Source organism: Cebus imitator, unplaced genomic scaffold, assembly GCF_001604975.1.
Source record: "Cebus imitator isolate Cc_AM_T3 unplaced genomic scaffold, Cebus_imitator-1.0 Scaffold215, whole genome shotgun sequence".
Lineage (NCBI taxonomy): Eukaryota > Metazoa > Chordata > Mammalia > Primates > Cebidae > Cebus > Cebus imitator.
Window position 1 is genome coordinate 258,993 of NW_016107530.1, and position 69,837 is coordinate 328,829.

At 51.6% G+C, this 69,837-nt stretch overlaps 2 protein-coding genes across 5 annotated transcripts in view; both read left to right on the top strand.

The window, feature by feature from the left end:
* Nucleotides 1-3,468, top strand: part of ASCC1 (activating signal cointegrator 1 complex subunit 1) — a 123,731-nt gene extending 120,263 nt beyond the window's left edge. For 2 of the 3 annotated variants that reach the window (XM_017548824.2, XM_017548823.2), the window contains exon 10: nucleotides 2,547-3,467. In XM_017548824.2, the coding sequence (XP_017404313.1) occupies nucleotides 2,547-2,663 (117 nt within the window). In that variant the 3' untranslated portion in view covers nucleotides 2,664-3,467. Of the gene's footprint in view, nucleotides 1-2,546 lie in introns of all 3 variants that reach the window. The other variant, XM_017548822.2, reaches the window with a different exon arrangement.
* A 7,642-nt stretch (nucleotides 3,469-11,110) lies between these two features.
* On the top strand, nucleotides 11,111-41,171 carry SPOCK2 (SPARC (osteonectin), cwcv and kazal like domains proteoglycan 2). 2 transcript variants are annotated; one of them, XM_017548828.2, is made up of 11 exons: nucleotides 11,111-11,958; nucleotides 27,122-27,130; nucleotides 27,486-27,528; nucleotides 27,773-27,887; nucleotides 29,593-29,707; nucleotides 31,673-31,787; nucleotides 32,225-32,344; nucleotides 33,144-33,362; nucleotides 36,093-36,155; nucleotides 37,119-37,256; nucleotides 37,377-41,171. In XM_017548828.2, exons 1-11 carry the CDS (start codon nucleotides 11,770-11,772, stop codon nucleotides 37,520-37,522), a joined length of 1,272 nt encoding a protein of 423 aa, XP_017404317.1. In that variant the 5' UTR covers nucleotides 11,111-11,769; the 3' UTR covers nucleotides 37,523-41,171. The 2 variants fall into 2 exon arrangements, with proteins under 2 accessions (XP_017404317.1, XP_017404318.1); XM_017548829.1 differs by lacking the exons at nucleotides 11,111-11,958; nucleotides 27,122-27,130 and adding an exon at nucleotides 19,222-19,258 and having other exon boundaries at nucleotides 27,523-27,528.
* Nucleotides 41,172-69,837: the final 28,666 nt, after the last annotated feature.

The following is a 69,837-nucleotide window of genomic DNA, read 5'->3' on the forward strand; positions in this document are numbered from 1 at the left end:
ATCATAAGAAATACCATATGGAAATACCATTTTGCTATGGAAATACTAATTTTCCATAGCACTTTACAGTTTACAAGGTACTTTTTATTTTTTTAAACCCTCCACAGTGAGCACACAAAGTACTTGTACTTGCTCTTTTTTGTTGTTGTTGTTGTTGTTGGTTTGTTTGAGACAGAATTTTGCTCTTGTTGCCCAGGCTGGAGTGCAATGGTGTGATCTTGGCTCGCCACAATCTCTGCCTCCTGGGTTCAAGTGATTCTTCTGCCTCAGCCTCCTGAGTAGCGGGGATTACAAGCATGTGCCACCACACCTGGCTAATTTTGTATTTTCAGTAGAGATGGGGTTTCTCCAAGTTGGTCAGGCTGGTCTCAAACTCCCAACCTCAGATGATCACCCGCCTCGGTCTCCCAAAGTGCTGGGATTTCAGCCATGAGCCACCATGCGCAGCCTTGTACTTGCTCTTATGAGATCTTTGCCCATTATGCTCTTTTGCCCCGGTGGTAGTTATTACAGTGGGCAGTGTTTTCTACCGATGGTCACACAGCTTACATGTCCAGGCATACATTTAGAATCCAGCACTCTTTCCACAGCCTGCCCTTGCCTTAGTGGATGTGAGAATTTATGTTTAGTTATCCCTCTCAATTTTTCTGTTACCTCATTGCAGTCACATCCTAGCTAACTTCATGATTGCTACATTTGCTCTTTCTTTAAACCTGGAGCAGGAGACTATCCCTGGCAGATCACGCTGTCCGTAGGCCATCTGCATAAGGCAAAGTGAAGTCATGGGTAGGTCACTTGCAGCTCCTCACTGTGGCCTCCCCACTACTTGAAAACACGGGCACAAAGAGAAGGTAGAGAACCCACAGGCTGCCAATCCTTAAAAAGTAGCTTGTTGAAAGAATTATGAGTTTCCTTTTAGTTTTCTTTTATATTGTCTTTTATTGCCTTCTTGGTTATAGCTTTTCTATACCTGGAAGGCTTCAGTTTGCAGAGCTATAAATCTGTCAGTCTTAGTGACGTGTCTTTCACTTCAAATTAATGTTCAGCAAAGGGATTAGCAGATAACCATTTCAGGCTGAATTTCTTTACATAAAAGGGTGGATATGGTTTGAGCATGCTGCCAAAGCCAGGGAGAGAAGTTAATTGTGTAAATCAATGCAGGCAGGAGCTGATCACCTTTCTGAAACACAAGACAATGCAGCACACAACCTCTATAAATAGATCTTTGGGGTCAAGTTGATGTCATGTTGAAGAATCAATATTTACTGGGCTTCATTAAGTTAGCCTTTAATGAACCCTCAGGCATTTTGCTAGGCCATTAATTGCAGGAAGAGGAAAAGCAATGGTGGCCAAAGTCCATGTGTGTGGAGGTTGTATAAAAATAAGTGAAAAGACAGTCACTTGCCTATGTGCAAAGGTCCACTCAAGCATCTTGGGTACGTGTATCACAGGGTTTCACTGGGGCCAGGCATGGTGGCTCATGCCTGTAATCTCCGTGCTTCGGGAGGCTGAGATGGGAGGATTGCTTGAGTTCAGGAGTTGAGACTGCAGTGAGTTATGATTGCACTGCTGCAATCCAGGGCACTGCAGCCTGGGCAACAGAGTGAGAAACCCTGTCTCTAAAAAACAAACAAAGGCTTTTTGGGATTGTATTGACATTTTAAGAAAGAGCGGTTCCTACATCCTAACAGAAGAAGGTACACTCTTTACTCTTTTGACACTCCTTATTCAGGCAGTATGGCTGCATTTTCCTGGGATGAATTCTGATGTCATTTTGGGTTCTGCCTTATAAATGTGGTAATCACAAAGTCCAGCCCCTCTTGGAGTACATATGGTTCATCCCTCCCTCTGACACACTTGAAAGCTTTTCTAAAGTGCAGGATCATAGTAAAAAGTATTTTAGGTTGCTGGCTTGAATTCACGTTTAATAAAGGTGTTTGATAAGTAATCACTTGCACTTGTTTTGTTGGCGAGTAGAAGCGCCCCTCGGGTTGTTCTGTGCATGTGGATGTTCCGTGCCCCTCAGTGGCTTGTCTGAATCACTTGTGAGTCAGGAGCCTTATCTTCTATTTATTTTAGTCAGCACTCCTAACAAATGGTGTTGATTAGGTAGAGGCGTATGTTACATCAAATTTAACCCTGGTGCAACAAAACTGGGATCCCTGCACGGTCAGTAACTGGAAGTCAGAAGCAGCCTGGTCAGGCTGTGTGAGTCAGCGTTTGGCCACGGGGTTTTTGCTGCAAGTTCTTGGTCATATCCGCTCAAGAGATGAATTTTGGATTTGACTTTATAGAACCTCTTTCTCTGGTGCATTTGTCAGAGGAGACTTTAGAATTAATCAGAGAGGAGAGCTGGCTGTTCTTTTCTCACTCCCACCCCCATCCCTCCTCTCCTGGATCATTATTCAGAGTAAACACTGAAAAGAAAAAGCATGAGACATTTGTTGGGATTGTTGTGGTTTGGTGTTTTTACAAGAGAATCTGATGTTTAATATTTTCACCTATACTTTAAACATTCATTCTGGGTTTTTATTCTTCCTTTTCAGTTGTTTGAGAACTTCTACTTTGGTTCCCTGAAGCTGAATTCAATTCATATCTCTCAGAGGTTCACAGTAGACAGCTTTGGAAACTATGCTTCCTGTGGACAAATCGACTTCTCTTGAGGTGGATCTTGGAAAGCACTAGAAACTGAACATCCTCACCAGGTGCTGAAGAAAAGTGTCTTCGTTTTAATTGCCAAGCAGGGATGTGGACATTTGGATGGTGACTTTCCTGGGTGGTTCTCCATGGATTCACCATCGCCTCTAATGCTGTCTGCAGCTATCAAACTACCAGCCAAGATGGTGGTGGGCATAAGGAGAACTTGTACCTGTAACCCTTAGTGTATTCTTTCTGGTTGTCTTCCTTTTAAATTCTGGTAAAATACTCATAAAACTTACTGTCTTTACCATTTTAAGTGCACAGTTCAATAACGTTAACTGTTAATACATTCATAATGCTGTGCAGCCGTCACTGCCATCCATCTCCACAGGCTTCTCAGCTTGTACAGCGGAAACTGTGCCCATTAAAGAGTAATTCCCACTCTGCCTGTCCCCCCGCAGCCACCATTCTACTTTCTGTCTCTGTGGTTTTGAGTATTCTCAGTATTCCATATAAGTGGAATCATAGTTACTTGTCTTTTTGTGACTGGCTTATTTCACTTAGCATAATGTCCTCTGGGTTCATCCATGTCATGTCAGGTGGCAGGATTTCCTTCCTGTATTATAACATATAATCGAATGTTCAGTTACATGTGTATACCACACTGTTTGTCCATCAGTGAACACGGCTTGCTTCCTCTTGACTATTGGGAGAAGTGCTATTACAGACACGGGTGTGCAAATATCTCTTTGAGACTCTGCCTTTAATTCCTTTACTACCCAGAATTTTATCTTTAACAAAATAACTATTAAAGGTTTTGCCTTTCACTTTGCTTGGTTTATCATTTTCCTACCAAAGTTTGTCAGTTTTTTTTTTTTTTTTTGAGACAGAGTTTCGCTTTGTTGCCCAGGCTGGAGTGCAGTGGCGCGATCTCTGCTCACTGCAACCTCCACCTCCCAGGTTCAAGCGATTCTCCTACCTCAGCCTCCCGAGTAGCTGGGACTACAGGTGCCTGCCACCACACCTGGCTAATCTTTGTGTTTTTAGTAGAAATGGGGTTTCACCACATTGGCCAGGCTGGTCTCGAACTCCTGACCTTGTGATCCGCACGCGTTGGCCTCCCAAAGTGTTGGAATTAGAGGCGTGAGCCACTGCACCCCGGCCAAGGTTGTCCTCTTATTATTTGTTGGATTCCTGTTCCTTCACCCATCCCCACCTTCACCTTCCCATGTCCCTGTTAGAGTTGCAGTATTATAGCTTTTTTCTGTTTACTTTTCAAGGCAGCAGCAAAACAAACTGATGGTATCACCAGGACTGTGCAGAGTTCCCTGGAAGAATGTCAGCCCCAGGAGGCACTCACTCCTTCCTCACCACGGACCAGCAGAGGGAGTGGGTATTCCCAGCAGTTGCCTCCATCCTTCCAGGGGGAATGCTGGGGAGCCTGAGCCTCCCACTCCTCTCTCCTCACATTCTTCCTCCCTCCATGTCCTCTTCCTCCTTATTCTTATCTTGATTCTTTCTTTCTTTCTATTCTTTAAGTCTGCTTCTGAACTTTGTGTTAAGTCGCTACATTGTGAGGACTGTCTAACACTGAGATTTTTTATTGGGACTGCACAAATCACTTGTGAATAAATGAATGTTTAATAGTTTTCCTGTTAGTATGATCACATCATTTGAATTTGACCCCCTTCCTGTGTTGGGATACAATGTTGCCCTCACTTATTCACTAGCATAGCCAGATCATTCATGGAGGACTTACATTAGTACTAGTACCTGCAAGGATGTTTTTTTTTTTTTTTTTCCCAGAAGGCCTCTTTTTTTCTACTGGATATTCATTTTCTATGTAAACTGAGATTTTACCTCACCTCAGATTGTTAGATGGCACTTGGGAATGTGCTCCAGGGATAGTGCTGAATTATGAAGCCGACTGTGGAGTTTATGCCCCGTCTCATCTTGGTGTGCCTGCACTCTCTCATTGGTTTATTTCTGACAAGCCACTGGGCAACCTCAGCCAGGAAGTAAATGTCACTTCTTTTGGGGGGTGTCTGAGACTTACGACTTATCTTTGTAGGAGTTTTTTTTTTGTTTTTTTTTTTTTAATTTTTTTTTTTTTTTTATTTTTTTTTTTTTTTTTTTTTTATTTTTTTTTTTTTTTTGGATACAGGGTCTCACTCTGTCGCCCTCTCTGGAGTGCAGTGGCACAATCACAGCTCACTGCAGCCTTGACCTCCTGGGCTCAAGCTGCCCTCTCATCTCAGCCTACCGAGCAGCTGGGACTACAGGTGGGCACCACCATGCCTGGCTACTTTAAAAAAAATTTTTTTTTGTAGAGCTGGGATTTCACTGTGTTGCCCAGGCTGGTCTCAAACTCCTGGTCTCAAGCCATCCTCCCACCTTGGCCTCCCAAAGTGTTAGGATTACAGGTGTGAGCCACCCCACAGGGCCTAAATACCAAATTGTAAATAGAATTGGAAATTGTGTTATTGAGAATTTAGTGATTACTCTTCCCTAAGACTTGTTAAATAATTCTTCTCAAGTTGTTTGCCTTTTTCCCTCTCATTCTCTCAAAGTTGTACAGTGGGGTTTTCCAGAGTCTCTGTGACGTGACAGCATCATCAGTCTGGTGGTTAATGGAAGGTGCACTTTTGTATTTTTGTGTTCTCTAGACTTTTGTAAGTTGGTAGGTATTGGTAGAATTGGAACTTTTTTAAATTAAAAAATTTAAAAATTTTTCCTTTTTTTCACATGCTTTGGTAGGCAGAGATAAAATGTTCTTTCTGCTGGGCACAGTAGCTCATGTCAGTAATCCCAGCACTTTGGGAAGCTCAGGTGGGTGGATCACAAGGTCAGGAGTTCAAGATCAGCCTGGCCAACATGGTGAAACGCCGTCTCTACTAAAAATACAAAAAAAAAAAAAAAAATTAGCTGGGTATGGTGGCACGTGTCTGCAGTCCCAGCTACTTGGGAGGCTGAGGCAGGAGAATTGCTTGAACCAGAACCCAGGAGGCAGAGGTTGCAGTGAGCTGAGATTGCACCACTGCATTCCAGCGTGAGCTACAGAGCGAGACTCCATCACACACACACACACACACACACACGCAAATTATGAAGTCTGTATTCTAGTTTTGGGGACAGCGTAGCTCTTTGGAAATACAGTTTTCATTGCTGTTGTGGAAGAGGGAGTAACAGATAGTTTTGATGTGAACTTTCACGAGAAAGCAAAATGTTAGAGAGCAACATTAAAAGGGTTAGAGCTGGGGTTAGAAAAGAATTCTAGATTCAGACTTCCTCTCACCAAATGACAATGGGGTAAATGTTGGAGGATTTGCTGCTGCTGTGCTTACAGTCAGACCTTCCTTCATGTTACCATTTTGTAATTCATTCTACACTGAAATAGTTCATTGTATCTAACACTGCTCCAGCCAGCTTTTGAGGCACTGACTTCACCCTCAATTCCTCTAAGAGGAAGAGGGAAACAAATCTCTCACTTGCATTTTCACAGAATTTGTGAATTGTTATACATGGAACTTTGTTATGGAGAGTAATTTTTACTTTGGACACATTATAAATGTTACTTATAATGATTATTTTTAAAGCGTGCTCTAGCTTTTCCTAAACTGGGCATTGAGTAGAATCCAGCATTGTAATACTTCAGATTTGGTTCCGGTTTGCCCGTGCACTGTGCTGGAGCTCACTGTCCCTGAGCTCGGAACCCAGCAGTACTAGAGGTGTATGAGTTGCGTCAGTGGAGCACTTGTCAGCTTCCATCTTCATACCACAGGGAGCATGAATGTTCAAGCCCATGCTGCTAGAAGTGAGGAAAGTGGCTGCTGTTACGGTTTTTATTAAAAGCTTTTTTTTTTGGTAAAATGTCCTTTAAACAAAGACAAGTTTACTTTGTGAAAAATCATCAAGCTTATGCTTTGTGCTTTTGTCAGTGTGTGTTATACTTCAATTCAAATGGGAGGCTGAAACCAGAGGTTCGCTTGAAGCCAGGAGTTCAAGACCAGCATGGGCAAACTAGCAAGACCCCGTCTCTATAAAAAATGAATAAATAATAAAAGAAAATAAATGGTAGCATCCAGAGGTAATTACTCCCTATACATTTAAACATATATCAAATGTGAGAAGTTAAGAAATTTTTCACAAATAACAGCTAATATTAGTGGAGTGCTCACATTTGTCATTTATTTTTACATCAATCTTTTCAACAACCAACTTAAGTATGTAATATTATCCTCATTTTACAAACTGAGGGTTAACAAGGTAAAGAAATTTTTCTTAAAGTTGGGGGCAGTGGCTCACACCTGTAATCCCAGCGCTTTGGGGAGGCAAGAGGATCGCTTAAGCCCAGGAGTTCAACACCAGCCTGGACAACATGGTGACACCCTGTCTCTACAAAAGAAAATTAGCCAGGCGTGGTGGCATGCGACTCTATTCCCAGCTACTTCAGAGGCTGAGGTGGGATCAGTTGAGCCCAGGAGGGCAAGGCTGCAGTGAGCCATGCTCACATCACTGCACTCCAGCCTAGGTGATAATGAGTGAGACCCTGTCTCAAAAAAAAGAAAAAAAAAAAAATTGCCTTAAGTCATAAAGCTCATACCAGCAGCTCTCAGTGTGGTCTTTGGACTTCCAGGACTCCCCAGGAACCTTTTAGGGGATGTCTACAAGGAGGTCCAAACTGTTTTCATAAAAATACTAAGGTGCTATGTGCCTTTTTAACTCATTCTCTCATGAGTGTTCAGTGGAGTTTTCCAGAGGCTCTGTGACATGGTGGCATCACCCTGATGGTTAGTGGAATTGTGTGAGTGTGTACGTTTGTGTTCTAGAATATTGTAAATTTGTAGGTTTAGGGTCTAAATACATGTGTTTTAAGAGATTAACTCAGTTTGCTGTGAGTGCTTCTACTGTGCTCTTACTAGCTATTTTCATTTATACCTGCTGCTGTAGGCTGTCATGACCACCCAAAATCTACATGTTGAATTTCTAACTCCTAGAACCTCAGAATGTGACTATTTGGGGATTGGGCTTTTAGTGGGGTGATTAGGTTAAAATGAGGCTGTTAGGGTCAGCCCTAATCCAATCTGTCTGGTGTCTTTACAAGAAGAGCGAATTTGGACACACAAAGAGACACCAGACTAGTGCGTGCACAGAGGAAAGACTGAGGACACAGCAGGAAGGCAGCCATCCTGCAAGCCGAGAAGCGAGGGCTCAGGAGAAACCAAAGCTACACCAGCTTGATCTTAAACCCCAAGACTCCAGAACTGTGAGAAAATAATTGTCTGTTGTTGAAGCCACCCAGTCCGTGGTACTTTGTTACGGCAGCCTTGGCGACATACACTTGCTGTAATGCAGAAGCTTATGTGAGACTCTGCCTGTCTTCTTCTGAACCAGACACTAAAGAGATTTGTAAAAATGTAAAACAGTGCCACTCTCTTACTAACTGGGGGAGGGGTAGAGACAGTTGTTTTTCATAAACTATTCTGTTAAATATGAAACAGGTACATTCTTATTTTAAAATTTTTAAATTCTTAGTTTGATTTTCAAATACAGTAAATATCTATATATGTATGTGTATATATAAATATATAACTAAAATAAAAGTTCTTTGGGGCCCTCAGTAATTTTTTTAGTGTTAAGGGCTCCAGATTCCAGAAAGTTTGAGAATAGCCACATTATACTACACTTCCAAATGAGATCCTATTATATGTGATCTTGTATAACGAGCTTTTCTCACCCAGCAATACATAGTGGATCACATTGGTTTTTAATAGATACAGATCTACATTATTATTTTTAATGTCTGCACACTAGTCTGTTATAGGTATGTTTTCTCCTTTAGCTAGGTAGTTCCTGGCTAATGGACATTGAGCTGGTTTCCAGGTTGGGCTATTATGAACAATTCTGGATTCAGTCATCTTTGTGCATTTATCTTTTTGTGCTTGTAGGGTCATCTAGAAATGGAATTAAATGGGTTTTAAGATGTATTCAATTTGGGTTTCTTACTAGAAAACTAAGGTTTCTCTTTCTCCGTTTTATAATTGCTAAATATTAAGTGCAAACAGAAAAATGTGTAAAATATATGTACCACTTAACACATATACCTGGAGGCTCCTCATGTTTGGGGCCATTGTTTTGAAAAGGCTGACCTGCCAGTAATTCTTTCAAAAATTAGGAAAACCAGGCTGTAATCCCAGCACTTTGGGAGGCCGAGGCAGGCAGATCCCCTGAAGTCAGGAGTTTGAGACCAGCTTGGCCAACATGGTGAATCCCCATCTCTGCCAAAAATACAAAAATTAGCGGGACGTGGTGGCAGGTGCCTGTAATCCCAGGTACTCGGGAGGCTGAGGCAGGAGAATTGCTTGCACCTGGGAGGCAGAGGTTTCAGTGAGCCGAGATCATGCCACTGTACTCCAGCATGGGTGACAGAGCAAGACTCTGTCAAAAAAAAAAAAAAAAAAAAAAAAGGAAAAACCTTTTCTTTTTATTCTTTTTTGTTTTCTTTTGAGAGTCTCACTCTGTTTCTCCAGCTGGAGTGCAGTGGCGCGATCCTAGTTCAGTGCAGCCTTGAACTCCCAGGCGCAAACATCCTCGTCGCATCAGCCTCTGAGTAACTGGAACCACAGGCACGGTGCAACCTGGCTAATTTTTTTTCATTTTATATAAAGATAGGGTCTTGCTATGTTGCCCCAGCTGGTCTGGAACTCCTAGGCTCAAGCCATCCTCCTGCCTCTTAGCCTCCTAAAGTGCCGAGATTACAGGTGTGAGTCAGCACACCTGGCTCTTTTTTTTCCCTCTTTTTAAACTAAAACTATTGGCCATTTCCTACAACTTTTACACCAGTCATCTGGAAATTTGGGTTCTTTTTCCTAAATAGCATTACTGTTGGCTTAACTAATGGGACTGAACTGTTGTTGATTAGCTTTCGACATAAGACTAGTATTGACCCAGCCTGAAGGTGCTACAGAAAAGCAAACCCCACTGGAGAAGCTACCTGGAACTGTGGGAGCCATTTTAACCCTCAGAGTCTGGAGACAGCTGTTGTCATATTGATGGGCATCTTGACAGCACCTTTCTAAACTCTTTATTCAGCAACTTTGGTAACTCTAGAAGCGCCTGAGATATAACAGGAATGGGAGAGCTATGGTATCTGGTACCTTTCTTCTCTGCCTTAGAGATACATAGTTAGCTTTGCTAAAAACAAAAGACCAACAAACAATAAAAACAACCTAGGATTGTAGGATTGAGATGGTGGAAAAGATGGCAAATTTTGGTAAATCTTCAAAACTATGGGACACCATAGCCTTCTCTTCCCAATCAGAGGGAAGGTTAACTTTTTAAAACATGCCCATTATGCCCAGATACTTAGTATGTAATTTTGCTTTTGTTTTACAGCAGTTTTAATGGTGGTATTATTAATTTTAGATAGAAAATAGGTAATTGCTCAAGCATCCAGCCAGTAAATGGGATTCTGTCCCCCAGTCTCCATGACAGCAAGCCGTGCTCTCTCACTGTACGGCGCCAGGACACACCCAGGAAGAATGCTTTATCACTGTGAGATGAAGATGCCAATGGCCAGGGCCTTACTGCAGCACCACTACTAAATCCAATGGCAAAGGGAACAAGAAAACACGGAAAGGGAGCTATTGTTTTCTGTTTTCCCAGCAAGACTCCAGCCTCAGCCACTGAGGCATTGAGTTCCCAGACAGGCCCGATTCAGGGTGACGAGGAACCTTGTCAGCTGTGTTTTTTCCTACTGATTAAGATCATGTTTTTAAGATCATTGCCTTTTAAATTATTATTGTTTTAGATCACAGCAGCTAACTTTTGTTGTTGTTGTTTGTTTGTTTGTTTTTTAATAAAAACACAATCTAGGGCTTGGGTACCAAAAGTTCAGTACATTTTGTCTCATCAGATGACCTGTTTCCTCTTTAATGTATATGAAATGTAAACCTCTCCCCATTTATGCTGTGATCCTGGGACTGTGGCCAGCCTCCAGCCTTACCCACTGTCATGCCAACATTCAAATCTACAGGCAATAAGAAGGGTCACAATTTTAACAAAACCAGGAACACCTCAAACAAAACCAGCACTCCCCCACTACACACACACACACACACACACACACACACACACACCCCTTCGCAGCTTCTCCAGTGGCTTATTCAAACTATATTGAAGTCAAAAAACCGTATGTAAATATGCCTTTTTCGAATTTGCAGCCTCCAAGGCAGTTGAAATGGTCAGACATTTGCCTTTTAGGGTTGTCCTAGGAAGAGCTAACAAAAGGGGTGACAGCCCCTAAACAGCTGCTTGGGGAGGAGGACATCTGCCTCTATTTCACCAGCCACTCAGTGCTGAGGCCTTGCCTTGCGAAACGTGGAGCCGCTGGGGAGCAATGGTGCTGAGCAGCCAGTTGTTATACGGCTTTTGTCTTAACGAAGCCACCCATTACGGTAGAGCTGTAACTCGCTGGAAGCCAGCTGTCAGGGCTGTGGCGCAGGCCCCTCTGGGTGGGAGGCAAGGGGAGAAAAGCAGTGTCTGGCCAAATTCCCTTTCCGACACCTGAGCCTGCCTGGCTTTGTAACCGGAGAGTTTTGTGCCCTCTTCCCCATCCCATCTTCCCCGGGGAGATCCTGGGGCCCTTCGTGCTCCCCATCCTTGAAAGGAGCTCAGGGACATCTCGGGATTCTGATTTCCTGGTCTGCAACTCCCTGTGTGCCACGCTGGGCTGGGCCCCGCTGCGGCTGGCTGGCGTTTGGCGCTCTCACACAGCGAGCGCTTCGCTTTGAAATCTACCCACTCTCTCTCTCTCTCTCTCTCTCTTTTTTTTTTTAAACCAAGTAACGATGATGTCAAACGTGATGCTGATGCTACAGTTACAGCCCCTGCTGGCGCAGCCTCTCTGATTCCCTCTCCCTTTCCGCGGCCAGTGCTGGGCTTTTTCAGACAAGTGCATCTCCTAACCAGGTCACATTTCAGCCGCGACCCACTCTCCGCCAGTCACCGGAGGCAGACTGCGGGAGGAGGGCTGAGGACAGCCGCGTGCGCTTCTCCAGCAGCAGGGTGGGAAGAAGGACATTAAAATACTGCAGAAGTCAGGACCCCTCAAGTCGAACCCGGACCACGATGTGCGCCCCGGGCTGCGGGCAGCTGGTGCTGCCGCTGCTGCTCCTGGCCGCGACACCCCTGGCCGAAGGCGACGCCAAGGGGCTCAAGGAGGGTGAGACCCCTGGCAATTTCATGGAGGACGAGCAATGGCTGTCGTCCATCTCGCAATACAGCGGCAAGATCAAGCACTGGAACCGCTTCCGAGACGTAAGTCCGCAGGGCCGCCAGGGCAGGGGCCCGGGGTTGCGGTTCGGGGAGGAAGCTCCGGGGTCTGCGTGAGCTGCTGCCAAACGTCGCAGTCCGAGGCTCCGCAGCCCGGCCAGCTAATTACCCGGAGAATAAACAGCACGGTGGAGGGCACAGCCCAGCGCCCCTCCCCTGTCCCTGCGGCTGGGGCTGGCGGCCCTGGGACCCCCAACCCCATGACCCCCAGCCCCACACCCGCCGGACGCTCCGGGGGCGCGCGCTTCGGGGTCTCCCCTGCAGTCCGGGAGCGGGAAGGGGTGCGGGGCAGGGGGCGGTATCTGGACTCTGGCTGCGACTGGACCCCGACCCGCTCCCCCGCTGCCTTGTGCGAGCCGCCCCCGGGCCTGCCCCAGCCGCGGGAATGCTGCAGGCTGCACATACGGGGCACTGCAGCACCGGCAGGTCTGGGTGGGGCCGGCAGGGAGGGTGGCATCGGCTCGCGCGGTGCCCTCTGTTCCCACCGTGGGCTTTGCAGGAGAACAGCAGGGGACGGGAGCGTGGCCGGGGCTCTGGGTTGGGGGGTCCCAGCAACCCTCCTAGGCGAGATGGTGGAAGGCGTGTCCGTGCGGGGCGTGGGGGTCAGGGGTGGGCAGCAACGGGGAGAAGATGCCCGAGGCCGCCCCAGGGTGGCCACCGGAGCCAGGGCTGGGGTCCCCGTGCAGACGGGCGCTCGAGGACCCAGGCGGGTTTTCCCAGACCAACCTTTCAGGGGGGAACCCAGCCTGGAGCAAGGGGAGCAGCTCGGAGCCGAGCCGGAAGAAGGCACTCGACCCGGTGGGCTTGAGAAGCTGGGGAGAGCCCAGAAGCTGGGTCTGGGGGCCCCCCGGCCGGCACCACCCGAACCCCGGCGTAACCTTGAGCCAAACTCTGCGAGGTGGGGGCGGGGGGTGCGGCTGCGGCACTTTGTTTACCGGCACCTGTGGATCAGAGGGGAAGTCGCAGGCGGTGGCCCGGCGGGGCCGGCTCCTTCCTCCCTGCCTGGCCAGGTTGGGGCTGGGGAGGCAGGGGTGAGGCAGAGCGGGTGGAGGGTGTGGCTGGACCCCGAGAACGCAGGGGGTGCTATGGGGGATGGGGCCGGATGCGCTAGAGGAGATGCTGGCTGCTCCTGGCGACCTGGTGCTCACCGCCGCCCTGACCCCAGAAAACCTCTTCTAGGACCCCGGTCCTTTCTCCTCCTTCCCCAGATTCCCTTGTCGGACCCACCCAGTACAACGCAGGCCACACCACGACCTCTCCCGTTTTCTCTTAAACTGTGTGCATCCACAAGTTCCTTGGAAATTTGTTTAAAACACACATGCTTCCTAGGCTATCCAGGCAAGTAATGGGAAGAGGCAGAGATTTGGATCTTTTTGTTATCCTCAGACAAGTGACTGTTTCTCCCCAAAGTCAAACTGGCAGGTTGTAATTCACGGAGGAACAGCAGGAACCACAGGCAGCCAGGTCTCCAGGCTGAGTGGCCGGGGACCCCCGATGGGCTGCTTGTCTCCTCCTTCGCCCCACTTGCGACCCGTCCAGCCACGGGAGCCTGGAGCCCCGCGAGGGCTTCCCGAGGCACCTGCAGGCCCGGCGCAGATGAGCCGCAGTCTCCTGCCGCTGCCTGGGAAGCAGCCCGGCCATAGCAGCGAGGGGGCGGCAGCAGGCTGGCCCATCCGGAATCCATGTGTCACTGGCCTGGGCCTCCCTCCGACTCGCTGGCTGTTTGATCTGCCAAAATGGGACCAGTGAAGGTCAGAGGAAAAGAAATGCTTAATCAGAACAGGAAAGGTTTAAAAATAAAAGATTCCTCCCCACCTCCCTTCTTTCACCTGCTTCCAATAGCCAGCTCGGTGGGTAAGAATAAATGATTTACTGCTTGACCCCATGGCACTGGGCTGCCCACCTGTCTCCCTGTATTGGTGCCAACTACTTCCCCCTTCCTCCCATGCTCGTCAGAAGAAAGGCACTACATTTGAAAGTCTTCAGGACTTACCCGTGTAAGATTCGCCAGAAAGCTTTAGGGAGTGTGTTGATTTTGGTAGCCCCAGGCTTTTGTAGGGCAGATGTCCTCTAAAACCCCACTTAAGGTGGCTGCCAGCAGACAGGGTCAGGGAGAGAAGTAGGACAAAGAAGGCTGGACAGGAGGGCCTGGCCCTGGGGATCTGCTGACAGCCTCTGCAGAAAGGCAGGAAGGAGGCTGCTAGCTCAGAGCCACTGCATTGCATAACTCTAGGGGTGTCACAATAGGAATAGTGCCCCCTGAAGTTGTGCAATGCACAGACAGTACACAGGGACCCCACTGGCACTAGAAACTCATCCCTCTTCTGCCAGAAGAAGCCCCACTTCCCACCTGAGGGCTAAAGGTGCTCTTAACTGGGCCCAGTAGCAATGGGCTTTCTATTTCCATCAGCCCAGCTCTTTGGAAAATATGCTCCTTGGTTCCTCAAAGGAGAGGTGGGAATTTTATTTGAACCCCTAAGGGGTTGCTAGGTTGAAATGGGACCTTGTTCATAATCAATCCCAAAATGGCACAGGGTCCCCCATTTGCCTGGTAGGGTGGAGGCAAGCAGGAGGAATGGGATACTCTTGGGGAACGGGATTGGGAGGGCAATGCCTCAGTAAACAGTGTGGTTGGAACTGGAAGGGGAAGATGAGGGAATTATGTTGAAAGGGTCAGGAGAGGGAAGAAGAGCAAGAACACTTGTGGAGTTGCCTCAGTTTTGAATTGGTCAGAGCTGTTTGAGAGGGAGCGCAGCTTAGCGTCTTTCTCTGAGCACCAGGATTATAGGGAAGGCAGGATTTACCAGTTGAGTAATCCTCCCCTCCAGTGGGCTCAGGGCTCTCACAGCCTGTGCCTGGGTAGATCTCTTCTAATGCTGAGTGCCTGGCTGCCAGGGAGGAGGGGATTCCTGGCAGAGGAGTGGGGAGGTTGTGGACTCCACCTGGCTCCCTAGCCCACAGATCTAACTGTGCCCTGCCCTGGCAGTTCTGGGCTTTTCCAAGCCCTGCTCCCCGATGTTTCTACCTCCCAATTCACTCCCTGCACAAGTGGGTGGAATTTAATGCAGGTCTTTGGAACAGGTCTAGGACCTTGAGGGATGGACACTTGGAGGAGACAGGCCCATTACACAGCATTCTTCAGGGCAGACTCCACAGAGCTTGGCTACAAAGAACCGATTGTTCTCTTTCTTCTTGGCTCTTCTCTACTTTGTACTCCACTTCCATGAAATTTTCATTATATTTATGAGTGTCTAGCACAGTGCTTGGCACCTGGGAGGCTCACAGTTCATATAAGTTGAATCCCTGGTGCAGTGAGCATTCACGTCTGCCAATCCCTATGGAAAGCACTTTAATTGCAGTGGTTTCTTGTGCCTCTCAATGACGTGGGAAATAGTTGTTTCTTTCCAGCCTACCATTTTATGGTTGTAGAAACTGAGGCACAGAGAAGTAACGTACCCAAAGGTCAAATAGCTAGTAAAAGGCAGAGCTGAGATTTGAATCCAAGTCATCTCACTCAATTTTGCTTTTCAGGGAATTCTAGGCCTCACCCTTAGCAAACGTGAGAAGGAAGGGTCTACCCTGAAGTATAAAGTCTAAGAACAAAGGCTCATGTCCTCTGAGTCTCCAAGGATGCCCCTAGTAGAAGTGGCACCTCTGAGGAAGGTGGACCAAAGCCCCCAGCGTCTCCAGCAGCCTGCCCATAGCCTGCTCCCCACCCTGGCCTAGCAACCCTCCAGAGGCAGCTCTCCACCCAGGAGGGGCTGGGGTGCAGTGTGCTGGGACAGCTCTGGCCTGGGTGCAGGTTTGGGCTGTGCTGCTGACTGGCCCCAGGATGCCGGACACATCACATAAGCCTGCTGAGCTTTGGTTTCAGACTAGGGAACTGAAAAGGACTCGTAGGCCTGAAGGTACCTTGTCAGAGGGCTGGAGAGCTTCCAGAGCAGGTACTATACTCCTCCCCCATGGAAAACCCACCAGATAGGTCCTCAGGACACCAGGACACCATGCCTGTCCCTGTGAGAAAGACATTACTGCACATTTACTCTCACTCATTCACTACAGATCTGAGCCCCCTGTATTCCAGGGACTTCATCATGATCCTGGGGTCTGGTCCAGGGGTATTATTACCTGCTGGCTACATATGAGTCTCGTGTGTTTAGGAACACCAAGAAAGCAAGTAGCCACAAAGGGGCTCCCTCCTGACCACCCCGCCCTCCTTCCCACCCCACACACCTAAACTAGCGCGAATGTGGGGATGCACTGCGCTGATTTCTGAGGGTAAGTGTGGGTGTGTGAGAAGAACCCAAAAGTGGGTCAGGATGGATTTCATAATTGGGTTTGGGTCCTCTGCCAGATAAAACGACTAAAAAAAAAATAGAACAACAACAACAACAATTGGGGTTTAAGGTTGGGAGGGTGGGCCTTTCCCTGTCTTCCCCTCCGCCCTGACTTCTAACTGGAGCAGTGTCAGCAGAGTGAGGGGCTCTTGAACACCCAGTGAGATGCCAAGCCTTGTAAGAGAGGGAGAGAAGAGCCCTCTTTGCCTGGAGAGGCTGTTGTATGCTACTCCAGTCTTGCAGCGGCCTGAGAGCATGGGAAGCCAGCACCCTCCCCTCCCCTTCTCCAGGAGGTCAGAAGTCCTAGCACAGAAGAGCTCTGTCCTACCCTGAGTCCCAAGGGCCAGGGAGAGCACTCTGCTCATCTCCCCAGTAAGGGACAGAACTAGTTGTGTGACCTTGGGACAGCCACTTCACCTTTCTGGGCCTTGATTTTCCTGGTGGTTTAATGGAGAGGTGAAACCAAATCATCTACAGAGGCTTTGGCATGCCGTGACTCCAGGAAGAGCCCGGCAGTGGCCTGGCCACCCACAGGGATACCCTGCCTAGCCTGTCACACCACCGCCACAGGCTGGATGGGAAGTCTTTGGGTTCAAGGAAGAGATTTTCTTTTTCCTCTGGAGAAAGTATCTGTGACCAGATGAGGGGAGGGTCTAGATTAGCTGGAGACCAAGAAACCTGAGAAGTGGGGCCTAATGGCATCTTGGGGCAAGCACCAGGCTGGGATGCAGGTGCCGTCTGTCTTTGCGTGGGCTGCTGTAACAAGATACCAGAGATGGGGTGGCTTAAACAACAGAGACGTATTTTACCCTCACAGTTCCGGAGGCCGGGAAGTCCAAGATCAGGATGCTGGCAGACTCGGTGTCTGATGAGGGCCCTCTTCCTTGCTTTGTTTTCTCGTTATATCCTCACATGGCAGAGAAAGAGAGTGAGCTCTATGTGGCCTCTTTTTTTTTTTTTTTTTTTGAGACAGGGTCTCACTCTGTCACCCAGGTTGGAGTGCAGTGATGCAATGTTGGCTCACTGCCACCGCCACCTCCTGGACTCAAGTGATCTTCCCACCTCCGCCTCCCGAGCAGCTGGGATCACAGGCACACACTACCATGCCTGGCTAATTTTTGTATTTTTTTTTGTAGATGGGGGTGACTAAAAAAAAAAATGTCACCATGTCACTCAGGCTGGTCTTGAACTCTTGGACTCAAGCAATCCACCCACCTCTGCCTCCCAAAGTGCTAGAATTACAGACCTGAGCCACCGTGCCGGCCTCTAGCCTCTTATATGGACCCTGGCCTCTTCACAAGGACCCTACCTCGTGAAGTTTAGATGGCTTATCTAAACTGAATCAGCCCCCCAAGACCCTGCCTCCTAACCGATTCCCTTTGGAGGTCGGGGTTTCAGTGTATGGGTTTGGGGGTATACAAACGTGCAGCCCACAATGCCGCCTCTGCATATCTGCTTGCAGGAGCAATGTGGGTCTTCCTAGGTTGTGGATGGGGAATGTATGCCCAGGCCTAGGCCTGGATACAGAGTTCAGCTACCAGTGTGTCCAGCTTCAGTGTGCAGAGCCGGCCCTGTGTAGCTCTTGAGGTGCATCAGCCTCCGACTGCCAAGGGCCTGGCCAGCATCCAGTTGCAGGTGTGGCTCCTTCCTTGGAGTTCCTGCAGGGTTTACTGGCCATAACTCATTTGGCACGGGGTGGGAGCCACCTCCTAGCATCACTTACACTGCAGGCTGTATGTTCAGAGCCCTCCTGCTGGCGTTTGTAATGTGTGTTTGTAACATTCCTCCCATCGTGAGCCCCTGGGGACAGGGTTTGGGAACAGACTGCCTTGTGTACCTTACCACCCCATCCCCAGAGCATTGCATGGGGTATTTTGCACACAGTAGGTATTCAGTATAAACATGTGCACTGTGGTATGTTAGAGCCAGATAGAATCTCATCCAGCCTGTCCTCTGCACCCCTCCCTTCTCCTCTCCAAGCTACTCGAGTCGTGGGTGCAAGTAAAGAGGGGCCGGGGTGCTGGTCTCACTGTGCTGGTGATTTGGGGAGATCTCTTCCTCTTCCTGAACCCCAAAAGGTTGGGACAAACACAGCAACAACCCCAGCTTGCTGAATTCCAATGATTCATTTGCAGGATGAGGGAGTGAATGATAAAGTGAAGGATGACTGTCCCCGGGTCTCCCTGTCCTTCAGCCCTCCATGCCTACCCCTGGCTGCACCCAGTCTCCCACTTTACCTGGTGGAGAGGGTGCTCTGAGCCTCTTCCCCACTCTCACACCTTTTTATGCCCACAAAGTAAGCTGCCACTATCAGATGTGTGTGGTTGGCACAGGGCTCCCTTGGGTAGAGAGCAGCTTCCATAGGGCAGGGCATCCTGCCCCTCCTGCTCTCCTCCCCAACACCTGACAATCAGTCAAGGCTGCATTAAGGCCTGGCCAGTGTCTTATCTCTGCTTGGATGCAAACAGCTCACTCCTTCCCTGACCCCTTGTTCCCTGGCACAGGGCAGAGGACGCCAAGAGTCTGAAATCGTTCAGGCTCCTTTTCTGCTTACCTCCAAGTTCTCAGTTTGGAAGAACCAGGGGAGCAGAATCCTGGAGGCTTAGAAGCACTGAGCCCCACAGTTCACAGGTGAAGAAACAGGCCCAGAGAGAGGGCAGGCACTGCAACCCTGCTCCTCTTGTGGTCTGGGGCTTTTTCCCCCGTACCATGCCTGTGTCTCAGCTCTAGCCCTGGGGTCTCCCTCAGACCTCCCTGGGGCTTGAATTCTGACCCCCACTCCCATGTCCCAGAAGGGAAGCCAAGGTCCTGAGGCAGCTCAGAACACAGCTCCAAGCCCCCTTGCACCTCCCGCTGTTCTCTGCCCTTTATGGACTTTTGGGGCCACTGCCTGGAGCAGAGACCAAGGACTAGGGTAGCCGCCGAGATGCCACTGGACCAGCAGGGAGGTAGGGCCCTGGGCGTCAGCTGGGGTGTTGGTGTGGGCATACCTGAGCCCAGGCCTGGCTCCTGGTACACAGGGAGTGGTGATAAGCACATTCTTGCCCTCTAAGGAAATTCCTCTGAGGGCAGAGGAGGTGGGAGGCTAGAGTCTTCTAGATGCCTGTCTCCTTCTGTTTATCCAGGCCTAACACAGCCTCAGCCACTCCCTCTGATACAGGCACAAGAATTTAATGACTGGCCCCTCTGCCCCCCACCCCCTCGCAGGGACACTGCCTCCCCAAGTGCCCTCTCCCGGCGTGTGATGGGGTGTTAATCCTCAGCGTAGGAGGATCCCAGGTGTCCCCACTGGACCCCAGCTCGCCTTTTTCTGGGCCCCTCTCTCTGTGCCCCCGTGGCTATTTCCAGGGAGGGCAGGAGGAGGCCACAGAGGCAAGTTTCTCCCCAGTCCTGGGCATTCTTCAGTGGACTGGGCTCCATCACAGTCTCCCTTGCCTGAGGAATGAGGCCAAAAGAATGGTAGGTACAGGGCCTCTCAGAGGCTGAGCAAGTCCTGGCCCACTTCCATTTTTAGAGATTCTTGATCTATTAAAAAATGAAGAAGTACAGTAACAGGGTTACAGAAGTTGTGGTGTGTTCAGTCTTATGATGACTGTCTTCCTTCCATCCTGTCGCCGTGCCTCTGGCGGTGTGTCCTCAAGTGGAGACAGTGGCAGATGTCTATACTGAGGCCCCTGGTAACGCTGAGACCCTACAGCGCCTCTGCCCGTCCCTGCCCCTGGGATCCCCGGGTGTGTGCCAAAGAACCCAGGGTTCAGGCGTCCTGTCTTGTGTCTTTTGAAAGTACAGAGCTTCACAGTTTACAAAGTGCTCCTGCAGGCATGACTGTCTGGGTTTGTCTGCAGCTCAGAGGGAAAGGCAAGGGGGTCATTCTTATTTTTATTATTATTTTTATTTTTTTGAGATGGAGTCTCATTCTGTTGCCAGGCTGGAGTGCAGTGGTGTGATCTCGGCTCACTGCAACCTCTGCCTCCTGGGTTCATGAGATTCTCCTGCCACAGCCTCCTGAGTAACTGGGACTACAGGCGCACACCACCATGCCCAGCTCATTTTTGTATTTTTAGTAGAGACGGGGTTTCACCATGTTGGCCAGGATGGTCTCAATCTCTTGACCTCGTGATCCGCCCACCTCGGCCTCCCAAAGTGCTGGGACTACAGGTGTGAGTCACTACGCCTGGCTGGGGTCATCCTTATTTTACAGACAAGGAAGCCAGTCCAGCAAGGGAAGTGACTCACTTGCTGGCAGTCAGTGGCAAGGGCAAGCAGGAGCCCAGGCCCCTGAGTCCTTGGTGGTGAGGCGTGTCGGGGGTGAGAGCTTCCTCTCACACTGTGCTGCAAAGAAGCAGGTGGATCTTGGCCCCAAAAGCCAGGGTCTGGAGGGCTGCTCTTCTTTGCTGATTTGCTGCTGGGTCCCAGGCTTCCCACCAGATGGAGAAGCTGGGAGAGATTGGGTTAATTCAAGCTGTGAAGTGAGCGGGTGATTTGGGTGCTAATTAAAATGACGGGAAGTAAACAGCACTTGGAAACACCCAGCATGTGCCCCCTAAGCCCGACTAGGCCTGCGCACTCTCTGCCGTCTCCCCCAGCTTGGTGCAGTGGGCACCATCTCCATGGCAACTGAGCTGAGCTGCAGAGATCAAAGCTGGAGATGGGTTAGCTGCAAGCCAGCCAAACCAGGGGTCGTGCGAAGGGGTTTCTGAAAAGTGCCTGGAGATTGGGGTCTGCCAGGTGTCTTCCTCTTCCACCGCCAGACCCTCCTCTCCTGGCTGCAAAACTCCCTGCCTAGGGCTTGAAGCAGAGCTGGTGTGGTAGGAGAAAGTACCTATGGGCTGGGATTGGACCTCCTGGGACCTACCCCTGGCCTAGGACTTTTTCATCAGCCCCCATTTATGGAGTGCTGGTTAGGGGCACAGATTCTGGAATCACAATTCAGGGTGCAACACTCTTTTCCTGTGTAATCGCTGTGTGACCCTGCATAAGTAACTTAACCTCTCTGTGTCTCAATTTTATCAGCTGAGACATGGGGATATTAATAGTAATGTTCTCTTAGAACTGTTGTGAAGAGGAAACAAGCCGATGAATGTATAGCGCTTAGCATAACGCTTGCCACGTGGTAATTGCTGCAAAGATGTCAGCTATTGTTAGGAGTGTTATTACGAGGTGCTAGAGGCGGAGAAGAACTTTACATGGTCTCTGCCCTCAAGGAACTGGCCATCTAATTAGGGCAGAGTGAAGCAGAGGTGACATTGCCTGTTGTCACTGAAGCAATGGTAGATTTTGTGAGGCGCAGCTGGCCTGAAGGTTGAGTGGGGCTTGGGAAGATGGTGGCTGAGCTGGGTTTGGGAGATGAGTGGAAATTCTGGGGCTGATGTGAACTCGAATTCCAGACAGAGAAGTCTGTGCTGAGGTCTAGCCATGCTGGAACCCTGCAGGAAGGATGGAGCTGGGGGAGCCAGGGAGAGAGCAAGAGAAGATGGCATTTCTTCTGTAAGTGACAGGGAACCGTGAAGGGCTTTCAAAATAGAATACCTGTTATAGTTTTTACTATTTTTAAATTTTGTTTTTTTATTATTTATATTTATCATGATTATGATTTTTTTTTCGCTTCATTACAAAGTAATATATGTTCATTGCAGACATTTTGGGGAAAGTTAGGGAAAAGCAGACAGATGCCAGCGTGCCCTGTATCCCTGCCCGGCAGAGGTAATGACTGCGAACATTTTGGTATACATCCTTCTCACCTACTCACTTTTTTTCTCCAGAATTAGACCAAACTGTATATTTAGTGGCAGCTTTCAAGGGGGGAGAGGCCGGGTCAGAATTCCGTTCGGGAAGGATCTGGGTGGCCACAGCCGTGTGGAAGATGGTGGGAGGAGGGAGACCCGTAGGAGCCACTGCAGTCATTTGGTTAGGGCTGTCCCGGCCCGGGGGTGTAGGGCAGGAAGGGCAGGTGAGAGGGATTTGGGAGGGGAAGGGGCAGGACAGTCTTTGGTTGTCCAGGGTGGCATGGTGTGCGTGCTGCAGGAACAGGCCTGGAACTGGGAGCAGGAGCCTGGGTTCCCCCGGGGTCAGCCTGTTCCTCCGTGCACCTTGTATTGCTTTGTGTGAGGCACCCTCGGTGGGAGGAAGAATGGCTGCTCTTTTTCATCCCAGAGGCCCCATGTTTGGGGTGAAGACACCCAAGAACATAAGCAAATTATTAGACGTAAGTGCAGAGCGGGAGGGGCCTGAGGCCTGGCGGCTGGCCCCTAAACTGCCTGCCTAGAGCCAGTGCAGAAGCCTGGCCCGAGCCACGTCCCATCCATGGGATTCCAGGGGTCTTAGGTACCATGTGGGACACTGGAAGGTGTAAAGAGCTCCTCCAGGCAGGGCATGGTGGCTCATTTCTGCAACCCCAGTGCTTTGGGAGGCTGAGGCAGGAGGATCGTTTGAGCCTAGGAGTTTGAGATCAGCCTGGGCAGCATATTGAGGCCCTATCTCTATGAAAAAAACCATACAACAAAAATTAGACAGGCACGCATGGTGGCACATGCCTGTGGTCTGGGTACTTGGAGGGCTGAGCGGGAGGATTGTTTTCACCTGGGAGTTGGAAGCTACAGTGCTGTGACTGCACCCCTTTACTCCTGCCTGGGTGACAGAGCAAGACCTTGTCTCAATAAAATAAAAATAAAGAGCTCCTCTGCTGATTCTAAGGTACAGTCATCACTGAGGTCCTCATGGAACAGCAGGGAAGTGACTTGTCTGAGGACATGCCATGGGCGAGGCTGAAAGTGGACGCCTGGTCCAATGCCTCTTCTGTGTCTTCTCTGCCTCCCCCTCCTCGGTGCAGATGCTGAGGAGACAGACCCTAACATATGTGGGGTGGCGGGTGGGGAACCCTGGCTCAGCTCCTCTTCTGTCTTGTGATCTTCGGCCAGGTGCTCTGTCTCTCTGAGCCTTTGTTTTCTCCTTTCTTCTGGTGTTGATCCTACGGGCTCTGCCTACTTCACAGGACTGTGAGAATAAAAGGCAGATCCAGCCAAATTCCTGGCGAGAACTTACTCTAAAAACACCACGCAGGCCAGGCGCAGTGGCTCATGTCTGTAATCCCAGCTCTGGGGGAGGCTGAGGCAGAAGGATTGCCTGAGCCCAGGAGTTCAGGACCAGCCTAGGCAACATGGTGCAACCCCATCTCTATTAATTTTTTTTTAATTAAAAGCTTACTCATAGATAGATAGGTAGATAGATAGATAGATGATAGATAGATAAGCATACATAAGCACCATGCAATATAAACCATGGGCTCTTCCAAATCCCCATTTTCCAGGTGAGGTTGGCCCCAGAGCCACCTGCCACCACTCTTAGGTGTAGACCGAAGCCTCTGTTTCCTGAGAAGCCCCAGGTGCCCTGATCAGACCGTTTCTCACAACTGCCAATGAGCCCACTGGGGTGCCGTAAATAGATGCCCACCACCCACCGCTACACTGAAAAGCATCATTTGCACTTGCCAACAGACACCTCTTTTTCAGCTTAAAGGTGGTGCCAGCCTACACCTGGCCTCCGGGGCCCCTCAGTGTGTCCCTGGGCTTTGCCCTCAGAGTGGCCACTCCCAAGCTGCCTGCAGGACTTCCTTGTCACTCCTCCCCCCAAACCCCCCCAGGGGACTCTCCTCGCATCCCCTCTGGTCTCTGCTCTCCCTGTGGTGGCCTTTCCCTCTCCACTTTTTCCGTGTTCCTCATGTGGCATCTCTGCCCCCATTTTCCCCACCCTCAGCCCGGGGTCTCTTCTCCATCATAGCAGCTTCGATTTAGCGAGTGCTTCCTGGACCCCAGGCACCCCACTGGTGCCATCTGGTTTAATCTCTGAGTAGTCCTGGGAGATAGGAGCTGAGCCCCTTGAGGTCAGGGTGCTTGCCCAAGGAGTCCCTGTCAGGGGAAGCCTGGGGATCTGCAGGACCCCAGGGTTCTGCTCTCCTCATTCCTCTCTGGCTGGCTGTCTTTGCTCTCCTGGGAGTGGGGGTCCTGGAATCCAGATCGACTGGGGCCCCCTCATCCCACCTGCCCAGCCTGGCCACAGCAGAGGTCAAGAGCCAAGGCCAGAACCTGGGGCAACATTTTGCACAGAAGGGGCTCCCTCCCTGCCAGCTGAGTCAGGAGGGGAGTGGGGGATGGCAGAGCTGCTGGGGAAAGCCCCTTTCTTAGAACTTCCACCCCACCCCGACTTTCCCCCAAATTTCTAATCAGAAATTCTTGGTCTTGACCTTTGAGAATCCACTGTGTAGAGTCCCAGAGATTCCGCTCACGGCCTGATTGGAGGTTAAGGCAAGAGGGTTGGGCCAGAGGGTGGGGGTGAACTGGTGCCAGGGGCGTCAGATGATGCTTAGGGGCCAGAGGCGCCTTCCCTACTCCCGCTCTGGTGCAGGTGGGTTACGGGCACACAGATCTTGTTGGTTGAGGTGGCTCATACCTCCCTCCCAGAACCCAGCCATTCCCCGTCACCTGCACAGCCTGTCCCCACCCCTGCCCCAGGGGATGATGGGTACAGATGGGAAGACCCCTGCTGATGGAGGCCAGTTGCCACTTTTGCCCCAACCCTTGTCACCGTGGTTTCAGCAACTGTACCTCTCTCGGCCTCCCTCCATTTCCCGTGGGGTGGACCCCCAGCAGAGGACTCCTCCACCTGGCAGAGTTCTGGAGAAGGCTTTGTTGGTTAAAGCAAACGAGGGAAGTGGTGCCTGCAGCCTCCCAGAAGCTTGCTTGGGGCTTGGGAGTGCTCAGGTCAAGCCTAAGTGCTGGGTGGGTGCTGGGCCCGGTGCCCCGCAGGCTCCCAGGAAGCACCCTGCAGCCTTCCTCTGTCAGCTCCTGGGCCCAGGGGCTTCAGGACTCTTGGCTGCTGGGCCAGGTCCGTGTGGGCCAGGTGTGGGCCCAGCAGAGTTTTGGGGAAGAGGCTCAATGAGAGAAACAGAGGAGAGAAGGACACAGGGACGCACAGGGGGATGCATATGAAAGCAAGAGGAAGAAGGAGAGAGAGTGGAAGAGCTGCCCTGGGCCCTCTTGGGAGCACTCTGCAGTCCTCCCACCCTCCCCTCCTTCCTGTATCCTGCTGCCTCCCTCTCTCACTTCAGAAGAGGCAGGAAGGCCAGCCTGAGGGGGGTCCTCCAGGGTGAAATGGGAGGCTGCTCATGGAGTAGCTTTTGTTATCTCGCTTCTGAATAAAAACCATTTGACACTGGGTGAACTGCCTTAGTGTCCTTGTTTTCCTACTTTCGCTCCACACGTGTGTGCATGTGTCCACCTGCGCATAAACGAGGATGTGCATACACACGAGCACGTGCCCGCGCAAACACACACTGCATGATACAGACCTGTGAGAGCGCAGGGGTGCACCTGCGTCTGCACACATCACACACAGGTGCGGAAGTGTGCGCTGGGGTCTGTGCCTGTGCACACCGCATCTTTCTGGGTGGCGATGCCACCTGCTTGCTCGGGTCTGGCCCCTTCTGGCCTTTGTCCAGGAGGCCCCACCCTGCCTGCTCTGACACTTGCCAGCTTCCAGGAGAGGCGTCAGAAGCCTGAATGCCTTGAGATTTCAAAGCCCTTTAGCTACCTTCTGTGTGCCCACTCCTGCGTGCATGTGGGTGCCCTTTGGTGCCATGGCCCCATGCCTTCCTCCCCCAGACCCGACAGCTCTGCTCACCCACACCCCACAGTGTGACCTCTGCACATCTCTGCTCCTTTGGGCTGAGGCAGAACTCAGGACGAAGGGGGCAGCTGTGGGTGGCTTCTCGTGTCCCGCACCACCCGCTCCCCCTGCTCCCCCCGCTCCCAGAGCCCCTCCTGGAGCCCTGCATGGAGGAAGCGGGCAGCTGGTCCTTGGCACTGCCAGCCTCCAGGCCTGGGAAGCCCCCTCCTTGCCTGCCTGGCAGAGCTTCCACCAAGAGTGTCCTGGGACTATTTGGTGTTTTTTAGCAACTGTCTCTGCCTCACAGAGGAAGCCAGATACGCTGAGTTTTCATGCCAGGGAGCTGGGCTGGGTGGGGGCGCTCTGCCTCTGGCCACGAGAGGCCCCTGCAGCCGGAGCTGGGTGAGAAGTTCTCCTTGTGCCTTAGGTCTCGGAGAGTGTTGCAGCGAGAAGGGAGGTCTGTGCGGGGCATCGGGAGACCTGGGTTCTGTGACGGGAGGACCTGGGTCAGGTCATGTCCTGTCTCTGAGCTTTCTCCTGCACAAAGAGGGGGCTGGATGAGGTGACCTTGTAGGACCCTTTCGGGTCCTCTGCCTCTGAGGATTTGAAGCTGAACCGTGATAACCTGGGAAGCCTCACACAGGCCTGGCCTCCCTGCTCACCTTTGCAGCCTGGATGAGAGGCCTTCCTCCCGCCCACCCACATGGTGGGCAGAGGTCAGGAGAGGGGACTGACAAGGAAGGGGCCTTGGCAGGAGACAGACAGTGCACTGTTTCTCAGGCGGTTTCTGGGACACCCAGGGCACAGGCGTGAGAAGCACTGTTCCGGGCAGTGTGGGACCCTTGGACATCTGTTCTGGTGGTGGGGCTGGGACTGGGCAGGATATGGAGTGGGGGTGCCCCCACCCTCTCAAAGCCACAGGCCCCTACTACTCCTAAGGCCAGTTTTAAGCTCTCTGTGGTGAAGACATAGAATATTGGCCTCTTACTGGGGTTCCTGAGGGTCAGAGGGTCAGAGGGCCACACCCGTGGCCACATGATGAGGCAGGGGACCCCAGGAACGCTAGAGGGCCTCATGCTAACATCCCCATCTCTCTCCCTTTCTCGCTCTGCTCTGTTTCCGATGGCCTGCTGCTGTTCCCTGATCTCCAGGAAGTGGAGGTGAGTACTGCCTGGGGCCCTGCTCGGTGCGGTCTCCGCGGAGCGCACCCCTCCCCTCCTGTCTCTCCATACCCTCACTCTGGCTTGCCTTCCCTGCTGGCCTCCGGTGTGGCATGGGGGCAGTAAGAAGCTCATGGGAGAGGCTGAAAAGGATTCTGGACATGGATTTAAAGGAATAGAGATGTGGGGGAGGCAGCTGGCATGGCCTGGGTGGGCAGGGGTCAGCCACCAGGATGACGGCCGCTGGCACGTGGCATCACCAGCCGAGGCCTCTCCTCTCTTTGGCCTCGCAGTTGAAGCTCTGGGATATGGATCTTAGCCCTTCCCTTCTCCCTTGTCCCTCCCTGTCCTCTAGGATGACTACATCAAGAGCTGGGAGGACAATCAGCAAGAAGAAGGTAACATGATCCTCCCAGGTGGGGAAGGTGACTGACACGTGTGAAGACTTGAGACCTGAGGGCAAGCCCTGACCCCACTTGGGGGCTCCTTGAGCAGCCAGGCCCCAGTGGGGATGGGACTTCTGGGCTCAGGAGCTCTGGTTATCAAGGCCTGCTGGAGGGAGAGGTCATCCAGCTCAGAAGTGGGGCTGGAGGTTCCTGGGTTCTCCCAGGTGACCTGTGTCCTGACCCTGTGTCCCCGCAGCCCTGGACACCACCAAGGACCCCTGCCAGAAGGTGAAGTGCAGCCGCCACAAGGTGTGCATCGCCCAGGGCTACCAGCGGGCCATGTGTATCAGTCGCAAGAAGCTGGAGCACAGGTGAGGGTTAGAGGGGGTGGGAGCCCTGGAGGGTGTGTGGTCAAAGAGCAAGGGCTCAACTGACCTTCTCTTTATGAACAGTTATCTACTGCTGTGAAATAAATTTAAAAACTTAGTGCTTAAAACAGCAGGTTGTATTACCTCACATCATTTCTGAGGGTCGGAATCCAGAAGTGGTTCTCTTAGATGGTTCTGGCTCAGGGTCTGTTATGAGGTTATAATCAAGGTGCTGACTGGGGCTGTTTCTTCTGAAAACCTGTCAGGGGCTAGAGGATCCAATTCTATGCTCACTCTTATGCTGTTGGTGACAGGCCTTAGTTTCTGGTCATGTGGACCCCTCCACAGGGATGCTTGAGCATCCTCACAACATGGCGGCTGCCTTCACCTAAAGTAAGTCATCCAAGAGAAGAGTGAGGAGAAAGCCACGCCATATGAGAACAATTACCAAACACTGTAGGGTCCAGGGAAAGTCACATGTCCTTTTTGGGCCTTGATGTAGTATCTCTAAGACAAATAGGTTAGACCAGATAATTTGAAGTTCCTTTGAGCTCTGACATGCAGTGACTTCATGAAATATTTAAGGTGGTAGCTTGTGAGGGGTTGTAGCTTGCAGAGGAGAAAGGAGTGAGGGACATTTAAGGAAGTCTTAGCTCTGGCTGGGTGCAGTGGCTCACACCTGTAATCCCAGCACTTTGGGAGGCCGAGGTGAGTGGATCACCGGAGGTCAGGAGTTCGAGACCAGCCTGACCAATATGGTGAAACCCCATCTCTACTAAAAATACAAAATTAGCTGGGCATGGTGGCGTGAGCCGGTAGTCCCAGCTACTTGGGAGGCTGAGGCAGGAGAATTGCTTGAACCCGGGAGGCAGAGATTTCAGTGAGCCAAGATCACACCACTGCACTCCAGCCTGGGTGACAGAGTGGGATTCCGTCTCAAAAAAAAAAAAAAAAAAGGAAGCCTTAGCTCCAGCCCAAGAACAAGACTCTGTCTGGCTCCAAGGCCCTGAGAAAGGTTCCAGTTCCTTCTTTCTCTCCGGAATCACAGAAGATGAGAGATGGGGTTGCAGTCTTCCAAGCCTGTGGGGGGCTTGGCTGGTGATATAACGCATGAAGAATGCTTGATCACAGGCCGCTCTGTGGAGCACAGGCCTGGTGGAAAGCGGGCAGCTGTTTCTCGGCCCTGGCCCATTACAGCTATGCGGGAATGTGGGTCCAGGACTCCCACATCTTCCATTTTTCAAAGACAGGCCAGGAATCCAGGTATTGATATGAACTCTCCCATTTGGTAAATGTTAGTGAATAAATAACTCAATTAAAAAAAAAACAAACAACCCTTGGTGGCCAAGTATGGCCCAGGGGTCATCAGTTTACACCCTCAGCATTAGTCTGACCCCTTAAGTGAAATGCAACTCCCTTTTACCTCTGGCGGTCAGCCCTAGAGTTGCTACCTGAAGGCCCCGTGGGACTCAGTGAGCCCTGGAAGAGGGGAAGCTGGGGAATTTGTGCCCTGCCCAGTTGGTTCCACCCTTCTGAGCTGGAGGAGGGTCTGGCAGGGGTGCGGAGAGGGTGGGCAGGGGCAGGGAGGGCTGATCTGCTGGAGACCGCTGCCGCCTTCCTGTTGGAACAGGTCTCCTCAGCCCTCCCTTGCCCTGCTCCTTCCTCATTTTCACATCCTCCCCGGTGTGCTCCCCACCCTCTTGTGTAGGATCAAGCAGCCCACCGTGAAACTCCATGGAAACAAAGACTCCATCTGCAAGCCCTGCCACATGGCCCAGCTTGCCTCCGTCTGCGGCTCAGATGGCCACACTTACAGCTCTGTGGTGAGGAGCCCTGGCCCCAGGTAGGGTAGGGGATGGGGTCACCTCAGGCCACAGGAAGCAGAGAGGACGACCCAGCTGGGGCCTCCCCAGGGGTTTCCAGGACTGAAGTGGGGCCAGATGGCAAGGTCAGTGCATGCAATGCAGCCAGACATACTAGGGCCACCTGCAGCCCTGGCTGGGGCTACCTGAGAGTTGGAGCCAGACCCTGTCTGTCCCTGATCTCGGACTGGTGCAGGTAGGGTGTGGGGCCTGGAGGAGACACTGTGGACTGGTAACCACAAGTCAAAGGAGCTGAGGGAAGGCCTCAGTCAAGTGTGGAGGGCTGTGGAAGGAACTCTGGTGTCCAGTTAAGGGGCAAAGAAAGGAGGATGTTCACAGGGTGGCGCCAGTGCTCACCAGCGAGCAGAGGCTTTCTGGGGCAGCAGGAAATGATCCTCCATAAGGAGGTGATGGAAGAAGGAACTGACTAGGAGAATGAATTTGCACCTTATGGATTTTTGTGAGGATTTCAGGAAACGATATTTGTGAAAACATTTAAAACATTTTAGGCTGGTCATGGTAGCTCACGCCTTTAATCCTAGCACTTTGGGAGGCTGAGACAGGTGGATTGCTTGAGTCCAGGAGTTTGAGACCAGCCTGGGCAACAGAGTGAGACCCCGTCTCTACAAAAAATACAAAAATTAGCAGGGTGCAGTGGTGCATGCCTGTGATTCCAGCTATTTGGGAGGCCGAGGTGGAGGCCAGGAGTTCGAGGCTGCAGTGAGCTGTAATTGCACCACTGCACTCCAGCCTGGGCAACAGAGTGAGACCTTGTCTCAAAGAAAACAAAAGCACCATAGAAATGCAGGTGCCGATGATGAATGTTTTTACTGGCAACAAGAAATAGGGAATTTCTGGGTTTGGGAACGGCACTGACAGCTGACTCGGGGCGGGTGCCAGGGCTGAGGGGCCTTCTTGGAGTGAGATGTAGATTTCAGTCACCCACTGTGGTGATGATTGACATTGCTGTGGGGATGAGGTCACCCAGGGAGAAGAAAGGGAGGAGAGGGAGAGAATGAGCAAGAGGCCAGGGCAGAGGCTGCACTTAGGAGGTGGGAGGGGTACAGAGGAGGTAGCAGAGCTGGCAAAGGGGAGGAGGGAAGAGGAGAGAGTGTTCTACGACCCAAGGCCAGGGCGAGGCCTGGCCAGGACGCTGCAGTACCATCCGTCCCAGGGTCACGCCATCCTGTGGGGAGGTGGAGGTTGGCAGGAAGTCTGATTTTCATCCCAGCCTGTGGCCTTGGGCAAGTCACTGGGTCTCTCTGTGCCTTGCTGCTCTCTGCTGAGCAGGAGAAACCTAAGCCTCCCCAGTGAGGTAATGTCGTTGAGTGCTGTGATGACCCGCTTCACATTAGCAGCCACCCCAGGAGGAGAAAGAAATATGACCAGGAGAAAAGGCTTTCATGACAAGGAGCACACAAGCCCCTCCCAGAGCCTGGCTTTAGCAGGCGGCCGCGGCAGAAGCGGTTCTTAGCGAGGGCTGGGGCATTGTCAGATGCTCCATAGGCAGTGCTGTTTCTATCAGGACCGCTGAGAAAAGTCCACCAGGGTGACTGTGGGGAGATTATCCAAGGGACAGGCCATGAGAGCCAGCGGGGCAACAGACAGCAAAGACAGGGGAGGGGCAACAGGGGTAGGGGAGGGGAGACCATGTCCTGGGAGGGACAGATCCTTAGAGAGGACCGAGCAGGTTCACCGGAGCCTGTGTGTCTGGGACCAGCTCTGGGACCCACCTCCTGGGCCTTGCCTCTCTCCACTCGGTACCTGGGTCTGCAGAGGGACCAAGAGGGCCCTTCCGGATGTTCATGGGGGCTCCACGAGGGAGGAATCAGATGTGGCTGCCACGGGAGGCTTGAGGGTGTCCCCAGCTGTGGGGACCCCTGGGGTAAGCCCTTAGCCCCCCATCCCACCTGTCCCCGTGTGCAGTGTAAGCTGGAACAGCAGGCCTGCCTGAGCAGCAAGCAGCTGGCGGTGCGATGCGAGGGCCCCTGCCCCTGCCCCACGGAGCAGGCCGCCACCTCCACTGCTGACGGCAAAGCAGGTGAGGAGAGCACTGGGCCCCTAGGCTGGGGGCACTGCAGGCTGCCCGGCACCTCCTTCAGGGCTTGGGGGTGGCAGAAGAGGTGTGCAGAGCAAGAGGGAAGTGGCAACAATGCAGAAAGGCTTGAGGGAGCTGTGAGGTCAGAGGCCCAGATGAACACAGAGCAGGAGGCTTGGGCCCTCATTTCTCCCCTGGGTACCTGGAAGGTGGGCAGAGGGAGGGACTCAGCCATGGGGAGCTGGGGCTGGGTGTTCTTCATGCCAGGAAGGTGTGGGTGGGGAGCTGGGAGAGGAAGCCCCTGATTTCCACCTTCCCTTGTGCTGCCGCCTCCCTGACCCCTGCGCAGCATCCTGGCCTGGAAGGCAGGATCCCAGACTGAGATTGAGCCTGCTTCTCCACCGCACATTCGCCCTCCATGCCTTCTCTCTGTTCTGCAGAGACCTGCACCGGTCAGGACCTGGCTGACCTGGGAGATCGGCTGCGGGACTGGTTCCAGCTCCTTCACGAGAACTCCAAGCAGAATGGCTCAGCCAGCAGCGCAGCTAGCCCTGCCAGCGGTATGGGAGCTTGCTGCCTCACCTGGAGGAGGGAGGGAGGGAGGGAAGCGGCTGAGGACACAGTGTGTGCTGGGCCTGCCTGACCTTGTTCCCTCCTGCTGGACTCTGGGCTCTACAATCTGAGTCCCAAGAGAGACTTCACCCCAAAGAAGTCACCTTCCACCAGAGCAGAGCAGGAGGGATACCGGTTAGCTAGTAGGAAGAACTTTTTTTTTTTTTTTTTGAGACAGAATCTTACTCTGTCGCCCAGGCTGGAGTGCAGTGGCATGATCTCGGCTCACTGCAACTTCCACCTCCCGGGTTCAAGCGATTCTTCTGCCTCAGCCTCCTGAGTAGCTGGGATTACAGGTGCCCACCACCACACCCAGCTAATTTTTTGTACAGACGGGGGTTTCACCATGTTGGCCAGGCTACTCTCGAACTCCTGACCTCGTGATTTGCCCGCCTCGGCCTCCCAAAGTGCTGGGATTACAGGTGTGAACCACCATGCCTGGCCCAGAAGAACTTCTTAACACAAGTGGAGAGAGCTTAAATCCCGACACAGGCAGCCCAGGGAAAGTAGGAATCATTTTCCCTGAAGGACTTTCAGAGCAGGGTTTTGGATGGTTCAGGCATAGTCCTATGCGGAGGTGGAAGGAAGGACCTCTAACCATTCTTGAGTTTCTCAATCCCATGGTTAGATTCCAAGCTGCCCAGACCCAGAGCAGAGGGCTGGGGCGGATGGCGAGGTGGAGGGATGGTGGGATGGAGAGATGGCTGAACAGCCAGATGAAGTGTGCCTGAATCCTGCTCTTTCCAGGGCTGGACAAGAGCCTGGGGGCCAGCTGCAAGGACTCCATTGGCTGGATGTTCTCCAAGCTGGACACCAGTGCCGACCTCTTCCTGGACCAGACGGAGCTGGCCGCCATCAACCTGGACAAGTACGAGGTCTGCATCCGTCCCTTCTTCAACTCCTGTGACACCTACAAGGATGGCCGGGTCTCCACTGCTGAGTGGTGCTTCTGCTTCTGGAGGGAGAGTGAGTGCGGCCCCTCTCCCAGGCCCCTGCCTCACCCGAGTGGGCTCTACCTAAAGTCCAGGCTCTCTGGGGAGGTCAGAGTGGCTCATTCTTGGCCACTTCCCCAGGCTCAGCACTTTCCAGCTTGCCCACTTCCTGCCCTCCCTCAGGGCTTCATCCTTTAAGGCCCAGGAAAGTCAACACTTTCAGCTCCCTTCCTTGGCAGCCTCCCAAGTGGATCCAGATTTTTTGGGTCCTGAAGCTTATATTCTTTTGGAGGTCTTCCTTAAGAAAGAGTTAAAAAAAAAAAAAAAATCCCAGGCCGGTGCAGTGGCTTACGCCTGTAATCCCAGCACTTTGGGAGGCCAAGGTGGGTGGATCACAAGGTCAGGAGTTTGAGACCAGCCTGGCCAACATAGTGAAACCCCATCTCTACTTAAAAAAAAAAAGAAAGAAAGAAAGAAAGAAAAGAAGTCCCAGCACTTTGGGAGGCCAAGGTGGGTGGATCACTTGACCCCAGGAGTTCGAGACCAGCCTAAGCAATATAGGGAGACCTTGTCTCTATGGAAAAAAAAAAAAAATTAGCTGAGCATGGTGGCATGTGTTTGTGGTCCCAGCCACTTGGGAGGATGAGGTGGGAGGATCACTTGAGCCTAGATGGCCGAGGCTGCAGTGAGCTGAGATTGTGCCATTGCACTCCAGCCTGAGCAACATACAAATGTAAACTTTCTGGGGCCCCTCAGAGGGCTTGGGAAAGGGCTGTACAAGTGAAGGTCTTCGAGCTAAAGAAGATTTGCTTCTCAGTGACTCTTCTTTAGGGCACATCTTATATTTTGTGCCCCCAATAAGTGATTTCCTATGTTACCATCAGCCTTCGAGACGTGATGAGATTTCTCAGCTGACTATACCGGAAACCAGAGCTTTCGGGCCAGAGTCATCTCTGGGGAAATTGAGGTCCCCAGGGCCCACCTGACCTGTGTGGCTGGAGCTGGGGCAGCCCTGGGGTTCCTCACTGGTTGGGTCCCTCCTATCCCTGTGGAAGAAGTGCAGCATTGGCAAGGCTTCAGCCCGGGCCCCACCATACACTAGTCAAGGACCCCTGGAAAGTGACCAGATCTTTCCGAGTTCTGCCTCTTCCTCCCCATCAGGAAATAACAATCCCTACCTTGGAGACGGTTGTGAGGATGAGCCAAGAAAATCTGTGCAGAGCACCATGTAATTCACAAATCCCTCTGCAAATGCGTGGTGTTGTGATCTGTTTCACAGCCCGACTGCCCAGCCTTCCTGCCGCCTGCACTGCTCCAGCACTCTGACTTCCCGGGCCTTTGAAACCCACTCCATCCATTCTGTGCAGCAGCCTTCTTGGGCAGGAGGCTGGGAACTGTCCTTAATTTACAACCAGGCAGACTTCCAGCTTGGAGAGGTGGGGACTTCCCAAGGTCACAGACAGGTTAGAGGTTGGCGGCCATTACAGTCATGCATCACTTAATGAGGGGGGATGCATTCTGAGAAATGCATCACGAGGTGACGTTGCCACTGTGCAAGCAGCATGGCAGTACTTACACAGACCTTGGTGGCACGGCCTCCTGCATACCTGGCCCAGTGCTCCCAGGCTGCAGCCTGTGTAGCATGTTATGTACTGAATCCTGCAGGCGGTTGTAACACAATGATAAGCATTTGTGCATCTAAATATAGCTAAACATAGGCCGGGCACAGTGGCTTACCCCTGTAATCCCAGCACTTTGGGAGGCTGAGGCAGGTGGGTCATCTGAGGTCAGGAGCTTGAGACAACCTGACCAACATTGTGAAATCCCATCTCTACTAAAAATACAAAAATTAGCCAGAAGTGGTGGCAAGCACCTGTAATCCCAGCTACTCAGGAGGCTGAGGCAAGAAGAATCACTTGAACCCAGGAGGCGGAGGTTGCAGTGAGCTGAGATTGCACCATTGCACTCCAGCCGGAACTCCATCTCAAAGTAAAATAAACACAGCTAAACATAGAAAAGGTACAGTAAAGGGCTGGGCGAGGTGGCTTACACCTGTAAGCCCAACACTTTGGGAGACTGAGGTGGGTGGATCATGAGGTCAGGAGTTAGAGACCAGCTTGGCCAAAATAGTGAAACTCCGTCTCTACTAAAAATACAAAATTAGCTGGGCGTGGTGGTGGGCACCTGTAATCCCAGCTACTCAGGAGGCTGAGACAGGAGAATTGTTTGAATCCAGGAGGCAAGAGTTTGCAGTGAGCTGAGATTGCATCATTGCACTCCAGCCTGGGCAACAGTGCGAAACTCCGTCTCAAAAAGTAGAAAAGGAACAGTAAAAGTAGTGCTGTCATCTTATGGGGCCACCGTCCATTGTTGATTGAAGCGTCCTCGTGTAGTGCATGACTGTAATTTCAGGCCTGGGAGTTCTAACATTCCCTTTAACATTACATTCCTCTGGGGTCTCTCACCCTTGGGTGTCTGTGTGCTCATGCCACCTCCTCTTCTGAATCCTGTGACTCCTCTCATGGGTCCCTAAGACTTCTTGGGGACTTCAGGTCATCCATAGCTGTGGGATGAGTCCCCTAATGAGAGACTGGGTGTTTTCACGCCACAGAGCCCCTGTGCTTCTCACCCCTGCTGTGGGGTGGCCCGTGTCAGAAACGGGCTGTTTTCAACTTGCAGAGCCCCTGCCTGAGCCTTGAAGGGCTCAGTGTGTCCCCCCAGCACCAGGGGACAGCCCCATCAGAGGCTACTTCTCTCCCCGCAGAGCCTCCCTGCCTGGCAGAGCTGGAGCGTGTCCAGATCCAGGAGGCTGCCAAGAAGAAGCCAGGTGAGGGGCCAGGCCAGGCGCTAGAGGAGGAGGTGGGGGGCGGCTCCCTAGGTTCCTCTGAGACCCAGTGGCTCCAGCCTTGGACCTCATGGCAGACGTGGAGCCCAGAGGAGGCCCTGGCCCAGGAAGACGGGAGAGGGATGCCCGCTCCTGTGTCTCTCCTTGTGGTGGGGCAGGGCCTCCCAATCCGCCCCTAGAAAAACATGTTTTAGGCACCAGTTTTAATGCCCATCCATTGCCAGAGCTGGAGGTTGGGATACAGAAGGATGTTGGAACCCTCCACTGAGTTCAGCTTCCTTCAGCAAGCACGGGACTAATGTTTGAGGGAGTCTGCTCCATGAGAGACACTCACTCACGTACTCCAAGCCCAGCTCAGAGCGGATGGCAAGACAGATGCACTCCCCAGCCTTATGACCCTTAGCTTGGGCCAGTCGGGAAACACACAACACACAAATGGACACACCAAAAAGACAGTACTAGCAGGGAGACCTGTACACGGGTGCCCAGGAGCTGCAGCGGGGGCCTGCAGGAAGTGGGTGGGCCTGGAGGCAGGCTGGACTCAGAGGGGCTGGGAGGAGAAGGCTGGGCTTTCCCAGCGGGGGACAGCAGGCTGGAGGAGCTCCGGGAGGATGGAGAGCGTCGAACCTGGTGAAGTCAGACTGGTTGTCCTAGAAGACTGGGGCCATGGAGTCAGGGAAGGATGGGGCGGATGGGAGCCGGCACAGGGGCTGGAGTGGTGGTTCAAGCAAGTGGGTTTCCTCATCTTTAGCGAGTAGAACTGGAAGAATTGCTGGCTGGGATCCAGCCCTCGGCATCTGGGCCTGTTGGGGGGTCAGCACCTGGTCTGGATGGGCTCTGGGGGTGCGTACACCCCTGCTCATGCATGAGGCTCTGAGGTCAACTCTCTGAGGAGTCCATAGCCCGGGTCCCTGCTCTGACCCTGCCTGGCCCTGTCCCATTCAGGAGTCTTCATCCCGAGCTGTGATGAGGATGGCTACTACCGGAAGATGCAGTGTGACCAGAGCAGCGGTGACTGCTGGTGTGTGGACCAGCTGGGCCTGGAGCTGACCGGCACCCGCACACATGGGAGCCCTGACTGTGGTATGCACCGGGGGGCTCGGGCCTGCTGGGGGCTGGGGACTGGGGGGCCCTTGTTGTGGGATACCAGGCTGGGGCATGCCAGAAGCTCCCTCACTGCCTGTTGGCTTGTTCCCTTCACAGATGACATCGTGGGTTTCTCGGGGGACTTTGGGAGTGGTGTCGGCTGGGAGGATGAGGAGGAGAAGGAGACGGAGGAAGCAGGCGAGGAGGCCGAGGAGGAGGAGGGCGAGGCAGGCGAGGCTGACGACGGGGGCTACATCTGGTAGATGCCCTCAGGAGGTGGCGGCCAGGGGGACTCGACCGCAGAGCTCTGAGCAGCAGCAGGCAGATTCAGGAATGGATCCGGAATTGTGGTCAGAAGGACCTTGCTCCACCGGAAGGACGGGGAGTGCGAGTGTGCATGGCATGCGTATGGCACAGATGGCTGGGACAGTGACAGTGTGAGTGTGTGTGTGTGCGCGTGTGTGTGGCATGCGCTGACAAATGTGTCCTTGATCCACACTGCTCCTGGCAGAGTGAGTCACCCAAAGGTCCCTTCGGCCTCCTTGTAGCTGTTTTCTTTCCATTTGTTGTTGGGTTTAAAATACATTCACACACAAATACAAACTGACAGGTCAAAATCCATGAAATGAGATGCCCCCAGCCGCGTCCCCCAGCCCAGCCCTGACCCCTTGGGTTCCTACCCTGGCTCCACCGACCCTGCCTGCCCTTCTCCCTCCCCATTCTGAGGTCATGCTCTGGCCTGCGAGCCTGTCCCTATTGCAAAGGGGAGGGAGGGCAGGGGCTGTCTACCGACTCAGGTCCTCCAACACTGAGCCAGTGTGGTGTGACATCCCTGCCAGCCTCGGATAGGACCGGCTGGGATGCCCAGCTATAGCAAGCCCTGTCCTTTTGCCGGATCCCCAAGCATGGTTAGGAGAGTGACAAAGGTGGCGAAAGAAGAGGAGGGCAGCAGCTGAGAGGTGGGGGAGGGGAGCCTTGCCAAGCTGTCCCAGGTCTGTCCCAGGTGGTTTGGGTAGAGCAGGGTGAGGAGAGGGGGTCAGCTCAGCAGGAGGAGGCTGTGGCTGCAGAGCCTGGGGGAGCTTTTAGGAGTCTAGATGGGGCGGCTCTGAATCCCAGACCCTGGAATAGCCCTTTTCTCTGGGTCTCATGATGGACTCATGTCCTGGGCTGCTCTCTTGGGGACAGCGGGCGGTGATTACATGGTTGACCTCTGCCTGGCTCCCATGGGGTGCTGCTCCTGTCTCCATCACCCTTGCTGGGGTCCTCTTGTCCACTTCAGGGTGCCTGAGGGCCAGGAGCAGCAGGTGAGGAGCCTGGGTCTGGGCTAGGGGTGTGTGTGCCCACTTCCTCCCGGACCCTTAACACTCCCCTCCTGCCCCGACCAACAGAGAGACCTGTCCCTGAGACCCCAGAGGGAAGCAGCTGCTGAAAGCTGCAGCCTTTCCACGCCGAGACCGTGATCTTCCTCCTGCCGGAGGAGAGCCACCACTGGCGTGTCCAGTCCCCCTCCCCTCCGCCCTGGGGTTTCCTTCTAGCCGCTCTGAGGATCCCTAGGGCTTCCCCAGCAGAGGGGCTTCCCCAAGCTCTGTTTCGAAGCCTGCAGAGTGCGAAAGTTGTGAGAAGCCAGAGGGGACGGGACAGGGGCAGCCGGGCTCTGAGGCCACACCGCGCCATCACGTCCTGAGCAGGGTGAGCTCACTTCGCTAGATGAGAAGAGATCCTGTGTATTGCGTTCGTTTGTTTGTTGTGTTCTCCCACACATCCGGTTCTCCCCATCAAAGCAGATTCCTCAACACCTTTGGTGGAACATTTCTACCCAGACTTGGGCCTGTGATGCCCTTCAGTGCGTGGTGAGCGCAGTGTGCGTGTGTGTGTCTGCGTGTAAACCTAGGGGCCATCCTGGTGACCCTGGAGCGTGAGGAGGGGCCCCGGAGTGTGAGGAGGGGTCCCCTGAATGCTGGGTGGGCGGCGGGTGTGGGTCCATGCATGAGGCTCTCTGGGTGAGGCTCCCAACCTGGCTGTTCCCAGCCTCCCAGCATCTGTGAGCATCTGTTGGACTTGACAAAAGAGCCTCTCCGTGTCCACCCCTCACTCTGCCCTAGAATCAACATCTTCCGAGTCCTTCCTGGGGGAAATTGCAGAGCTCCACTTAGCCCCATAAACCGCTTCCCATTCTGCAGCCCAGTTCTGATTGTTGAGGTGTCCCAGACCCCCCAGTCTCCTGCTGTCCTCTCTCTGCCCTCCACCTCCTCCTCTAGTCCCGGCTCAGTTCAGGGAAATGCTGTTCCTCATCAGCGCTCTGCTCTCTGAGGTGGCCGCACCTCCTGCTCGGAGCTACTTGAAACTTCTGCTCTTGCTAGGATTGGAGCCTATCTCTTCCCTCTGCCCCAGCTGGAGTTCTGGAACTTTCCTCCTGTGGGGGGAGCTGTTAAGGATGCTGCAGGGCCTGGGGAGGGAAGGTGTGTGGAGGAAGGGTGTCCCCTCTCCTCCTGATGTCACCCTCTGCTCGTGGGGTGCATACCTCTCTCTGTCTCCGGGTCTCCTGGCTGTGCACGTTTGTGTGTCCTTGTAAATACATTTTAGGAAGAAAGCAAAAAGCATTGAAGTCGGCTGTGGCAGCATGGCAGGGCTTCAGCCTTGCCTGCCTCTGAAGCCCCCGCATTACTTTTCACCCCACTGAGACTGGGCCCTCCAAAGGTACACAAAACAGCAGTTCCCAGTGGGGCTGAAGGTCGGCCTCAAAGTGGCTTCTTGTGAGACGAGGTTAAGGTTTCCTCATGAGCAAGGTTGCAGATCGGTCCTTCCTCAGCTCCTGGATTTGTGCCCTTGACCCAGGGGCCTGCCGCCCAGCCCCTCCAGCACCCTCTCCTTGAATGCCTTGCTCCTTCCTGCCCCCGCTCCCCTGGCTTAGGCAGGTAAGGGAATCAGGGCCGTGCTGGAACAAACCCAACCGTGCGTTCAAAGAATGGTTCTCTTGGTTCTGGAACTCCCCTTGGCTGCCCCAGGCCTCCTTGACCTGCGGGTGTTGGGGGAGGTGGAGATCTGAGAGTGGGTGGGTTGGAGCAGAGAAAATAAATGTGCCTTGAGAGACCACTCAGAGAGGGTCCAAGGATGATGGAGAAGGAAGCACACCTAGGAGCTTGGAAAGGAGGGGCAGTGGGTGGGAGTGGGCAGGGCATCTCGACTGCCCCCCACCATTGTCCCGCACGTGGGAGCTGGTCACACCCCTTCACTCCAGCCCACCTGGCTGCAGCGGGCAGCCACCCACTCAGCCTTTCACGGGCTCCACCTGCTTCCAGCTTCATCTCAGAGGGGATGGCGTCTGTTAGCATCAACACAGAGACCCTCTGCTTCACCAAAACCAGAGCCCCCAGCCCTTGGGGAGAAGGAATGGCTAAGCTTTGATACCTGGGGTCATCGACAGGCTGCGGGCTGGCGGCAGTCCCAGGGGAGAGACACTGTGGGTACAGAAGGAGACCCCGACATTACGAGGACGTTCCCAGTAGAGCAAACTGCTTTCCAGCCTGAAGCCTGCTTAAACTGTGTGGTGTGCAATAACTGAGCTTAGAGTTAGGAATTGTATTCAAGTGCTTGGATTTCCGTCTGTAGATTTTAAGTGCTGAAATTGTATCTCTCCGTAATTTTAGATGTCTCTTTAAAAAATCAAAAAACAAAGTGTTAGACTGTGTGTGCATTGATGGGCACTCAAGCGTCCCGTGAGTCACCGTGCCGTCCCTTTCCCCTGCGCCCCTGTCCTCTCACGCCCCGCCCCACCTCCACCTGGGGACCCTGCCTCGTGTCCTCTTTATCTGCCTATTACTCAGCCTAAGGAAACAAGTACACTCCACACATGCATAAAGAAAGCAAATGTTATTTTTAAGAAAATGGAAAATAAAAACTTTATAAACACCATCTGCTGGGAATACTCTCATTATTCTTACCCTTGGCACTATTTTTCACAAAAACAGCATTTATGGCTGGGCACGGTGGCTCACACCTGTAATCCCAGCAGTTTGGGAGGCTGAGGCAGGACAATCACTTGAGCCCAGGAGTTTGAGACTGGCCTAGGCAACATAGCAAGATCCTGTAGGTATCAAAAAAAAAAAAAAAATTTTTTTTTTAATTAGTCTGGGAAGGGGAGGGGCAGTGGGTGAGGCTAAGGATTGCTTGAGTCTAGGAGGTCGAGGCTGCAGTGAGCTATGGTTGTGCCATTGCACTTGAGCCTGGGCAACAGAGGGAGACTGTATCTCTAAAAAAAAAAATTAAAATACAATACAGCACAATTCAGTGACATTTAGGACATTTGCAGTGTCGTCAGCCATCATCACAGTGCAGCTCAGAGCTTTTTCATCCAGAGTGTGAGCTTTTCAAAGGCTTCCGCCTCCTCTTAGCAAATGGCTTGTGGGAAAGGTGAAACCAAGTGAGATAATGCCATCAGTGGAGTACGTTTTGGGTTCTTACATGCTTGTCAGCATTATGATTCTAATATTTAAAAACCGTTTAAGACAGTCTCCCTCTGCCGCCCAGACTGAGGTCCCGTGGCACAGTCTTCCACTCACTGTAACCTCCACCTCCCAGATTAAAGTGATTCTCCTGCCTCAGCCTCCATGTAGCTGGGTCTACGGGTGCCCACCACCATGGCTGGCTACATCGTATATTTTTAGTAGAGATGGGGTTTTACCATATTGGCCAGGCTGGTCTCAAACCCCTGACCTCAGGTGATCCTCCCACCTCAGCCTCACACACACGCAGTGGTGTGATCTTGGGATCTCAGCTCACTGCTACCTCCGTCTCCCCACTTCAAGTGATCCTCCTGCCTCAGCCTCCTGATTAGCTGGGACTACAGGCACATGCCACCATACCCGGCTAATTTTTGTATTTTTGGTAGAGACAGGGTTTCACTATGTTGGCCAGGCTGATCTGCCCAACTCGGCCTCCGAAAGTGCTGGGATTACAGGCATGAGCCACTGCAGCTGGCCAGTGTGGCAGAAGAATACTCATGTGTCTTAATTTTATTTTTGGGATTATCTGAGCTGGGGGACTGTCGTCATTATTCTGTGACTTCTCTCCCCTTTAGGTTTTGCCTACCCCTAACCAGATGTGTCTTCCTTTTAACGGATCCTTTTGTGGTGTGGAGGGGATGGAATCTGGGCACCGGAGCTGTAAGTTCTAGCCCTGGAGCTTATGAACTGTGACCTTGGGCCAGTCATCTGATGGACGGATCGCTGGTGATAACCAGCCCCAGGGCTTTCCAAGCAGCGAAAGCATGCCCCCGGTGCCAGCCTGTAGCCTGGGCAGGCTCTGCCTGTCTCACTGGGGCGGCTCCTTAGGAAGGGGAGCTTTTCTGCTATTCATTGTGTCTCGCTGCCAACAGCAAGCTCAGACTTGGAGGCTCAGGAGTTTTCTGGAAGGTGGTGTGAGGAGTGACGGGATTTGCCAAGGGGCTGCTCCCAGCATGTAGGATGGAAGGGTGGAGATGAGAACAGCAGATTCGGAGTGGCTGGGAGGCGCCTGCAGCTGCTGAGAGCAGCCTTCTGAATGACTGTCTTCAACTGGCAGGAAAATGTTGGCTTTCGTACCTGGTGGATCGGCACTTGCTGAGATGACGGGAAGCCAGTAGCTAGCCAGGGCCCCAGCTTCTGGAACAATCCTTCCATTGTCACCATATCTTGTCAAGCTGGGTTCCCAGGGTCCCTTGGCCCAGCAGCAAACAGAGCATCACTGGGGACAGGCCCAGGTGCTAACCTGCAGTGCGGACGGGGCTGTGGCCATTCGGGAAGCCATCACTGGGGCCCAGCTGCATGGGAACCCCTGCCCACCCACTCCCTGGGCATGGTGCCATCCTCACCCAGGCCTCCCTGTGCACCCACTGCATCCTGGCACCTTGCTTTCCCTCGGCATTTAGCTTCCTGGGAACAGGGACTATGTGTTGACTTCTCTCAGGTGAATTACTCGGACCTGGGAACAAATCTGAAAGAAAAAACCCAAGCTACACCCAGGGTCCTACAGCGGCCTTTCCATCCCACCCGCCACCTTTGTGGAGAGCTCAGAGAGGGGGTGCGTTTGACTAGAAACAAACAAAAATCCAAATTGTTTATATTTTGAGGGAAAGGAGAGGAAAAAATGAACATTTCTATGTTCCCCTTAGTGCCCTATGTCCTTTGCATTATTATTATTATTATTTTGTTATTATTTTTGAAACAGAGTCACCCAGGCTGGAGTGCAGTGGCGTGATCTTGGCTCACTGCAACCTCCTCCTCCTGGCTTCAAGTGATTCAAGTGATTCTCCTGCCTCAGTCTCCCAAGTAGCTGGGACTATGGGTGCACGCCACCACACCTGGCTAATATTTGTATTTTTAGTAGAGATGGGGTTTCACCATGTTGGCCAGGCTGGTCTTGAACTCCTGATCTTGTGTGCCTCGGCCTCCCAAAGTACTGAGATTACAGGTGTGAGCCACTTCGTCCAGCCTATTTCTTCTTTTTTTTTTTTTTTTTTCCAGAGAAGATTTCTCACTCCTTTGCCTGGACTGGAGTGCAGTGGTGAGATCATAGCTCACAGTAGCCTCGGACTTCTAGGCACAAGTAATCCTCCCACCTCAGCCTCCCTAGTAGCTGGGACTACAGGTGTGTGCTACCATGCCTGGCTAACTGTTAAACTTTTTATGGAGATGGGAGTCCTGCTATGTTGCCCAGGCTGATCTCGAGCTCCTGGGCTCAGCCTCCCAAAGTGCTGGGATCACAGGCGTGAGTCAGTATGGGCCGCGTCTGGGCTGCATTATGCTGTTGAATCCTCTTAGCAACTCCATGAGGCAGGGATCACCAGCCACTGAGCCCCATGTGTGGATGAGAAGACTCTGTTTCCCAGGGCTGACCTTGGTGCCGGCAGGGGAGTGCAGTGGAGCCTCGGTGTTGCTCCAGGCCTGGCCGACAGCAAGGTCAGCTGCCCAGGGTGTTAGCCACTCCTGGCGTGCCTCCCACACTGAGATAATGCCCATGGTGGAAACTCGTGTGTTTTCATAAACAAGCCATGGTTGAATGTGGGTGGGAGCGTGGGTACTGGGGAAGCACAGAAGGAGGAGGACACGGAGATTCTGCCAGACCCTGCTTCTGAAGCTGGGTCAGCGCCTCTCCATGGGTGCCCCATGTGTTAGATGAGGGGATTGGGCTCAATTGCCCAGTGTTGTGATTCTGTGAAAACATGCACAGGTTAAAAAAAAAAAAAACAAAAACGTGCACAGGTACGAGTCCAGAAAATGTTTTGTTAGGTTTTGGATTGCCTTGCTTTCTCTCTCTCTCTCACATTGCACATTTGGTGTGACTCTGTCACTGCTTCTCTGGAAGAGTGGGCAGCCTTGATGTACCCCCTGTGGGATGGGTCAGCCTCTAGAGAAGGCTGGGCTGACCCTGGAGGTTGAGCTGCTGCTCCCACTGCCCATCCTCTTTGGATTCCTGCCATGCCATGAGACGGGTGGGTGGGTGTCTTGCAAGTCTCCCGGGAATGTTTGCTTCCCTGTCCCTGCTGGGGAAGGAGGCCCCTCTTTGCAGCATCGCCTCTCAATCTCTTTAATTTAATTAATTAATTCATTTTTGGAGACAGAGTTTCGCTCTGTCACCCAGGCTGGAGTGCAGTGGCGCGATCTCAGCTCACGGCAACCTTCACCTCCCCGGCTCAAGTGATTCTCCTGCCTCAGCCTCCTGAGTAGCTGGGATTACAGGTGCATGCCAACATGCCCGGCTGAATTTTTTTTTTGTATTTCTAGTAGAGATGAGGTTTCTTATGTTGACCAGGCTGGTCTAGAATTCCTGACCTCAAGGGATCCACATGTCTCAGCCTCCCAAAGTGCTGGGATTATAGGTACGAGCCACTGTGCCCAGCCTCAATCTCCTTTATAGTCTATCTAAGGGGGAAAGAAAAGCAAAACTATTTTTTTCTTCTACTCTCACTCTGTCAACACGGAATACTTCCCCTCTGGTCACCAAAATGGGTGGGGATTTTTCTCTACACACCAAGTTGTTCTCCAGTGGATACCACCTGGGTGTCCTGCATCCAATTCAACCTGACACTGCCTGGAGAGGGTGACACGTCCCGCAGGGCAGGGCTCAGTCCCACCCGGCGCAGTGGCACACATGGTTAATCACAGCTCTCTGGGAAGCCGAAGGGGGAGGATGACTTGAGGCCAGGAATTTGAGACCAGTCTGGGCAATACAGTAAGACCCAATCTCTACAAAAAGGCAAAACAATTAGCCAGATGAGGTGGCTTGCACCTGTAGTCCCAGTTACTCGGGAGGCTCAGACAGGAGGATTGCTTGAGCCTGGGAGGTCAAGGCTGCAGTGAGCCATGATTGCACTACAGTCTTGCTCTGTCACCCAAACTGACCCGTCTCAAAAGAAAAAGAAAAACAAAAACAAGTTAATCCAGCTCAAACATCACTGCTTCCCTGACTTCTACAGGCAGAGGGAACGAGGCTGCCTCTGCTCCTTGATGGCCTCGCACAGGCCTCTACCCTGCCCTGGGCTAGATGTAGGATATATCTATAAGGATATAGGATTGGGTCGCATCTTTTTGACTCCATGAAGCTCCTCCAGCCAAGTTCCTTAGGGCACAGATCCCGTCTTACCACAGCTGTATCCCTGCGGCCTGGGGCTGGTGGGTAACTAGGACATATGTTGAAATGAATGCATGAATGAATGATCTTGACCCAATTCAGCCCTGAATTGGCTGAATTGGGCCAATTCTTAGGCTACCTTCTCTACCTGCCATTTGAATATCATCCATGTCTAAAACATCTACCAGCCTGATCAATGTGGTGAAGCCCCGTCTCTACCAAAAACATAAAAAAATTTAGCTGGGTGTGGTGGCACTTGCCTGTAATCCCAGTTACTCTGGAGAATTGCTTGAACCCAGGAGTTGGAAGTTGCGGTGAGCCAAGATAGCACCACTGCACTTAAGCCTGGGTGACAGAGCAAGACCCCATCTCAAATAAAATAAAATAAAACAACAAAATAAAACATCTACAAGCACTCCTAGTGCTGTTTCTCACCATTGGAGATTCATTTCTCTTCAGTTGCCTTAAACAATTTTACCTTTCCCTTTAGAATCTTTCTGTAATATTTTTCCAAGCCAATGTATCCCAAGTGATTCTTGCTGGAAATCAAAACGTCAACACTTTACATGAATTTCCGAAATGTTATAGTTAGTTAAAAGAAACAAGTTTTTAGTAATTTTGATTTACAAAATTTGCACCAGTCAATTTGGTGGCTGCATCTAGGGCATTCTGGCATTTTAGCAAATTGGTCTACTTTGTGCCTCCTGAACGTCTGTCTTAGCTTGTTTCAAAGGGAGCCAAAATCCAAAGGAATGACTGAGGGTGGACATGTGTGTCCTTTGGAGAGAGTCTGATTTGTTATCTTCTCTACCCTATTCGTAATTGACTTGGATTCACATCCCTGTGCCTTGTCAGCGTCACCCTATCAGCACCAACCACCCACCAGGAAGTGCCCTGGGGTGACCTCTCTGAGGCGGAGAGAGGGCTGCTGCTGGGATGGGCACCATCTCCCTTTGCTTTCACTGGCTGCTTGGTCAGCAGGGGCAGGGTTTTAGAAATAGAACTGTACCAGCCAAGACCCTTTGGTTGCAAGTGGCAGGCACCTACCTAACTCCGACTGGCCTAGACAGAGAAGGAATTTATTGGCTGTCATAGAAGGTGGGGATCCTGCAACAAGTCTCGGAATTGAAGGAAGAATTTGACGAACCAGGTCTTCGCGGATGGCAACTGTGAGTCCAGCACCCCCAGGGCTCCTCCATGCTGTCTTTGCTTTACTGTTTCTTTTCACCTGTTGGCTTCACTCTGTCTGACTCCTGATGGGCTGTCTCCATGTGGCAGGGAACAAGACTGCCCCAGCTGAGAGAGAGCTGCTTGCACCCAGAATCTCTATATTAATCCCAGGGAAGGACCCTGATTGGATCTGTTACGGTTGCCAGGTGGATGAAATGAAGTGATTGGCCAGGCCTGGGCCAATCAGGTGTCCATCCTTGCTTCCAGGGCATGGATCTGTTATCAGGGAAAGGGACCCTGGAAAGACACAAAACCGATAGTCCTCTATACAAGGGGCCAGTAGAGTAGTTTAGCTTGAAGGAAAACCCATGGGAAGGTGTATAAGTGTCAAATTCTTTACTTAGCATGCTTGGGGACCCAGGATTGTTTAAAGATTTAGATAGACCCTGCTGTTTCATTTCAACCTACCAACCCCACTTGGCCACACAGCTCCATCCAACTAAGCTCATTACTCACTGCTCAGTGAAGAAATATTCATGGAAGGAATGGATGAATGTTACTGTGCATGACCCACACATTCCTCCTCTGGGTCTTTCACTGCTCTTTCACCTGGAATATGCCTTGCACTCCCACCAGTTTCTGCTTGTCTTGGCAGAGCTATCCTTGAAGGCCCAGTTCAGGTGCCACTTCTTCCATGAAGCCCTTCCTGATCCCATAACCAGCGGGGTTTCTTTCTTTTTAAGATCTTGTTTCCACTCACTTTTTTCCAGTGTTTTCCAGGAACCCTTCTCCCCACTTTTTATAGACTCTAGCTTAATTTTGTGTTGTTTGTGTTGTGTACTGGTTTAGCAGAAAGAACGTTCCAATGATTAGTTCATCACCCAGTTGGGAGGTGTGAGCTCTGCTCCTTGAAGCTTTAGAGCAGAGGCCTGTGTTGTAGAAGGGCAAGGATTTCCTGGGGATTCCCTGTTAGTTTTCTAGGGCTGCTATGAGAAATGCCCATACACTGGGTGGTTTAAAACAACACAAATTTATTTTCCTACAGTTCTGGGAGCCAAAACTTCAAAATCAAGGTGTCAGTGGGGTTGGGTCCTTCTTGAAGTTCTTGGGGGAGGATCTGTGCCAGGTGTATCCCCAGCTTCTGGTGGCTGCCCGCCATCCTTGCGTTCCTTGACCTGCAGATACCTTACTCCAGGCTGTCTCCATTTCCATATGGCCTTCTTCTCTGGGGCTCTCTATCTTCCTCCTCTTTCTTCTCTTCTTCATTCTCCTCCTCCCCTCTTCTTCTCCCCCTCCTCCTCTCCCTCCTCCCCTTCCCCTCCTCCTTTTCCTCCCTCCTCCTCTCCTCCTCTTTCTTCTTCTTCTTCCTCTTCTTCTTCTTCTTTCTTCTCCTTCTCCTTCTTCTTCTTTTTTGAGACAGCATCTTGCTCTGTGGCCCAGGCCGGCATACACCAGTGTGATCATAGCTGACTAACCTCAAACTCCTAGGCTCACTTGATCCTATTGCTTCAGCCTCCTGAGCAGCTAGGACTACAGGTGTGAACCACCAGGTCTGGCTAATTTTTAAAATTTTCTGTAGAGATTGGATCTTGCTATGCTGCCCAAGCTCATCTCAAACTCCTGGCCTCAAGCAAACCTCCTTCCTCAGGCTCCCAAAGCATTGGGATTACAAATGTGAGCCACTGCACCAAGCTGGTGTCCCCCCTCTTCCAACATAAGTTGTTGGATTTTGGGTGCACCCCAAAATATGATTTTATTCAATATGATTTTATCTTCAGATGCTTAACTAATTACACCTGCAAAGATCTGATTTCTAAATAAGGTCACATTCCAAGGTTTCTGGTGGAGAAAAATATTTGGGCGTTATTATTCCGTCCGCAACAGCGATTGCGTGCTGGAAAAACTCAACATAAACTACAGAGGCCAGATGGATAACTGGGGAATGCGGGTATCCTCCCGTCATTGTCAGACCTGGCTTTCCAAAAAGCCAGAAATCTGGATTTGTACGTAAAATATCTAGATTTTTAAATGCTGGTAACATATTAAGAGCCTGCCTGGCCCTTGTATTCATACTTTATAGATAGCACATCTGTTGGTCGCATTGGGCCTGTGGAGCAAGCAGTTTGTGACCTCTACTGGAAGCTCTAAAACTTGGCTTCTGTGAGCTCGGAAAAAGAGCACGGATCTATGCACTTCTGCCAGTAGCCACCAGAGGGCGGGCCAGTCTTGTGTTAGACGAGGCCCCTGTCAACCAGGCCTGGGAAGTGGCCAGGTTTTTCAAGTTAGGGAGTGGATGGGATAGGGTGTGGTCTGGGATTAAGCTAATGACCAAAATTCATTCTGTTTAACACTTATTCTTCAATAATTGTCTCTCTCTCTCTCTCTTTTTTTTTTTTTTTTTTTGAGATAAAGTCACTCTGTTGCCCAGACTGGAGCGCAGTGGTGTGAGCCCCTGCTTCCCAGTTCAAGCGATTCTCCTGCCTCAGTCTCCCTGGTAGCTAGGACTACAGGCACCTACCACTAGACCTACCAATTTTTTTTTTTTTTTTTTTGTATTTTTAGTAGAGACAGGGTTTCACCACCTTGGCCAGGCTGGTCAGGCTGGTCTTGAACTCCTGACCTCAGGTGATCCACCCACCTCAAATTCCAGCCCAATAATTGTCTCTTCATCTTTTATGCCTGGTACCCCTTATCCACTAAGGATACCTGTTCCCTTGGCAGACAAAACAAGTTCAAAAACAGCAAAAAAAAATATTACAGGAAAAAGAAAGGAACAGCTAACAATACCCATTTGGTGACTTTTCTTAATTTTGAATCAATTAACTTAAGAAAATTGACACATGGCCAGGTGCGATGGCTCACGCCTGTAATCCCAGCACTTTGGGAGGCTGAGGCGGGCGGATCACTTGAGGTCAGGAGTTTGAGACCAGCCATGGCCAACATAGTAAAACCCCATCTCTACTAAAAATACAAAAATTAGCTGGGTATGGCAGTGTGCACTTGGAATCTCAGCTACTTGAAAGGCTGAGGCAGGAGAATCACATGAACTTGGGAGGCAGAGGCTTCAGTGAGCCGAGATCCCACCACTGCACTCCAGCCTAGGTGACTTCCTCTTGTCTCAACAAACAAACAATCTAACAAACACCAGGTGACAGAGCGAGACTTCATCTCAACAAACAAACACCCTTCATGTACACACCCCTAACTTCAACAATTAGCAAGTCATGGCAGGTCTTGGTCCCTCCACGTACTTTTTGCTTCTTTGCTGGAGTATTTTAAAGCAAATCCCAGGCATGGTATAATTTTTTTTTTTTTTTTGAGACGGAGTTTCGCTCGTTACCCAGGCTGGAGTGCAATGGCGCGATCTCGGCTCACCGCAACCTCCGCCTCCTGGGTTCAGGCAATTCTCCTGCCTCAGCCTCCTGAGTTGCTGGGATTACAGGCACGCGCCACCATGCCCATCTAATTTTTTGTATTTTTAGTAGAGACGGGGTTTCACCATGTTGACCAGGATGGTCTCGATCTCTTGACCTCATGATCCACCCGCCTCGGCCTCCCAAAGTGCTGGGATTACAGGCTTGAGCCACCGCGCCTGGCCGGCATGGTATAATTTTACCCCAAAATACTTTAGACAGACACATTGTTTTATTCGTTCTTTTATTGTTGCTGTTGTTCTGGTTTTCCGTCAGAGAACTAACGCACAGCTAACAGACTCAAGGCTGATCAGCAGCCAGTGTGGGCCGATGACAGCAGCTCTTGACTCTTCTCAGCCTCAACTGTCTTAGGGGTGGGGGCAAACAATTTTTCCACCATTTCCATCTGTAGGTCCACTTCTCTGTTTTCCACCTTTTGTAAAGTTTTAAGGAAGATGGCGGTCTCACTGTGTTGCCCAGGCTGATCTTGAACTTGTGGGCTTAAGCGATCCCCCTGCTTCAACCTCCCAAAGTGCGTGGATAACACATGTGAGCCACAGTCCCTGGCCTCCACTCATTTAAAACAAATCAATAGTATGGTGAAACTCAGTGGTGTATTTATTTTCTTTTTCTTTTTTTTTTTTGAGATGAAGTCTTGCTCTTGTCATCCAGGCTGGAGTACAGTGGTGGGATCTCGGCTCACTGCAACCTCCACCTCCCAGATTCAAGAGATTCTCCTGCTTCAGCCTCCCAAGTAGCTGGGATTACAGGTGCCCGCCACCACGCCCAGCTAATTTTTGTATTTTTAGTAGAGATAGGGTTTCACCATGTTGGTCAGGCTGTTCTCAAACTCCTGACCTCAGTTGATCTACCCACCTCAGCCTCCCAAAGTGCTGGGATTACAGGCATGAGCCACTGCGCCCGGCCTCAACAGTGTATTTAAATAATTGCCCAAACTCAGCCCTGCGATCAGACAAAGATGGCCACTACCAAAGCCCATTTCTTGGCCGACACTTGGCGCCTATCACAGCTCAAAGTGTTTGTGGGTTAGCTGAGGCCTATAATGGTGAATTTTGTGTAGATAAAATGTTCAAAGGCCAAAGGTTTCAGGACTTAACCTGCCTCAGTTTGTTCTTCCCTGCACTGGATATTGTTGATGGCTCTGTTTGGAAGATTATATTTTCCAAAGATGGTTGCAGCATCTCTCAATCTACGTGATGTTGAGTGACCTTGACACCCCTTCCACGGAGAGATGAGGTCTGTGTCCTGTGTCTTTGAATCTGATGGGCCTGTAGCTTGGTTAAAGCCCACAGAAAGCAATGGAAGTAACGCGGATGACTTCCAGTCCTAGCCTCTAATATGTGGCACAGCTTCGGCCTGGTCAGTTAGAATACTTGTGCTTGGAGGTCTAAGCTGCCAAATAAGTAGACTAACCGTCCTGAGGCTGCCATGCTGTTAGGAAGCCCAAGCTGTCACACAAGAAGAGACCACATGGAGAGGCCCTGAGACTCTACGGATAGAGATACTTGGTCATCCCCGGGTGTTCAGTCTTGAGCCATTCCAACACTGGCCTCCATCTGACTGCAACCTCATGAGAGCCTTCTTGAGCCAGAACCACCCAAATGAGTCCATCCTGATTTCCTGGGCCTCAGAAACTATGAGAGATGATAAAAGCATTGCTGTTGTAAACTTTAGTTCACTAAGTTCTGGGGTGATTTGTGACTCAGCAATAGATATTTGGAACACTCTTGAATACGTTCTGCGGGTTTTCCTCTGAGGTGGGTGACCTCCTCGCTTGGGTGGAGTGAACAACTTTCTGCGTACTCTGATTTCAGTAACCTCCAAATATTCTTCTACTTGTGCTAGACAGTGGACAACTCTTGGCTGACTCTGTAATGTTGCTGCCTGTCCTTCTTATGAAGAAGTGAACAGAGAGTGTCTGACCCTCTCTCACTGTACCCCGCTGTGAAGAAATGAGTCAGCCCCTTTCCTGAATGGGGCCAGCCGAGGAGGGCTGCAAGGTGTTCCCCTGGACAGATGGATCACCTGATATTTGCAGACACCTCAGCCCCTCATCAAGGCTTCCCTGCACCCTGTCCTCACATGCTAAGAGCCAGTCTCCCTCCCAGTTGGCCCACCTCTTCAGAGAACTCTCTACCCTCTTTCATACCAAAGGCAGTCTCTTATTTTCTCCCGTGAACTCTGGGAATAGTGACTGACCACGCTTTTGTTTTTCTTTGGTTGCTAGAGGTTTTATGGCCAAAGTTGTGGCTTACCAGGATAAGGGAATAGATCAAGCTGGTAGAAAAATGATGAAAAAATACACAATTCACATACTCAGAGATAAGGAGATTTTGAAGTTTGTGGTACAGCTTCTCAGGCTGCACACATACATAAAAGTGGGATTTTACAATCCATGCTGTTTATACTGTGACTCTTAACTTCTTGGAGGCCATGGTCATTTCAAGAAGGTCATGAGATGTCTAGCTCCCTTTGCAGAAATATCCTCTTAGGCCTATACATACAAACTTGCCATTAGGCTCTAGGAATACATAACTAGTAAATAAATTAGGTTCTATACCTAATTTTAATGCTATAATTTCAGTATGAATGGCTGCATAATAGATATTAATATGAATTGAACTGTGTGGCTATATTGTAATTTAATAATCCTAATTTATTTAATCAATTCCCTATCATGGAACATTTAGGTAGCTTCTGATGTTCCTCATTTTTATTATTTATTTATTTATTTATTTATTTATTTGAGATGGAGTCTCTTCTTGCCCAGGCTGTAGGGCAATGTCTCCATCTCGGCTCACCGCAACCTCTGCCTCCCGGTTCAAGCGATTCTTCTGCCTCAGCCTCTTGAGTAGCTGGGATTACAGGTACGCACCATCACACCCAGCTAATTTTTTGTATTTTTAGTAGAGACAAGGTTTCATCACGTTGGCCAGGCTGCTCTCGAACTTCGAACCTCAGGTGATCCGCCCGCCTTGACCTCCCAAAGTGCTGGGATTACAGGCATGAGCCACCGCACCTGGCCCTCTGTTTTAAACTGGACTCAAAATCTCAACCTGGTGTGGTGGTGTGCACCTGTAGTCTCAATTACTATGGAGGCTGACACAGGAAGGCTGCTTGAGCCCAGGAGTTTGAGGTTGCAGTGAGCTAGGATCCCACCATGACACCAGCCTGGGCAACAGACTAAAACCCTGTCTCTTAAAAAAAAAAAAAAAAAAAAAAAACCCCTTTTTNGTTTGAGGTTGCAGTGAGCTAGGATCCCACCATGACACCAGCCTGGGCAACAGACTAAAACCCTGTCTCTTAAAAAAAAAAAAAAAAAAAAAAAAAAAACCCCTTTTTAAAAAAAAAAAAAAAAAAAAAAAAAAAAACATTCTGAACCTTTTGTCCTGATCTTCATTTTCACTGGTTGCATCTGATATGTCCTTGTTGCTGCTTTAGATCTCTCTGGAACAAGGCAGGGCATGTTTGAATACACACAGTGTTTTGAAAATGAGAAATACACCTTGGAACTGTCCCCAGCTGTGGCCCCAGGCTGCTCCCAGGCCGGCCTCACCTACAGCTCCGGGAGGCGGGCGGAAGCGGGACCGGCCCGGTTTCCAGGCAGCAGGCGTCAGTGGCGCCTGTGATGCAGGCTGCCCGGCCAGAGGAGCAATGATTTATGTTGTGGGTTGAGGAAGAACAGGGGCTGTGTATTCATTCCTGGAGTCAGGACCTTACAGAGCTGGGGTGGGGAGGGGGCTGGGAATGTGGCAGAGGCTGGCTCTCAGTCCTGTTTACCTACTGGATGGGCAGGAGTGGGAAGCAGCTGGCTTCCAAGGGCCAGAGTGCACCAGCCGGCTGGCCTGTGTGTCCACAAAGGCAGCCCTTCAGCAGCGGGCAGGGGCTGCGTCCTCGTGCCTGCCGGCAGTGTCTGGAGGCTGCCCGTGGAGGTGGGAAGGGCCCAACACAAACAGCCACCAGAGAAAGGGGCCTTTATGGCCAGTAGAGGATGGCTGCTGGACTGGAGGGAGGATGCCAGCGCTGTGTGGCCGGGGAAGTGGCCGGCAGGTGCTGCTCCAGGCTGCCCTGGCGTGGTGGCACCAGGGCATTCGGAGAGAGGCTGTAGGCAGTGCTATGGGTCGGGGGCTTTGGTCTGCACTTCCTTCCTCCCTCCTTCCTTCCCTCTTGCCCTCCTTTCCTTCCTGTCTCTCTTCCTCTCTTTCTTTGTGGGGGGGTGGGTGCGGTTCTTTCATAGTTTTTCCTTCTTTTTTTTTTTTTTTGAGACAGAGACTCTAGCTCTGTTGCCCAGGCTGTAGTGCAGTGGCATGATCTCGGCTCACTGCAACCTCTACCTCCCAGGTTCAAGCGAGTCTCCTGCCTCAGCCTCCCGAGTAGCTGGGATTACAGGCACACACCACCAAGTCCAGCTAATGTTTGTATCTTTAGTAGAAACAGGGTATCACCATGTTGGCCAGGCAGGTCTTGAACTCCTGACCTCGGGTGATCCGCCGTCGTGTCACCTCTGCCAGCTGCTCCTTATAGATTGAGTGACACCCTTCACTTGCCTTTCCTCATCTAATCACAGTACCCTCATGAGGTAGGGATGGCCATTTCATCCACATTGCAGATAAGAAAACAGACCCAAAGAAGTTGAACTGCTTGCCCAAAGTTACCCAGCAAGTAGACAGCAGAGCCAGGATCCAAACCCAAGTGTGAGTTCTGAACTCAGCTCCTAACCACAGCGGAACCTCCCCTTGGGGCCTCGTGTCACCTCTGCACTGATGCTCCCCTGCCTCTGTCAGCCCCAAGAAGGCCCCTCTTCTCCTTCTTTCCCCAGAGATGCTTCCTTCCCCAGCCTGTCTCTCTCCCTGCCCAGCCAGCCCTGCAGGAGAGCGAGGGCAGTAGGCTCCTGCCTGCCAGAGCTCACCCCAAACAGCTCCTTTACTGTTCAGCCAAAGAAACTGAGGCCCAGAGAGGGCTAAGGACTCATTCCAATCACACAGCAAGTTAGCAACAGAGAACCAGAGCCCAGGCCTCCTGACCCCTTCCCCATTAGAACATTCTTTGCATGCCCTGGAGAGTTCACTGGGAAGCGCTGAGGGATCTGTACTAGTTTGGGCCTGAATATGAAGGCATGTTACTTTCCACCCAAACATCAGCTGGGTGAAGCCAAATGCCCCAATCTCTACCCCTTGGAGAGATCTTGAGCATATTCTCTATCTTTCTGCTGACATGGTTTTCAAAATGAGTCTTGTCTAATTTAGAATACTGGTCTTGGCTGGGCGTGGTGGCTCACGCCTGTAATCCCAGCACTTTGGGAGGCTGAGGTGGGCAGATCATCTGCAATCGGGAATTCGAGACCAGCCTGACCAACACAGAGAAACTCTGCCTCTACTAAAAATACAAAATTAGCTGGATGTGTTGGTGCATGCCTGTAATCCCAGCTACTTGGGAGGCTGAGGCAGGAGAATCGCCTGAACTCGGGAGGCAGAGGTTGCGGTAAGCTGAGATCTTGCCATTGCACTCCAGCATGGGAAAAAAGAGCAAAGCTCTGTCTCAAAAAAAAAAAAAAAGAAAAAGAAAAAGTACTGGTCTTGTTTCTGATTGGGCATTGCTTCTGCATGCCCTAGTGTGGGTCAGAGCCGGACCCTCACTGCAAGGGTGTCTGACACTGACAGGGCTCCTCCCCTCTTTGTTTTGCTTGTTGCTGGGGACAGGAGCAGAATCGGGATGCAGGGGACACTCATGGGTTGTAGGTGGCTGAGCTTCGATGTCCCAGCTGCTGGGCCCTGAAGCTACAGGAGCCTCTTTGTGGCTGGGGTGCATGGCCTGTTGGGCAGTGCCCAGCCTCATGGCAGCCCCCTGTGCTGAGGAACCTCAGAGAGGGGCCCTGGGTCCTGCCTGTAGTCACCACAGTCACACCCTTTACCCCTTCTCCAGGTTAGGCCCCTGTTTCCTCCTCATTCCACCTGCACCCACAGGGTTCCTTGTCAGGGCCCCCTTTCCTGCTTCCAAGGGCTGTGGGGGCCTGGGGCACCCCCACCATTTGCTTTTCAGGCCTCCTGCCCAGGCTGCTTCTCAGATATGTGGCCTGTGCCATCGCCCAGGCCCTGTGCTTAGAGGGCTTGGCGTTTGATTCAACACGCTGCTGCTGTTTTGAAATTCCTCATGGTCTTTGAGGAGTGTTGGTCAGGTATCTTATAGAACATCATTCAGTTTGGATTTGTCTGATGCTTTTCTCCCCAGTTAGACTGGAGTTATAGGTTTTGTTTTGTTTTTTAGATGAAGTCTTGCTCTGTCACCCAGGCTGGAGTGCAGTGACATGGTCTTGGCTCACTGCAGCCTCCACCTCTCAGGTTCTAGTGATTCTCCTGCCTCAGCCTCCCGAATAGCTGGCACTACAGGCATGGACCATCATGGCTGGCTAATTTTTTTGTATTTTAGTAAAGATGGGGTTTCACCATGTTGGCCAGGCTGGTCTTGAACCCTTGAGCTCAGGCAATCTGCCCGCCTCAGCCTCCCAAAGTGCTGGGATTACAGGTGTGAGCCACCGGGTCTGGCTAGGTTATGGGTTTTTGGGAGGACCCCAGAGGTAAACATCATACCAAAGGCACATGGTACACACGTGGCCTCGCCATTGACGTTAACCTTGCTCAGGAGTCCTTGAACTAGGGCCCTGCATTTCCATCTTGTGTGGGTCCTGTCTTTATCCCATGCATCTGTGGACACCTACTGGTGCAGCTTGCCCTCCTGCCCTGCCGTTCCATGAGCAAGTGAACCACGATGGCAGTTCTGGGCCTCGTGCACAGGGACCAGGCACCCCATGTGTGCCAGGCCCCGTGCAGGGTGTTGGAGGCAGTGGGGAAGCCAGACAAAGCCGAGCTCCATGGATTTCACACATCTGTGGCTCCAGGACAGTGAGGCAGAAATAAAGCAGATGAAAATAGTCACCAGCACCCAGCAGGCTGGGCTGCTCCACATGGGCAGGTCACGAAGGCCCTCCTGAGAAGGTGACTCAAAACTGAGACCAAAATTAGAACCAGTGTTCAATCCAGCAATCCCACTACTGAGCATCTACCCAAAGGAAAAGAAGTCATTCCATCAAACAGGTACCTGCACTCAGCTGTTTGTACCAGCACTATTTACAATAGCAAAGATATGGAATCAACCACAGTGTCCATCAACTGTTGATTGGATAAAGAAAATATGGTACATATGCTTATAGAATACTATGCAGCCGTAAGAAAGAATGAAATCACGTCTTTTGCAGCAACATAGATAGAACCAAACACTATTATCTTTTTTTCTCCGGCTACTTGAGAGGCCAGAGTGCAGTGGCATGATCTCAGCTCACTGCAACCTCCGCCTCCCGGGTTCAAGCGATTCTCCTGCCTGAGCCTCCCGAGTAGCTGGGATTACATGTGCTTGCCACCACGCCTGGCTAATTTTTGTATTTTTAGTAGAGATGAGATTTTGCCGTGTTGGCCAGGCTGGTCTGGATCTCCTGACCTCAGGTGATCTACCTACCTTGGCCTCCCAAAGTGCTGGGGTGACAGGCGTGAACCACCGTACCTGGTCAAAAGTGATTATCTTAAGTGAAGCAACTCAGAAAAAAAGTCAAATGCTGCATGTTCTCTCTCACTTGTAAGTGGGAGCTACAAAATGTGAGCACATGGACCCACAGAGGGGAATGATAGACACGGGAGACTCGGAGGGTGGGAGGGAGTGAGGGTGAGGAATCACTCCATGGGTGCAACATAAACTATTCAGGTGATGGTTGCACGAAAACCCCAGACTTCACCTTATGCGTGGAACACACTGCATCTGTACCTCTTATCTTTATACAATATTTTATAAAAAGAAAGAAAGAAACTGAGGCCTGAAGTGTGAGGGGGCAGCAAGCATGCCAGGTGGTGGGGACACCAGCTCACTACCTTGCCTAGGCAGTGACAGACATCATGGGTCATCTCCAGTCCTGGCTGTCCAGCCTTGGCTCAGGTGGGCATCTCCCGAGGTGGGGGCCCAGCCCTCCCCAAGACCTCTGGGTGCCATCTCCACAGCTGCCAGTCATCCCGGGGCAGGAAAGTGTGGGCGGCCGGCCTGCCCCTCCTGGCCTGGTCATCCATCCTCCCTGTGCTTCCTGGCCTCCTCACCACCACCCTGCCCTGTAATTTCCCTGTCTGCCATGGGAGCTTATTTGGGACATACCCAGAATGGTCTCACATAAGGGAAGAACAGGGTTCTCAGTGTCCCCGAGTCAGGGTGGCCGCCCATCCACCACCGCCACGTCCCTGCAGAGGCTTGTGCCATGGAGGTGTGGCTGGCAGAGCCCTGACCCTATGGCGGGGGGCTTGGACCTTGTCCTGGCACTGCTTCAGCTCACTGGGTGACCCTGGGTACGTCACTGACCCTCTCTGGACATTTCCAAACTAACACCACACAGTTCAATTGAAGAGAACTTAGAATCCCATGAGAATTTCAGATGGCAAGGAGCCTGGCATCAGCCTAGGCTGCAGAGGGGGAAACTGAGGCTGTAGCATAACCTCAATGCCCATCAACGGTTGATTGGATAAAGAAAATATGGTATATATGCTCATAGAATACTATGCAGCCATAAGAAAGACTGAAATCATGTATTTTGCAGTAACATGAATAGAACCAAAGGCCTTTTTTTTGAGATGGAGTCTTGCTCTATAGCCCAGGCTGGAGTGCAGTGGTGTGACCTCGGCTCACTGCAACCTCCACTTCCCGGGTTCAAGCAATTCTCCTGCCTTGGCCTCCTGAGTAGCTGGGATTACAGGTGCCCGCCACCACATGAGACATCAGAGATGACATCAGGGGTGCAGGGGTTCAGTCTGGTGTCATGGTTCAGAAGTTTTACAGTGTAGGGACAGGAAGCTGGGCCGAGACAGTAAAAGACTTGTTACTGTTCTAGTCCCATCTCTGACCCCCACTGGCCGTGAGGCCTGGCCACACAAGACCCTCAGAACCTGGGTTTCTCCAGCTATAAAACAGCATGAAAGCCCTTTTCTCCCAGGGTTGCTGTGAAGTTAAAATGCAACAAGCAGTGTTAAAGGGTGTTGCATGGAGCATTTCCTGGGTAAGAGTTCTCACTCTGTAGGATGAGACCTGGGTCTCAGCCCTGCCCAAGCCTCTGAGAATACAAACCTCATATGACTTCAGAGAGCTCAGAGGCACAGCTGCGGAAGACACTTCCTCCTTGATGGCTGGGAGGAACTCGAGAGGGGCACTGTGAGAGAGCACTGAAGAGGGACCCGCTTCAAAGGCATCCATGGGATAGTGGCTGAGTACCTCACCTTCCTTCTCTACAAATACAGATGCATATATTAGCAATTGACCAAGTGAGAAGATGCTTGGCTTACTATTCGACTGCTTTTTATCTGCAAGGGTGGCATGAGGCAGGCGTGCGTGCCCCCATTTTGCAGATGAAGAGTGAGTGACAGAGGAGCCCCAACCTGCCATTCTCCAGACGGGGAGGGGTGGGCTCCAGAGACCAGGTGGGGCCCAGAGACAGGGTCCAGCCTCCAACTCTGAAAAATCGGATTAGGTCACCAGGGGACAGGGTGCTCTGAGGAGAGAGAAATAAGGCCAGACCACTTCCTGGCTGGGTGCTGGAAGTCAACATCAACTCTTTTTTGCTCTATAAATAAATTTCATATTTAAATAAATATGGAACAATGTGACTTTTTTTTTCCTTCTGCAAAAGAAAAGAGCATTTATCCCACCTCCAGAAGCTTCTTTCTTTTTTCCAGCTCCTCTGACATCACCTGGGGGCAGCCAGGGAGGAATTTTCTCTTCTGGGATGACTCAGTCCCAAATCAGGCACATCTGGGTGGCGCTGGCTCCACAAGCCACAGACAGTCCCCATGCCCACGATGCTGCTAGTCGTTGTCGAGAACTCAGAGTGGATTTTCCCTCAGAAACCATATTGCTAGGTGACCGTGATAACCACAACACCATGGATACTTGCTTGGAAGCAATCTTACGTGTGGGTCTTTGGTTCCCAGGCTAGACCAGCAGCGCATTTGGGAGGCAGGAGGAAAAGGCAGGGGCTTTGGAGTCAGCTGTGTCATGGCTGTGTGACCTTGAGGAGGTGACTCAGCTTGTGAGCGCCTCCCTTCCCCAGTCTGTCACACTGGGAGATCGTCCTCCAGGGCCTCTTGTGTTCCTGCTTGTCTGGTGACAACTTTTGTTCTGGATTATCTTTTCAAAGACGTTCGTGCAGTGGGCAGCCCATGACGGGTACACAGAGCGGCTGAGGCAAGTCCCAATCAATTTAGAACGTTCATTTTGCCCAGGTGAAGGATGGGTCCCTAGGAGGTCCCGAGGACACGTGCCCAAGGTGGTCGGGGCACAGCTTGGTTTTGTACATTTTAGGAAAACGTGAGACAACAACCAATGTATGTAAAACGTGCATTGGCTGAGTCAGTAAAGCGGGGAAAACTCGAAGCGAGGAGGGGGCTTCCAGGTCAGAGGGTGGATAAGAGACAACAGGCTGCATTCCTTTGAGTTTCTTGTTAGCCTTTCACTGAATATCCAATTTACAGGAATAGTTACTTGTGCCATAGTCTGGCTTAGTGAAACAACAGGGCAGAGGAAAACAATCAGATAAAGCATTTGTCTCAAGTGAGCAGGGGGATGACTCTGAGTTCCCTCTGTCCTTTGTCCACAAGGAATTTCCCTGTAGGCAAATGGTGAGGGAGGTCTGTAGCTTTATCTTGGGAGGCAGGTTTGCACTCCTCAGTTCCCAGGTTAAGGACCTGCTTGACCTAGTTCCGGGCTTGATTCTTCCCTTTGGCTTAGTGAGGCTGGGGTCCGGAGATTTCTTTTCCTTTCACAGAAGACAGACTTAGTGTCTCCCTCCCGGGAAGAGGGAAGTTTTGTTTGCTTTCCAGGGTAATAAAAACAACGTTTCCCTCCAGGGCAAAGATTGGGCAGGTTTGCTGGAAGCCCCCTTCTAAGACTGGGAGTTTTCCAAGTTCAGGGTTCTTCGGCTGTGACATAAACCCACTGAACATGGGCCCACCTCCAAATCTGCCCCATGAGACCAGGGGAACCAAGGTGAACACGAACTCCTGTTGCCTGTTGCATTTGGGCATTAAAGCCCTTTGCCTCAGTCGCAAGAGTCTTGCGTCTGCTGCCAGCATCCATGAATCCATAGCAGGCTACCTTGCTAGCCCGAAAGCAGGGTGAAACGCACACCCCCACAGTTCCTGACAGTCAATTCCACGCTTATAATACTCACCTTGTTGCTGTGAGGGAGATGCCGGGCTGTGCCTTGCCCTTGGTGGGTAGTTAATAAAAGGTGATTGTGACAATTTTACTATCAGTGGCCAGGAAGTGAGTTATTTACAAGCCACACAGAATTCCCACCCTGAGTGCCAGGGGTACATCCTGGCCTTAGCCCTGGGATTATAAATTGCATTCCTTCTGTGGGGTCTGGGAGCCTGGACAGGGTCACTGCACCTGGGGGAAGGGCTCCAGAGGGTGAAAGCCCCCTCGGTCACCCCCTCAGCCCCTTCGGGTGAGTGCTACAATCCATGTAAAATATGTCTTTCTAGACCTTTCCCTGCACATCAATATGTTTAGAGAATGTATAGTAGTTTGTTTTCATATAAATGACTTATACTGTATGTGTTGTTTCGCAATGTTAATTTTTTTCTTTTCTTTTTTTGAATTGGAGTTTCACTCTTGTTGTCCAGGCTGGAATGCAGTGGCATAATCTTGGCTCACCACAACCTCCGCCTCCTGGGTTCAAGTGATTCTCCTGCCTCAGCCTCCCGAGTAGCTGGGATTACAGGCGTGTGCCACCATGCCTGGCTAATTTTTGTATTTTTAGTAAGGGGGGGGTTACCATGTTAGTCAGCCTGGTCTTGAACTCCTGACTTTAGGCGATCCACCCACCTTGGCCTCCCAAAGTGCTGGGATTACTGGTGTAAGTCACTGTGCCTGGCCTGCAATGTTCATTTTTCACTTAAAAATATTTCCTGGACACCTTTCTCTGTCAGCCCACATAGCTTCTGACTGCTGTGTACCTTTCATAGTAGGACTCTCCCGCCATGTGTCTGCCTCTCCCCTCATGGTGGATCTTCGGTTCTTTCCATTTTTCATCAGTGCAAAAATGCATATTGCATGGCCAGACGCTGTGGCTTACGCCTGTAATCCCAGCACTTTGGGAGGCCAAGGTGGGCAGATCATCTGAGGTCAGGAGTTCGAGACCAGCCTGGACAACATGACGAAACCCCATCTCTACTAGAAAAAAAAAAAACAAAAGTTAGCCAGGCATGGTGGTGCATGCCTGTAGTCCCAGCTACATGGGAGGCTGAGGCAGGAGGATTGCTTGAACCTGGGAGGTGGAGGTTGCAGTGAGCCGAGATGGTGCCACTGCATCCAACCTGGGCGACAGAGCGAGAGTACATCTCAAAAAAAAAAAAAAAAAAAAAGCACACTGTGCATGTTTGAAAGCCTCCCTGAAATGCGGCACATATACACCATGGAATACTATGCAGCCATAAAGAATGATGAGTTCCTGTCCTTTGTGGGACATGGATGAACCTGGAAACCATTCTCAGCAAACTGACACAAGAACAGAAAATCAAACACCGCATGTTCTCACTCATAGGTGGGTGTTGAACAATGAGAACACATGGACACAGGGAGGGGAGCATCGCACACTGGGGTCTGTGTGGGGGATCTAGGGGAGGGACAGTAGAGGGTGGGGACTTGGGAGGGATAACACGGGGAGACATGCCAGGTATGGGTGATGGGGAGGAAGGCAGGAAGCCACATTGCCATGTATGTACCTATGCAACAATCTTTATTTATTTGTTTATTTATTTTAAAGATGGGGTTTCACCATGATGGCCAGGCTGGTCTTGAACTCCTGACCTCAGGTGATCCACCCACCTAGCCCTCCCAAAGTGCTAGGATTACAGGCATGAGCCACCGCGCCCGGCCCTTATGCAACAATCTTGCATGTTCTTCACACGTACCCCAAAACCTAAAACACAATAAAATGTATATATTAAAAAAAAAAAAAAGAAGAAGCCTCCCTGGGTGCACAGGGCAGGGCTTCCCCGGGGCAGAAGCGAAGGCTCTGCTTGCACATTACAGCCATGGGAATAGAGGCCTGACGGGCTGTAGATGTCCCAAGACGAGGTCACACTAGCCTCCTCAGCCCCTCCTCTCAGGCCCCAGAGCCTGATGTCCCCCTTCCTTCCTCTCCCCTGGGAGTCTCCTCCCTGAAAGAGGATGGGAGCAACCAGGAGATCAGGCTGGGGAAAGGAGGGAAGGGGTGACTGGGTAATGGGGTCCTCTCCCTGTGATGCTAGCAGACCCAGTGGGGACAATTGGGGAGGCAGCACAGAGATACCTGAGGAGCTATCACACTGGAGTGGGCCACTGGGCCCCAGGTCTCCTGAGAACCATCTCCTGGATGCCCTGCTTTCGAAGAAGGCTCTGTCCAGAGTGACACTGACCCAGAAGCTATCAGGTAGGGGCCCAGTCCCTCCGAGCTCAGCCTAGAAGCCTCTATCTGCCAGCCCTGGGTCCTCTCAGGCTGCTGCCTCCGTCACATGTTCTTACAGTACACATACCACAGAGCAGATCAGTCAGGTCAGCCAACGAACACACAGGGCCGGAGGAGGAGGCCGGCTGAACCTGTGCAGGCCCACTCCTTTTCACAGCAGACCAGGTGGCAGAAACGCCACCAAGGGTCCCCGAGAGCCCTGCCATGCTTTGTGCTGGGCCTGCTGGGGACATCCATGGAAGGCACAGCTAGCTGAGGTCAGACTGGCAGGAGGATTTAGAAACTTCTAGGTGACATCACACATAACAAGCAGAACAGATATAACTAAAGGTTAACTAACCAACCACTGACTGGGAGCTTGAAATGTGCCAGGCACTGTGTGGGGCTGGCTCCCGTCTCTCCTGCACTAGGAGGTCAGTGTTTTGACAATCCCCTTTCTACAGACGAGGAGACAGGCTCTGAACCCCACAGAACTTAGTCCAGTCCTGCAAGGGGGAAGTGACATGCCTGGGACTCAAACCCAGGCCTGCCTGGCACTGGCCTTCTGCTACTAAATGCTTTATAACCTTTGGAGTATCATGGACTCCTGTGAGGTTTTGTTTTTTTTTTTTTTTGAGACAGAGAGTCTCACTCTGTCGCCCAGGATGAAGTGCAGTGGTGCGATCTCAGCTTACCGCGACCTCTGCCTCCCAGGCTCAAGCGATTCTTGTGCCTCAACCTCCTGAGTAGCTACAGGCACTTGCCACCACATCCAGGTAATTTGCATATTTGTAGTCGCGATAGGGTCTTGCCATGTTGGCCAGGCTGGTCTCGAATTCCTGACCTCAGGTGATCCGCCTGCCTCAGTCTCCCAAAGTGCTGAGGTTACAGGTGTGAGTCACCGTGCCACTGCCCTTTGAGATTCTAATGGAAGCCTGGAGTCCTTTGACCAGAAAGGAGCCTGAGGTGTAACCACACAACACGCATGTGCAGGGACTGCTTCCTGGGCGTGTGGCCTGTGCAGTGGCATGGGACCCCAAATTCACAAGAGCCCCGTTTTTTAAGATGGAGTCTCTCTCTGTCTCCCAGGCAGGAGTGCAGTGGCACGATCTCAGCTCACTGCAATCTCTACCTCCTAGGTTCAAGCAATTCTTCTGCCTCAGTCTCCTGAGTAGCTGGGATTACAGGTGTACACCACCATGTCCAGCTAATTTTTGTCAGGGGTTTACCATATTGGCCAGGCTGGTCTCGAATTGCTGACCTTGTGATCCGCCTGCCTTGGCCTCCCAAAGTGCTGGGATGACAGGCGTGTCATCCCACGTGCCCGGCCTAAGAGCCCATTTTTTATTTAATGCTCTGCTGTCGCCATCATGAAATGCTTAATGCTTTTGTACAAGGCTGCCACATTTTCATTTTGGGCCGGGCCCTGTAACATGTAGTCAGTCCTGCCTGTGCCACACTGATACACACGTGTCCACGTGCACCACCACTTTGCAAATGACTGTAGGTATGCAGGAATCCTATAGGCCATTATAGACTCAGGAGATGCCCTTTTCACTTTGCCCTGCATCCTGGCAAGCTGTGCACATGTGCACGTGTGTGTGGAGGAAACTGTTGGGTAGACCTGAGTGCGGACAGGGAGCTGGGCCAGCAAGCAGGGGAGGGGGTGGCAGGGCCGCCATCGACCTCCACACAGTCCGTCCCAGCAACTCCTACACCTCGGACTTATCCTCAGTCCATGTCTAAAAACCTGCCCCCTTCTTGGACAGGACAAGGGGCCTTTGTCAGGAAGAGTGGCCTCAGAGTAAACACAGGAAGACGACCCTCGGCAGATGCTCGGGCTGCTGTCTGGGGCAGAGTTTTCTAAGTTGGGCTTGGCATTTCACTCAGAATGCTCCAGCCCATGGCCAGCTGGCGGGATCCCTGTGCCCACCCCTGAAAGCAAGAACGTTGGAAGGGCAACGGGCACAGAGATGGTTACACAAGCCTCTGAGGACAGAGAGGGCATCCTGAGTCTCTGCATTCAGGCAGCAGCAGCTGGTCGGGATGGGGACTTTATACAATCTTGTCCTGATCTGTGTGACCTTGGGCAAGTGGCTAAATGGCTCTGTGACTCAGTTTCCCCATCTGTGAAATGCAGGTAATAATGATACCCACCCGGGGATTTTTGTGAATGTTGGATTATAGTCTAATGTCCTTCCCACAAAGCACGATAGATAATGGCTATGGTTATCATTGTCATTATTACTATTTAAAACTAGATTAGAGGACAAGGCTTCAACACAGCTGTGCTTTTAGCTTCACGGTTTGTTCGTGTTTATTTTTTAAAATCCGTTAAAGCCCCATGTGAGAGATCATATGCAGGGAGTGGGGAGCTAAAGTTTGGAGAATTAACACTGGGATGAAAAGTACCCAGTGGGGAGACACAGGGCTGATGTGTGTGTGTGAGGGGTCACCCCATGACACAGGAGTCTAGAGTGCCTGGGAGGGAATGGACCAGAGTCTAAGGCTGGCACTCTCTTTAGGGGAAAGGTTTGGAAAAGAGGCATTTCTTTTCTTTCCTTTTTCTTTTATTATTATTTTTTTGAGACAGGATCTCACTCTGTCACCCAGGCTGGAGTGCAGTGGGATGATCACAGATCCCTGCAGCCTCAACTTCCTGGGCTCAAGCGATCCTCCTGCCTCAGCCTCCTGAGTAGCTGGGACTACAGGTTCATGCCACCATGCCTAGCTAATTTTTTTTTTTGAGACGGAGTTTCGCTCTTGTTGCCCAGGCTGGAGTGCAATGGCACATTCTCGGCTCACCGCAACCTCTGCCTCCTGGGTTCAAGCGATTATCCTGTCTCAGCCTCCCAAGTAGCTGGGATTACAGGCATATGCCACCACGTCCAGCTAATGTTTTGTATGTTTAGTAGAGACGGGGTTTCACCATGTTGGCCAGGACGGTCTCGATCTCTTCACCTTGTGATCCATCTGCCTCGGCCTCCCAAAGTGCTGGGAGCCTAGCTAATTTTTAAAAAACATTTTTGTAGAAATGAGGTCTTGCTATGCTGCTAGGGCTGGTCTCAAACTCCTGGGCTCAAATGATCCTTCTACTTTGACCTCTCAAAGTGCCGGTGTTACAGAAAAGGGGGTCTCGACCCCATGTCCCAAGAGAGGGTTCTTGGGTCTTGGCAAGAAATAATTCAGGGCAAGTCTGCAGTGCAAAGTGAAAGCACGTTTGTTGAGAAAGTAAAGGAATGAAAGAACGGCTACTCCATAGGCAGAGCAGCCCTGAAGGCTGCTGGTTGCCCATTTTTATGGTTATTTCTTGCTGATATACTAAACAGGGGATGGATTACTCATGCCTCACTTTTTAGACCATATAGGGTAACTTCCTGATGTTGCCATGACATCTGTGAACTGTCACGGTGCTGATGGGAATGTAGCAGTGAGGATGACCAGAGGTCACTCTCCTTGGCGTCCTGGTTTTGGCGGGATTTTGCTGGCTTCTTTACTGCAAACTGTTTTATCAGCAAGATCTTTATGATCTGTATCTTGTGCCGACCTCCTATCTCCTCCTGTGACTTAGAATGCCTTAACTGTCTGGGAATGCAGCCCGGTAGGTTTCAGCCTCATTTTACCCAGCTCCCATTTAAGATGGAGTTTCTCTGGTTCACATGCCTCTGACACTGGGATTACAGGTGTGAGCCGCCTTGCTGGACTCTTTTCCTTTTAATAACAGCCAAGGGGCTGTTTCTGTGTCTTCGAGTGTGACAGATTCCCATGTGACACACTACTGGGCCCCAGGCTTGTACCCAGCCTCACCTTTGGACCCAGTCACAGGAAGAAGGCTGTCGGGGGGTGTGAGCAGCCTCCTGGCACAGAGTGGGACAGGGTCCTGGGGGGCCAGGGAGGCTGGCAGTGGAGACCTGGAAGGAGGGTCTCGTGCTTCACCCCCTCCCACCCAGGGCTCAGAGAGTGCTGCCCTGGAGTCCTGGGGCCTGAGGGGAGGGGGTTTAGTCATCACTCTCCACCCTTCCTCAGTGTTCCAGAAGAATTGCAGGTCTGTGTGGACAAGGCAGCCTGTGGTCTCTTGGCACTTTGTGATTTTGAAATTCATCCCTGCCATAATTATAAGTTAACATTTGGAAGCCTTTCTACATGCCAAGCTCTTTTCTAAGCACCCCCACCCCCCCTTTTTTTGGAGTCAAGGTCTCACTCTGTTGCCCAGGCTGGAGTACAATGGCGCCATCTCAGCTCACTGCAGCCTTGATGTCCTGGGCTCAAGTGATACTCCCGCCTCAGCCTCCTGAGCAGCTGGGACTACAGGCATGTGCCACTACACCGGGCTAATTTTGACATTTTCTGTAGAGATGGTATCTCACTAGGTTGCCCAGGTTGGTCTCCAGCTCCTGTCCTCAAATGATCCTCCTGCCTTGGCCTCCCAAAGTGCTAGGATTACAGGTGTGAGCTGCTGCATCCAGCCTCTTTTTCAGCTCTGTCTGTATTGTCTCATTTAACTTTCACAGCATTCAAGAGTTGCTGGGGATGGGGAAACTGAGGCTGAGAAAGGGACAATCATAAGCCCCAAGTTGCCCAGCCAGGGAACCACCATGAGCCAGGGCTGGAACTCAGCTCAGGGGAACATCAAAACTGTGTTCTTAACCATGGTCGGCCCAACACTGGGGCCCTAAGCCCACGGCCTCAAGCCGACCCCCTTTGTGGGACAGTAGCAGCCCTCTTATCTGCTGATATTTCTCGCTACCAGTCCCTGAGTACCTGGCCAAGGCAGCTGACCCTTCAGGTGCCCACATACCTTGGTAGCAGAGGGACCTCTCAGCATTTTTAGTGACTTTTCAGATTTTAAAAGAATTAACTGGGTGTGGTGGTGGGCGCCTGTAGTTCCAACTGCTTGGGAGGCTGTGGCAGGAGAATTACTTGAACCCGGGGGGCAGAGGCTGCAGTGAGCTGAGATTGCATCACTATACTTCAGTGTGGGCAACAGAGCGAGACTCAGTCACAAAACTACAACAAAACAAACAAACAAAAACAAAAAAAAATGAGAGGAGTTGAGTCGGGCTCAAGAGAGCCAGGGAAACGAATCATAAGAAGCTGGGAGAGGGGCTGATCTTTCCATCTCCCGTGAAGTCGGCATGTCATCCTCCACTGGAAGGATGGGCACCTGCGGCTGGAAGGGATGCATGACTTCCTCAAAGCCACCAGCCTTGCTCCTGACAACCTGACACCCTCACAGACCCACCATCGTCCCCATGCCGAGAGCCCCACCATTGAGTGGGGTGAGGCGGGAGGCCAGGCAGTGTTTGCAACAGCTCAAGGCCGCGGTCCAGGGTGACCCTGCCTCCTCTTAAGCTGCCGGCCCGAGAAAACAAACACAAGGCTGCCACCAGAACTGTTTGTTCCAGCCGAACCCTGGAGATAGGGCCCCCGGATCCCACTCTCTGTAGGAAGGTAGGAGCCTCGCTCCGATAGCGCTGGTTAGCAATGGACAAAGCTCCCGCTCCCGGGTTTTTGTAGCATTTCACTTTGTCCCACCCATCCTGATACACACACACACTCACAGGAGGCCTGGCCAGGGTTCTCTGCACATGACCCTCATATTTTGTGGGAGGGAAACTGGGATTCATTTTGGATCATCCACTCTTTCCTCCTGCTAAGCCCATGTTCCTCATACTCCGCTGCCTCAGAGGAGGTGGGGCTCAGGCTTTGCTCAAACTATACTGCTTCAGCTTCGGAGCTTCGAGGCCTCGAGCAAGTTACTTAACACCTCCAAACCCTGGTTTCCTCATCTGAGGAAAACTGGGAATAATAAAATAATCTGCATTGAAGAGTTACTGAGAGATTGTTTTTTTTGAGA

What these genes read in the sequence shown, in the direction of transcription:
- SPOCK2 (XM_017548828.2), top strand. Translation starts at nt 11,770, where the DNA reads ATGTGCGCCCCGGGCTGCGGGCAGCTGGTGCTGCCGCTGCTGCTCCTG. An exon ending in GGCTGCCAAGAAGAAGCCAG is followed by an intron (nt 36,156 to 37,118) that starts GTGAGGGGCCAG and finishes TGTCCCATTCAG; the next exon opens with GAGTCTTCATCCCGAGCTGT. An exon ending in ACATGGGAGCCCTGACTGTG is followed by an intron (nt 37,257 to 37,376) that starts GTATGCACCGGG and finishes TTCCCTTCACAG; the next exon opens with ATGACATCGTGGGTTTCTCG.